Raw genomic sequence first — 58515 nt, 5'->3', positions numbered from 1 at the left:
AAAAACATGATTCTTAGATGTGTTTAAATTTAAATTCATCAAAAATAAAAATCGAACCAAATCAAAAGTTTTTGGATTTGTTTGGACGATGATTTTGTGCTCAAATCGATTGGTTTGGTTTCGGTTTAGATTTCCATCCACGGGACACACTCGGGAACATCGCCGCCATCTTACTCGTCCAAGTCGGTCACAAAGTCGAACTATGAGTTCTGATACCAATTGTTGTGCAACCAAGGGGGTAAATCGAAGAAATTTACACCAATGAGATATGAACAATCACATAAGTGAACTTGACACTACACTTTAACCCAAAATCTTAAGATTTAGGTGTATGGGTCTTGTTTTCACTTATATAATACTCAACTTTTTCATTCCTACACAATATAAGACTTTATCTCACACTTCTATTCTAACATAAACTTATACTTATAGAGTTGTATAAGTGTATAACACTTCCCTTTTAAGATAACTTTTTCATAATATATTTGATTTAAAATGAACGAAAATTTGACAGATTTTTATTATAAAATGTTTAGCTTATTACAAATTTTTTATATTGTTATTAGAATTTTTTTAAACATAGTTTGACTTAAAAGATGAAAAAAAAAGTATAAAATTTAATTGAAATAATATGTTAATGAAAACTATAAAATTAATTCAAATCAAACCGAAAAAATTAATTGGATTTGATTTGAATTTAATATTAAATTTAAATTCAACTAAATCAAACCACATGTAATTTTTATATTTAGTTGGAATGATTTTTTTAATAGAAAAACCTAACCAAATCTCAACTTAAACACCCCTAGAATATAGTGTTATACCTTGAAACAAACATTCCCATTACATCAGGTCATTAGTCTCATGGGTCCCGACTAAGCCAATATCACCTTGCCTTCAATAATTTATTATACTTAATATTTATATTGATATTGACATTGGTTATTTTAATATATATATATATATATATATATATATATATATATTTTAAAGTATATTTAAATTGTAGTTGTGTACCTTCTAAAACATATTTTAACTATATATAATGTTAAAATTTATATATTATTATGTCAAGTTGGTCTCCTCCCATAAGCTGGACCATTCCAAAATCAAGCATAGAAGTAAACTTAGCAAACTTATCTGCAGGCCATTGCATGGCCTCTCTCATAACATGCACGAAAAAACAAGATTTAAAGCATTTACTAAGCCTATGAATTTCCTCCACCAAAGCAAAACACTGGTCATCCTCCATGCAACCTTCTGTGGCATATTTTATCCCAGGAAGACAATCTCCCTCAAGGCCTCAACAATAAGCCTTTCTATCTTTAACTCTTCAGCCATGCGAAGACCATAAATCATAGACCACAATTCTGCTGCAACAACGGAACATATATAAACCAATGCGGCCAGAACAAGCTTTATCATCAGTTTGCAGCAGCATGAATTCACCTTCTTTGGAGGACACTACAATTCTGCCATCTATTATGCAACTGCCAAGGGATAACACTCGGATTCTCAAAAGCTAACTTAACAAGGATGGAATCACACTCCAACTATAAATACTTCCATCCATGCTCATGAGCAATTTCAATTGCTGGCATAGAGAGATTCCCAGAGAGAGAAACAGCCGCTACAATCTCTGAATTGATGTAGTTTAAAGAAAAGTGACCCTTTCGAAATCTAGAATTGTTACTGCTGATCCAAATGAACTAGATAGTGTTAATCACCCCAGCCAAAAATATGTCTTTCATCTGAGAGCTGCCAGCCACGACAAATTTATCAAGCAATTCTAGAGGCTCAAATTGCAAAAGATTTACACCCATAACAATACTCAACCATGTCCAAATATTAACAGGGAAGGGGCATTGGAATAACAAGTGAGTTGTTGTTTCGTAGTTGCTGCCACAGTGAGAACACTTGGAAACAACTACACATCCATGCTTTTGAAGAGCATCATCCATTGGCTACTTGTTAGCCAAAAGACACCACAAAAAAAAAAGGACCTCGAGGGTGGAATGGAAAGGGCACCATCTTTTCTTATGCCATGAAACCCTATTAGCATAAAAAACACACATTGCGGAATAAAATGATTTATTTTGTATTTAAATTATATTATAAACAGATAATATATTAAAAATTATTTGTTAATGAGTTCTTGAAGCATAAAAAATTCTTTAATAGTATGAAAATTCTACGTGTATCCACACCAAGAGATTGACCTCTATTCGCCATTCGTCAAAAACTATGACAAATGGAAAAATAAGAATAGAGAAATGATATTCGGATGTGCAACCCAAGGTTCTATTTATAGCACGCTAAGGATACCAAATTTCTAATCAAGTCAAAATCATGATTGATAGTATCTCTTTTTAAGCTATATTATTTTTTGTTACCTTTTATTGCTAATCATTTAGCAATTAAAATTGAAATAATAATTGATCAAGTCAAACTTGTACCTAGCTGTCTTTTCAACCCAAATTCCAAATACAAAATCATACATTTTTGTTTCTCTTCTTTCATCAAATCTTTCACATTATTATCTTTTCAGTACTAGCAAAAATATAATAATATTCCACCTTTTTGAAATCAATTAATCATTTGATCATATTAAATTCTCTAATTTAATTAATCATCAAATATTAAAATAATTTCTTTAACAGAGATCAAAACACTTGTTTGTGTGTGATCTCCTATGTTCAACACTAAGTCGATAATATATTAATTAAATTAATATATTAATCAAAGTAGGCGTTTAGCAACACTCCTTAACATCCGGATAGCATGGAGTAGCATTTTTACTTTCAAGAACCATTAGAAGAACAGTGTAATAATTTATTCCATCTTTACAGCTTTTGGTTAACTTTAGAGTATAGTATTATTGTCAAACCCTTTTGAGTTAACTCATAATGACTTAAGAAACTCATTTCTTCTTTCATTTAATTTTCCTGACCATGATATAATTTTATTCATAGAGCTCAAACTCATTACCAAGAGTTGATGGATTCCTTCTTGATTAATCATTAATTCTATAGGTATTTTAATCATATATGATATTCATTCAACAAGTGCTCTAAAGTATTAGGTGTCCAAAATCAAAATACAACAAATAACCTGTAATTACTATGACAATCTCAGGTCAAAGAAATCTATTATACCTCTTCTTAAAAAATTTCTATTGATAGTTTATGATAAATTTTAACCATTAAAAAATTTCAATTGAGTCAATTCAATAATCACATCAACACGTGACTCATCCATATATGCAAATTAATAAATGAGATCTATTAATATTTATCCAATAAATATTATCACATATATATTAATCTATCCGAATTATTGATATCCTATTTACAATAATCCTATGATCAAGAATGATTTAGATTAAAATTAGAACAAACTTGTTTCTCATTATCATAATGTCTATTATAATAACAAGTCTTTAATTTTAATCAAAGACATTATCAAATTGACTATTTAATCAAATAGTAAAATATGACAACAAAAATAAAATAATACTTAATTATTAAAATTAGAATTGATTACATGATGACTTGGATCGTGTGCATACAAATTTATTCCCAACACTCACAGCATCTCAAAAAGATAGCTTACACGAGGAAGAAGGACACTAGATCAGAGAATCGATCTGAATCTGAGCACTAGGAATAACAAATTGTGGCGAGAACAAGCAATAGCACTATCAAACCCCGCTCCATCACAGTTAAGCTTAAAGACTGTTGATGGAGGACACTACTCTTCCCTCTTCCTATATCATCAATTTGCAGCATCATGAATTTACCTTCTTTGGCTTTTTGTAGATCACGAATCAAAGCATTTATGTTAATTATTATAGATCTTACTTTGAAATTATTTCAGCATTGGTGTGGAAACACATTGCTTGCATAAGGGGAGACAATGAGTCAAAGGCAGTGACAATTTGCACACGTGGCATAGGTAGTAACGAATTTTCCGCTAATGACTTGGTGTTAAGCATTGTTGAAGCAAACATGCTGGTTGGAAAATCTAACATGTCGAATTTGGCAAAGCCGATTGGTGAGGAAAAGAGAGTTGAGAATGTTGTTGTGAAGAAGTTGGTGGAAGAGAGTCAAGGGAAAGAGGATTGTGTGGATTTGGAAGAAGGTGACATGTACGAGGTTGTGGTGAATGGACACTAACCAATTGTGGCGAATTATAGCATCCATGGGGTTGGTGATCAAGGTGTTGTTTTGGTGCTTCTGGGATTAGAAGAAGATGGGGAAAATGGGAGGAATGAAAGAATGGTGATGATTTCTTTGCCTGAAAAAGAAGTTGACCACTCAAAGAGAAGCTAATTAAGAGGAGAAGCCTTTGGATCTTTTCCCTTACGGAAAGCAATGATATTCTTGCTATGAATTTCACATATGTAAAATGAAAATGTTTACTCTAAATAATAAAAGGAAATTATACTTGTTTATTAGAAAATTAAAAGTTAAATTTTCATTAAATAAATGTATGTATAATAAAATCTAAACTATAATTTTGATCCCTATAATTTAAAAAATATGTGATTTTGATTCTCTTACTTTTAAATTAAGATATTTAGTCTTTTAATTTTTTAAAATAAACAATTTTGATCCTTCCGTCAATTGATCATCTAAGGTCAAGCGTTGACTTTGACGTGATATATTGGAGTTGATGTAGTGCTTACGTAGGCCGTTGACATGACACTTAAGTAGTAAAAAGTTAAATAAAGTGAAAATAAAAATAGTCTTGATAAAAGATAAACTCATAATCTTTTATTCAAAGATAAGATAATGCACCATTCAAACATTTGTTTTGTTTAGTTAACTTTGTAAACATTATTTTATATATATCATTAATCAAGAGTTATTAATTTTTTTTAATTATAAAAAGTTTAATATATAAATCTTTTTTTTAAATGCCATGTGTTTTTGTGATCTATTTTTCTTATGGGAAACAAATTTCCATTTATATTGAATAAACAAAGATTTAATTTACTCCAGAAATTTCAACTAATATAAGAAAGAACTCTTGAGAAATTGGAGTGTTACAGTGTGGGCTCAACTTTTGTTTTTCAATTGGGCCCATATGATGCCCAATTATGTTAGGATTATGATTTTTAGGGTCAGAGTTTATGTTTGTTTAGTGCCTCAAGGCCACTATCAAGCACTTAAACTAATTTCATATTTTGTTCTAAGAAATTTGATGGAAATAATTTTATGAAAGGTTAATTAAAATAAATTATTAGTTAAAAAATTAAATTAAATTATGTCATTGAAAATAATTGTTGAGATTAACTTTGGATATCCATAAGATGTTTGCTTAAATATGTGTGCATTCAACCTTACATAAATCTTTTGATTTGTATATAGCCAAAAGGGATTTGGTAGAAAAAATATACTTGGGGTTCTAGTTTGGAGAAGTTATTGTAAAACTACTTGAATCAAACTAAAAGTAATAGTAATCAATACTTATATCATTGTTGGTGAGTTATTAAGAATTTGACATAGTTTCAGTAATAAATTAAAAATCTGTTTTTTGCTCTCTCTCTCTATCTATCTCTTTATCTATTTGCTGACCTTTGAGGTGTGATTTTTGTTTTTACAAAAGAAAGCTTTATTGCTTGTACAAACCTTTTGTATAATTTTTTTTTTGTCTTAAAATCTATTTTTAAAAACCAGACTTGAGTGTGTTTACAAAATATCTTGCAAAAAATTTTAAAATCACAATTTGATCCCTTTCTTGTAATTTTTTTCCTTTTAACATGGACTATAAAATTGATTATAAAAATAGTTGTAAGCAAGTTTATTTCATATTAATAGCAATACAACAATAATGAAAAATAGAAATAAACAAATTTGATGTTCTATATTTTAAATACAAAGCATTTAACATCAATTCATCAATTTTCATTTCACAATAAATGCAATTAATGAAAAATGTGAAAAACCATAAAAAAAAATTAAGGAATACCAATTTATGAGTCATTTCTAATTAATGATAAGTGTCAAGTGAAGATATGTATGTAGTCAAAACATCCTAAGGGACCTATAGACTTAACCTAGTTTGCAACTTCTAAAAAAACAAGACGAAATCAATAATATTTTTTTATTAGAAATATTTAATAAATATTTAAGATATTAATGATTTACATATTCAAATACATATAATGTATTTAATACCAAAAACCGACAATCATATTAAATGATATTCTTTAATACTTTAACAAATTCATTAAAGTCTCATTAAATAAATGACATTATTAACCATTAAAATGAATTTAATTAATGTATTGACCGGAAGAAAAATGACTTGTTTCTTGAGTCTCGATTTTGACCAACCTGATTTTTTTTTCAATTTATTTATTTTTGTCCAATAATGCATAGACACGTTGTTTCATAATATTAATGTACTTTTTTTTTACAAATACACAATAATTCAAAGCATATAATATATATACTTGGGTATATAATGAGTTTGATATAGTATGTCCATCTCACAAGAAAGAAGGACCAAAATTAAAAACTAAATCCTCATCAAATGGGTTTTCGCTTCCATCAACATATCCTCTTGGGAATTTTATTTGTTGCTTTGATTCTAACTTCAGGTAATTCTAAGAAACAAGTTAGTTTCATACCTCTAAATTGTTTTCCAACATTTACTTTGCATGGAAATACATTTTTTATATTATTTCTTGGTTTATTTACTTTCAACTTAATTTCATATTTAAATTTTACAAACATGAATTTTTTATCTATAATATTTTCAATTTTTTCTAATTGCAGGCGGACTAACGACTGGACAATTTATTCCAGGCTATACTTGTGTGGCAAAATGCATAAATTCGCCAGACTGCAAGCAATCTTGTATTAGTCATGATTTTAAGATTGACAGTAAATGTTTAAATTTTTTTAATATTAATCTTTGTTGTTGTAAGTAATTGATTAATATTGTACCCATGGTTATTTTATAAAACTACAATAAAATGGATACTTGAAAAATGATTTTATTGCAATTCGAGCTAGGACCTTAATTACTATACATGTTTTTTATTATCCTCGATCGAATTCATTCCTAGATGCATGTACCAAAGAATGAGAAATTTCATGTTTGGTTTGGTTTAAGAGAAAAGTGGATAAGTTATAATATATAAACAATTTTGAAAAAAATGGTGGAGCTTCTCATATTTTTAATCGGCAATTCAACCTTCCTTGCCTAGAAAAGTGGGTGTTTAGGCTATCTGCAATCTAGCATTTTTTTTAGTTTTTATATATTTTTAAAAGATTTTGTGGTAATACTTAATTTATTCTTACTTTTATAATTTACGGTACTTTTTTTTTCAAACCATTATTTTTTTTCCTAACAAGAGATATACCTGACCTTTTATTTAACACTTAACTAATTTTTTGTACCAAATCTATTTATTTTAAGATAAAATGATTATGACTCCATGACCAAACCAAGGATTAAACCCTATATATTAATTAAAGTATGTCAAATCACTTGTATTAATAGCATTTGTTAATCAATCCAATATTTCTCCTTTTTAATTTTTACACAACTTAAAATGAGTTTCAATATTACATTTCACTTGTTTTTTTAATCCCACTAATGCATCTTAATTTTACTTTTTATTATATAAATATTATTTATTGTTAAAAGTGGTTTGCTAATCAAGCAATGTGGTACATGATAAGCGCATTTCTAAAAATCGCGGGCTTTGCTATTAGCACCATTACATTGCTATTCAAACCCCCTAAACTTAATTTTCTTAACCAAAATTAAGTTTGACATCTTTGAATAATTTATAAGTGTTTTATGTCAAATATTAACACTTTATATATCCAAAAACTCTTTGAATGTAGGCCAATGTGACCACCAAACATACCATACTAGTGTGCAAGTTAGAGATTTATATTAAAATATTCTTTTACAAATTTAAGACAAAGATAAAGAAAGTTTTTTAAATTGCAACTTGCAAGGTTAACAAATTTTAACTCAAAAAAATTCATACTCAATCTTTAGTCATTCATAATTCGCTTGAATTAATATGTGAGATATAGACTAAAATTATACGATTTTAATTTCTTGCAGTGTATTGTGTCGTTTCTTCAATTGTCGAATCTCATCACCTCTCTCTCTCTCTCTCTCTAAAAGCCTACTTTTTTCCTAGGATTAAAAAAAAAAGAGGAAAGATAGGGCTCACGCTTAAAAAAGAAAAAGAAAAAATAGGCTTCACAAAAATAAGTAAAGATGCGTAGAAAGCTCAGTTCTATGTCTTCTTCTAGTCGTTGTAAAAAAAAAAAATGTCTTCTTCTAATCATGCCATCATGGTACTCCAGAGTCCACAGTAGAACTTGATTAATGCATCACTAAAAATTGTAGCTTTCTTGCTCACCCAAACATAGACAGTGTTTGGGAATCAAAAGAAAAAAAATAAAAAAAGATCTGAAAGTGTCTAAAAAATCGAAAAATGCCATGATCCATGTGGTTAATTAGTATATTTTGGAAAAAAAATAAAAAAAAGACTGGTTTTTGAGTTTAAAAAAAATAATTCTATTTAGAAATCAAATTTCTCCGTTTCTATAGTTAAATATAAATGAATTTGAATGTATAATAAACATAAATTAATAACAAAAATATTTAAGATATTAAATAATATATGCTGAAAGTTAAGTCATATATGTTTTTAGTAATTACACACTTAAAAAGAAATTTGAAAATAATTTTGTAAACAATGTTTGTTCGGTCAGAATTATTTTAAAAATAAGTATTATCAAATAAAAAATATTTTTTTACCAAATTTTAGTTTATTTTTTGAAATATATTTATAGATTTTCATAAAAAAATATGATTAAATGTCATTTGAAACTATATTCACTAGAGCAAATTACACTCGGCTCCTAGGATTAGTGTTTATTACACTCGCACTCCCTCCCTAAAATCTCATTTCTTTTGTCTTCTTTGAACAATTATTGTTACTAACCGTGTTAAATTTTTTTGTTAAATGTTCTAACAACTCCTTTCACTCTCATGTAGTCACAAAATCCTCTCCCAATTTGAAAACACATCGAACTCGTCCTAGGGCTAGCGATTTTTGAATCTCTCTAAATCTCTCCCAGTTTCCAAATGTCTCCACTCAAAAATGCTCACAATCACCTGCAAACGCATCACAACGCTATCAATTTGTCCCAAACACATTCCCAATCTCTTGCTTTTGGTTCAAAAATCAATTGACGAGAGGTGTCAATGTTTGATGAGAATGAAAATTGTCGTTACAAACATTTATGTGACAAGAAACAGAGATGAGTTTTGGCATAAACCTCGATTGACTACACTTGTTGAACCTATTGTCAATGAACCTATCAATGAGGGTATAAATGAACAGGATCCTATAGTTGAGGATGATGTGGGTAGTAATGGAAATTGCCCAATGCACGTTGATAAAGTGTATGTAAGTGATGAAATGTGACTTATGAGAGGTTGAGTGAAGGATCTTCATCTAACAGTGAGTGTAGTCCCTTTGATGAGCATGCAAAAGTCATATGAAGGTAGGCACACATGCATTAGAACAACAAATAACTCTAATGGAAACTCCACTTATTAGCTACCCCGTAATGAGGTAAGTCTTACTTGAAAAATATGGAATTATGCTTTCAAATGATATGCAATTGTATTGGGCTAAGAGAAAGGTGTTTGAAACAAATAATGGTATACATGTTTTATCATACAATGATTTGCCACCATGGGAAGTTGTTGTTAGACATAACAATAAAGGAAGTATGGTGAAACTGTGTGTGAAGCCTGGGGTGTCTAAGAACCCCCAGTTTAAGAGATTTTTGTCTGGATGGATGCAATGAAAAAAGGCTTTGTAAGAGGGTGTAGGCCATGGTTTGGTATTGATGGATGCTACCTAAAATGTCCTTTTGGAAGTACCTTACTTTTTATTGTTTCACTAGATGCAAACAAAGGGATGTTCCTTATTGATGTTGCAGTGGTTGAGATAGAGAATAAATACTTATGGAGATATTTTTTGACATTACTAAAAGAAGCATTGGAATTCGTGCCCGAGTGGAAGGATGACTCCTTTACTATTATGTCTGATATGCAAAAGGTTACTTTTAATCCTTCTTCAATGATATTCATTTTAATTTGTATTTACTTCATTTAATTTTGTAATTGTTACTTTATTATTTTTTGCTATTGGTAGAGTCTTCATGAAATAGTGATTGATGAGTTTCCCAATGTGAGGCATAGATGAGTTGTCAATTTATTTAATTTTTACTATTCTGGACTGTTGTGATTTGACAAGTACATCGTTATTTAAACTTTGCTAATTGTTTTGTTCTGTTGTGATATGAGAAGTGTATGTTGTTTAAATATTGTTCATTATTTTGGACCATGTGTTCTAGGATGTTTCTATTTTAGCCTGCTCATTTATTGTGATTGGTTATTTTATTGATATCGTTTCATGTTAATTGAGGACAATTTCAGACTTTACTGTTCCAACATTTTTATTTTTCATTCTAGTTTTCTTAATTAAATTGAATGTGTTTAGTTACTTTACTGTTTCTATTTCTGGGGCTACGTTTTGTGCCAATCATATGCTTAACCATTTCAAAAAAAAATTCAAATCTTTATTGCTGACAATTCACTTTTGGAAATGTGTCAGCTCACAATGAAGTATTGTTTAATAAAGCAATTAAGAAATTGATGAAGGTGAATTTTGAAGTTACAGATTGGTTATTGTTTGATGATAGACCCAAACACACATGGGTCAGGCATACTTTTGATCCATTAAGCAAGAGTATCCATGTGACAAATAATGTGTGTGAAATATTCAACTCTTGGGTGGGTGCTGATAAGAGCAAGACAATGTTAGCTATGCTTGAATCCGTTATTAAAAGAGTGATGGTTATCTTTCAGAAAATGTATGCAAAAGTAGTTGTAACTCATTTTAAGATGACTTCTAGGACTAGGATTATTTTAGACAAAACAACCTAACATGGAAGATCGTGTCTATTAACATATGTAGACCAATAAGAATTTCAGGTTAAGAATGGTTACGATAACTTTGTTGTTAAGTTGAGATAAAAAAAAATATATGTTGTTGTAATTATTGGCATACTACTGGTTTGACATGCAAACATGCATGTTCTTGTATTACTTATTTAAGAGGTGATGTGGTGGAGAATTATTGTGAAAAGTCGTTTACAACTAGAATGTAGATGGTCTCTTACTTTGAAGTTATTCAACTAATGCCTGATATAGATGCTAACAACAAAGATGATTATCTATTAATTGATTGTCCTCCTCTGAAAAGGATGCCTAGTAGGCCTAGGAAGTTTCAAAGAAAAAGTAATGTTGAGAAGTCGGCAGGAACCCAAAAAGCGAGGTGATCAAACATCGTTTAGTGTTCTACTTGCAATGTATTTGGTCATAGTAGCAGGACTTGCCAAAAGGCTCCTATAGGCAAACAAAACAACAAAAAATAGGTTATAAAGATGATCACATTAAATAATTTTTAGTCATTATTATTATAAATGTCTTACTAATGACATGTTTTCTTATTGGTTTTGCAGAAAACAAATTTTGATTCTACTACTAATGTCCTAAGTTGAATTGGTAATGTTGCCCAAACACATTTAGTTAGACCTGTCCATGCTAAAAACACTGAACCAAGTAACATAGGAGCAATTTGCATCTCTCTATGCTCAAAACACTAAACCAAGTAGCACAATAAAAGTTGGATTTGTGCAGCTCCAAAACTCCAACACAAACCAATCTAAAGTTCCTCAAACCCAACAATTTGGAATCACTTTTCAAGTATTCCTTAAACCAATATGTTTTCAAGATAAAATTCTCAATAAAGTATTTGTCACTTATCTTGTTATTTCACTGTCAGGTATCACACACCAATTTTGAGGTTGCAGACCAATCTTCGAATCAAGATGGAAATACTAACACAACTAGAGGTGCAAAGAAGAAGAGACCAAAAATCCGAGCCAAAAGAAGAATTAGGAATTAAGATATGTAATTGACATATTGTGATGCGTTTTTTTTGGGACAAACTCATTTAAGTATAAGCCTATGTTTTGCCAAAACAACTTTATATTTTATGTTATGTAGGGGTTGTTTTATGAAAAGAAAGCCTAGTGTTGCTACAAACTATACAAGGCTTTATTTTTAGTTTTTTTTTTGGAATACTGTTTTATTGAATGTAAACATGACTAGACCAATTTGATGTAAGGATTCTATTTTATTTGGGAATCACTATTTTATGCTATCAATGATCAACTTCATATTCCAACATTACATTCCAATATTTTATGTTTTCAGGTGACTTAAGTGCTATAGAAGTGGTGCAATATAAATATAAAATAAACATGAACAACTTACTTCCAAATAAGACGATTAAGCTTAACATGATAATTCAATCACAAATACATAACACTCCTACACTATTTTAATAATTTAACATTAATATCTCACCTAACATCAAGATAAAATACACATAGTCAATCATAGTAATGCATAACTAGTATCACAACAACTTAAATAAACAACTATCTAGCCTGGTTACTTAAAGATATTAATAGCACTTAAAATAACAACAATCACAATTAACATAGTAAATGTTTTTTTTTCTAAAATAATCAACTTTGCCTTCATTATCGCAAATTCGTACTTCATGTCTTCTATCTCTGTCTTCAATGTATAATACTCATCATCACCTTGTTTCTCCACCCATGCAAACTTATTACAACTTGTGTTCCTACAGTATAGAATACCCGTTTTAGATTTGCAATGGTCTCGTTACATTTAATTTTCATCACTATTTTGCAACCCCAACAAACTTTATTTGGTATTTTACTCATATTGCACTTGCACTACCACTATTAGAAGAAGTAGTATTTGACTCAAACATTTTGTCTAACATCCTACATGCAAACAAAAAAACATCAAAAAATTCTTCACAAAAGTGTAACATTTTTCATCTGCAAAAGAAAATACAACATGAACACCTAACAACAACCCGGCTGAGATATTTTATTGAACACCTTACATGTAAAAAAAAAAACATGAATCGCACATGAGATTTTTTTTTTAACGAATTCAATTCTATCATAACGTAGGAAATACAAGTGTAATGAATTTTCAAAAAAAATTAGAAGATGTTTATCTATGATGAAAATATGGAAGGAATGGTAGTGTAACAAATCCTTGTGAACGAGTTTAATTTGTTGTTTTTATTCTATTTAGAGTGTTTTTTTTATTTAATATTACAAATTAGATTTGTTAAAGATAAATTGAAATTATAATTTAGTCTTTATTGAAACTAACAATTTATTCTGTCTGTTCATCTATAATTCTATTTAGTGATTTGCAACCTTCTAGACAATTCTTAAACAACCTATTTCAAACAAGACTTGTCTTTTGTCAAGACTCTAACCATTAATTATTATTTAAGTACTCCATGTAGTACTATTAAACATGTGAACACAGACTTTGTATTTGTCACTCCAAACATGCCCTTTCGATTTCCCCTCGGGTTACTATTCAAGATTGTCCCGGCTGTCCCTTGATTTTCTTGACAATGATACTGAAAGCAATAATAAAAAAATCAACACCAAAAGAAATAATAAAGACCAAAAGCTACCTGAAAGCAATAATAAAAAAATCAACACCAAAAGAAATAAAGACCAAAAGCTACGAATGAATGAATACCAGCAAAAGCTTGAATTTTAATTATGACGGAGACATGTTTTTCTTGTTTTCCATGGTCACTTCAAGGGAAAATAAGGACAAAAATTATATTAAATCCTTTTATTTTTTATATTTAAAATTTTAAATTAAATGGTAAAATAACTGAAATTATTTTTAATTACTTAATAATATAACAACTTTATGACAACAAGTCTCGAATAAATAGTCTATTTAATCTTTATAATTTAGTTTTTATATTTTTTTATTTAATATTATTCTCCGTTCTTTTTTCATTAAATGATGACGTAATTAACAAAATACTAATATTACACCATTAGTGTCACCTCACTCTCGTACCATCCCGTGTGTTTCACGTCACTAATTCCTTATATTAATTATTTAAAACAAAACATGTTGTTTGGCTTCCGGTCAAAATGAGTGAAGAAGTATGCATTTTAATCGTCCAGGAAAGAGAAACAAAATCGCTATATTAATTTCATAAAATTAGCTCAAATCACTTTAGTATTATGAGAAAATAAAGAAAAAAAACTGCACTGGTTCAAAAATACATTTAAGTATTTTTCTAATAATCAATTTAATCCATAAATTTGTTGTAAATAAATTAATTCAACAATTTTATTATAAATATGTCATTGATGTAATTTATCAATAAGTCACATAATTTTAGGAACACTCTATCATTAAGTGTCATAATTTAAAGATGAAATTATGAATATGTTTAACTCTTACATTAATTTATTACAATATTTAGATAGTTATTGATACTAAGTTATCAATAAATAAATTAATCTTTGATCCCAATACATTTTGATGAAATAAAGACAAACTTTAACATGACATATTTGTATTGAGTAATAATACATAAACACATTTTTAATATCATTTTTTTTACTACTACATTATAAATATTATCATATTTATGACTTCATTTGTTTATAGAAAAAGAGATAAAAAATAAATAAATAATAAAATAAGTTACACACTTTAATTTAAAACTTTCATTCTCTTTTTGTTTTTTCCCCATACGAAATGATATTTATATATTTTTTTTCCTCCTCTTAGATGTCAAACAACATATTGTATATTAGATGTTCACGTAACATTTTTTGGTTTGGCATTTACGCAAAGTGTTGTTGAGAAAATAAAGCACCAATATTTAGCACGTCACATGTCATCGATGTCAATGCTTGCCTTGGAACTGCAAAAAGCAACCAAACCAAACAAGGAGGCCACGCCATCATCACCTCTCCCTTAGAAAACGAGCCCAATTAATTTTTTTTTATAAAAATACATTAAAAAATGGAAAGCGTCCCAATTTTGCACCCTCGTGCGTGGGCCCACTCAAGACAAAACGCACCCGTTTCGCTCCACAGTCCACACCATTACCTCCCTCTCTCTCACTCTGTGCCGCGCTCAACCACCTCCACCATCACTCGCTTTCTCTTCTCTCTCGGGTTCTCTCTCGGGTTCTCTCTCTCTCTCTCTCTCGCACACCGAAACCGAAAGCGATAATATATAGAGAGAGAGAGAGTAAGAGGAGTGCACTGCACACGAGGTAGAGAGAAGGAACTAACTCACCGAACAGTGAAACCAAGACATTCTGAATTTGAGCTTCGGTTAGTAATTCGGAGTGTTTGTTTGTTTGACTTCGATGGCTTCGAATTCCGAGCTGGTGCGAACCGTTGTGGAGTCAGTGCTGGGCGTTTCGGTCTCCGATTCGGTGATGGTGATCGCGGCCACTTCCGTCGCCTTGGTGATCGGGCTTCTCGTTTTCGTGTGGAGGAAATCTTCGGATCGGAGCAAGGAGCAGAAGCCGCTCGCGGTGCCGAAGTTGCTGGTGAAGGAAGAAGAAGAAGACGAAGTCGATGCTGGTTCGGGGAAGACCCGAGTTGCCATTTTCTTCGGAACTCAAACTGGTACCGCTGAGGGCTTTGCCAAGGTGCGTGCGTGTGGATATTTATTACTTTTTTGCCACTTTTTTTAGGTGATTTTTGGTTGCTGCTTTTCAATTTCGTTGAATTGATTATAGATATAAAGTGTTAGTTGTTCCTGGAAATGTTCTTGAGGGAATATTTCTTTATTTGCTTTTAAAGTGTAAAATTAAAGTGATTCGGATAGTGGACTGGGGCCACTTTTTAACTTCAAAATTAATGGTTCAGTGGGAGATTGCCAGTATCATCAATGCTTATGCACCGCAAGTAGAACTGTGAGACACTTTTGAAAGAAAAGTTTTTGGAAGATTTGAAGGGGTTGGTTCAAGGTTTTGCGCAAGAAAAGACTCTTACAGGACGAGATTTAAAGTAAGGCAATTTACAAGAACTCAGGGTGGTTTTGGCTTTAGAGAGCTAGATGAAAAAGGGTAATCTGTTCTTAATTTCTCAATGGTATATGATTTCAATATTATAAACACTTGTTTTAAGAAGTGAGAGAAACATCTAATCGCTTATAAGAGTCAAACCTCAAGGTCACAAATTAATTTCTTTTTTATAAGGAGTTCTGATAAAAGAGTTTGCTATAATTGCAAGGTAATTCCACGAGAAAGTTTTATTACACAACAGAGTCTTGATCTTTAATGTTTTTTTAAGAGTTGTAAACAATAAATCTGAAAAGTTACAAATCCAAGAATCAAGTGGTGACAACTCAAGCATTTTCAATCCCGGATCCTGGTGCGGAACAGCTGACCTCAAAACCCCTATAGAAGAATAACGGATAGTGGGGTGAGACAGAAATGAAAGTTAGAAATAAGAGAAAGAAAATTTTGCATGAAGGGACAATCCAAAGCTTTTAAGGATTTTTACTGAGATCTTGGGGGCTAAGAATGGAGAATGGAAGATATATATAAGCTTGCCAAAAATACAAAAAGGAAATCAAGAGATTTTGGACTAAGTAATATATATCAAGGATGAAGAAGGAAAAGTTTTGGTTATACACCAAGATATCAAAGATAGGTGGAGAGCTTTTTCTATAAGCCTTTTAATGATGGGTAAGGATCATCCTGTAATATAGAAGGATTAGAAATCCAAGAGGACGAACACAATTTGACCTACCATCAGAAAATTCGAGTTGGAGGTAAAAGAAGCTCTTAAGAGGATGAATAATGGTAAAATCGTTAGTCCTAATGGTATTTCTATTAAAGTTTGGAAAATGTCATAAGACTTTGTACTCCTCACGTTACAAGCTGATCTTGTGGGTTAGAGTTAGGCCCTAATTTCAAATTCTAAGAGCACCACAAGAAAAAGGATGCTGGTGGTGTCAATTTGGAAATGACTCCCTGCAATTACATCTTCATAGTGGAATAATTATGGCATTTTCTAATTTTAGCTAGAAAACCATTATGAAATAATACCTTTTTGTAATGATGAAGCTAATGCCACTATTTCCAAAAAGCTTGAATTAAAGGGGTATTTTGTTGTTTTCCTAAGAGCACTTTGTATTTATACCTGCAGTCAAGCATGTATATGATATAACACTACTTTTATTTGCTCTTTATATTTTTATTATAGGCTTTGGCAGAGGAGATCAAGGCTAGGTATGAAAAAGCAGCTGTCAAAGTTGCTGACCTGGTAAGTTGGCCTGGGATGAAATTTTGGCAATCCCTTTGTTATGGTTGTAGTAGGGAAAATGTGGTACTTTTTAAAATGTTTTTGTTAAGGGGACTTTCAGAGAGTCTTCGGAACTAGTGACCTGTGGAATTATTCTATAGAAACTCCAAATGGTAAAATGTAGCTTACTGGATGTGGCTTAAGTATTTGATGTATATAAATTGAACTAGGATGACTATGCAATGGATGATGATCAATATGAAGAGAAGCTGAAGAAAGAGTCACTTGCATTTTTCATGTTGGCAACGTAAGAATTATGCACATGAAAAGTGGTTGAAAACTTGAAGTTCATTATTATTATTATGTTATTGTTGTTATTTTGAAATCTGTTGTATTTGATGCATTTGGACCTGACATGGCAGATATGGAGATGGAGAGCCAACTGACAATGCTGCAAGATTCTACAAATGGTTTACTGAGGTTTGTAGTATTACATCACTCTTCTAAGAAATTCAAGATTTGGTCTCTCTCTCTCTCTCTCATGGCTCTGCATAAAAAGGATTCTAAGTTTTGGAGACATAATTTTAGGGTAAAGACGAGAGGGGTATCTGGCTTCAACAGCTCACGTATGGTGTTTTTGGCTTAGGTAACCGGCAATATGAACATTTTAATAAGGTAAAATTCAGATGATTCTAATTTTGTTTATTTGACAAAAGCAGTTCATCATCTGATCTTGTTTTCTTCTGAAACAGATAGGTAAAATAGTTGATGAAGAACTTAGTGAGCAAGGTCTGTTATCTCATCATCTGTATTTTCTTGTGAGCTCATAAAATTAAATTGTTATATAGGCTCCTTTTTTATTGCATGATTCTGCTGGCATTATTACCTGGGAACAGCTGAGGGGCTTGATATGTTTATTCATCATTGTCATTTGTGGTGAAGATGTTTGTTTTCCTCCCCAAAATCCATTTATTTTCTTGTGTGATTTTGTTTTGGTAGCTTAGCATGGGCTGGTGCTTTAGTATGTTAGATCCAAAGCTTTTAGTATGGCAGTATGCCATACTTGATACTAGAAATCTATTGGATGGAAAAATGTTCTGATACTTGCAGAAAATACTATAAAATATTTGTTGGAAAATTTTGTTATATATATTGATTGACTTCCAGATATACCTAGCCCACTTACTAGACTTCACTTATGTCTTATTGATGGAATTTAATTATATACAATTACAAGTATAGTTTATCTTTTAACAATATAGGAAGAACTTGTATTGCTAAAGTGTAGATTTAAAATTTTTGCGAATTTATGTTTAAAATTTAAATACATAGAAGTTATATTTATGGGAAGTGAAAACATGAATCTATGTTTTTAGGTTTACACGAGTCTTAAATGGTGTTAAAGTAGTTTTCAACTTTGCATAGATATCTTATATGCAGGCTTTTGTTTTGCACAGGTGCAAAGCGTCTTGTTCCATTGGGACTAGGTGATGACGATCAATCCATTGAGGATGATTTTGTTGCTTGGTAAGTGTCATCCTGTTATGCATAAGATTCACTGGGGAATATATAAAAATTGTATGAAATTTGGTGTGTGGCTATTGCTTTTCTCCATTTAGAATGTTTCTGAATTTGCTTTTCCTTTGCAGGAAGGAATCTCTATGGTCTGAGTTGGATCAGTTGCTCCGGGATGAGGATGATGTAAATACTGTATCTACTCCTTATAAGGCTGCTATTCCTGAATATCGAGTGGTTATTCATGATTCCACCGTCACATCTTGCAATGATAATCACTTAAATGTGGCAAATGGTAATGCTGTGTTTGATATTCACCATCCTTGCAGGTATTTGAAGTTGTGCATGTTGATTTATGGCTGTTGTTATTGTTTACTAAACTTGATACAATGAAACTGTTGTATCTTTCTTGAAGGGTTAATATTGCCGCTCAAAGAGAACTTCACAAACCTGAGTCTGATCGTTCTTGCATACATTTGGAGTTTGACATATCCGGGACTGGCATAATGTAAGTTGGACTATCTGTTTCTTGGCAAAGAATAAACTTATTTTATTGGTAAGCAAGAAAACAATAACAGGGCCAAGCCCCAAGAAAAAAAGAAAGAAAATAGCCATGGGCAATTACTATTATATTTTATCTTTTATGATCTTTAAATAAAATTTTGCAAAAAAAAAAATATTTTGAGAATTTATGTATTTATTTTAAAGATATGATAGGATTATTGTGAAAATTTTCTGATTTAGTTCTATTTGGATATGATGTGGTTGGAAGTATTCTAATTGCTATGGGTTTTAAAATGTTATTCTGATTTAGGGTGATATTTTCTTGATTTTTTGTATAGTTTCCTTAGATAGCTTGATGCTAATTCCTAATTTTTAGAGATTGATTCAAACACATTGTATATAAATATGTTGTACAAATCATTCATAAGGCATATAAGAAAGTATTCTCTTTCAGTTGTTAGCCATTAAGTAATCATGTGGATGGTTTTGTTTGATCTTTCTCAGATATGAAACTGGTGACCATGTGGGTGTTTTTGCTGAAAACGGCGATGAAACTGTTGAAGAAGCTGGAAAGTTGCTGGGTCAGGATTTAGATTTGGTATTTTCCATTCACACTAATAATGAGGATGGTACTCCTCTAGGAAGTTCTCTGCCACCTCCTTTTCCTGGCCCTTGCACACTGCGCTTTGCTTTGGCACATTATGCAGATCTCTTGAATCCCCCACGCAAGGTTTTTATATGACCTTCACTGACTGTTTTCCATATTTTTTTCTTTCTTATTATGTAGTTTATAATTGGTTTTACTTGTTATAAGTATAACAGTATGTTTCGATAGATTTTTCTTTTAAGAAAAATAAAGAAATAGTTAGCTGTGCTTCTCTTTCAGGCTTCTTTAGTGGCTCTGGCTGCACATACTTCGGAACCCAGTGAAGCAGATAGATTAACATTCCTCTCATCTCCTCAGGGGAAGGTTGAAAATTTTGCTAAGAGTTATACTGTTTCTGTTTTCAAGTTGGGACTTTTCTATCTTTTCCTCTGTTAATAATAGTTTTGAAAAATTGTTTTCCAGGATGAGTACTCCAAATGGCTGGTGGGAAGTCAGAGAAGTCTCCTTGAGGTAATGGCTGAGTTTCCGTCAGCAAAACCACCGCTTGGTGTGTTTTTTGCTGCAGTAGCCCCTCACTTACAACCTCGTTATTATTCTATTTCATCCTCGCCTAGGTGATTATCTTATACTATCTAAAATATATGAACTAAGTTTTATGATTGAAGTGGCCAACAAATAACGTTGCTTAGTTATTATATTCTAGGTTTTCCCCGCAAAAGGTGCATGTAACTTGTGCCTTGGTATGTGGTCCAACTCCTACTGGAAGAATTCACAAAGGAGTATGTTCAACCTGGATGAAGGTATCAACTTTTGATGGATTCATTTTGTTCTATCAAATTCTTGTTTCAACGTCTTGGACTCTTTTTTCATAATCTTTGTGTGAATTTCCCCCTTCTGAGTGCTCGCAATTGCTAATCAAGCTTTATTATATGTAACCTGAATCTCTCAAATTATCAGAATGCCATTCCCTTAGAGAAAAGCCGTGACTGTAGTTGGGCTCCTATTTTTATCAGAACATCAAACTTCAAGTTACCAGCTGATCATTCCATTCCTATTATTATGGTTGGTCCTGGTACAGGCCTGGCACCTTTCAGGGGATTTTTACAGGTACGTTAACATTTTACAGATGTTTTGGAGTTTTTAAATATTTATGGAAATCAGGTTGCTAGCTTTTGCATAATATTAAATGAAGAGGGGAAGTTTTGGGGTGGAGGTGTAGAATAGAAACTAAAGGATGGGAAGGAAACATAGGAACCAAAAAGATAAGTACGTAAAATCAAGCACAATATTGAGCTAAGGCCTTGTTCGGGGTGGTTGCGAGTTTTTGTTTTCGGTTTTCAAATGCAATTTTCAAAACAAAAGGTGTTCAGAAAAAATGGAATTGAATTGGTTTTTAACTTAATTTGAAAACAGTTTTACATTCATTATCATAACCAAGAAAAACTTTTGTGAATTTGGTTTTTAGTTTTAAAAAACACATTATCGCCCTGCCCCCGCCGTTGCTGCCGCCACCACACCCTGCCGTTGCCACCTCCACCACCACACCTCCGCCACCACCATTCCACCACCACCACCACCATTGTTGCCGCCTTCAATGTTGTTGATGCCATTGCTATCACTATTCCACGCCACCACCGTTGCCGCTGCCACCACCACCACCCCTACCACCACCATTCAACAATTGATATCACCACTATTGCTGTTAGTGCCGCTGCCACCACCATCATTCAACTGCTACTATTGTCACCACTACTATTGTGCTACCTTCATTGTCGTTGCCACTGCTGTTGCCACTATTACACTCCACCATCACCCATAATTTAAAAAATTGAACCATTGATTCACCCGGTCAAGGCATTGGCTCACTAGGTCAATGGTCAAACCAATGGGTCACTAATTGACCCGCATGACCTGGGCTTTATTAAAAAAAATTAAAACTTTATATCCAACCTTAATTGACCCACATGACCTAGCGCGTTTCCTTTCTTGGGCATGACCTAGCCCGAGTTAATGGGTCACTAGTCTAACCGCAAACCTGATCAAGTCGTACTGGGTTGTACCAAATTCAATGCATGGTTGATTCAATAGGCAACTCGAACCGACCAGACATTCAGGTCGTGGTCTGACCAGTTGTGTCGGTCCGGGTTTTAAAACACAATCATTACCATTCCATTGCTATTACCATCACCATTCCACCACCAGTGCCACCATTGTCGACACCATTATTCCACCCCCACCACCGCCACCGACACCACCACTATCGCCACTCCCACCCCCGCTACCTCTGCCAACACCATTATTTCATTGTAGAGTAAGATAAGATAAAACGCTTGTCTCATTTTATTTATCTTTAATTTGTAACATCTTTTTGAAAACTAAAAAAAAATTAAAGCGAAACTCAAAACTCAAACCTAAAACTGATATTGATTTTTAAAAATTTCAAAAGGAAAAACAGGAAACCACACTGAACGGGGCCTTAAGATATGAAATATCTAGTTCTAATTCTATGAGAATTAGAAGCTCCAATTCAACTCCTAGTTTGTTGGAAAAATCTAGTTTACCTAAAGGATTAAATGCTTGTTTGGGAATATAGTTTGTTTTGTAGGAAGTAATCACTTATTTTTCAAAAAAAATTTAAAAAATTGGCAAAAATAAGAGATTATTTCTTTAAAATAAATTGAATCAATACACACTAATTTCTAGATTTCCAAAATGTTCCTGAATAACATGATACCATTGAATCCAGGAACTTAATTTATGGTAAGACTTTGCTTTTTAATTGTTGCATTATCTTTGATTTACCCAGGAAAGATTGGCCCTCAAAGAGGATGCCGTTCAACTTGGTCCTGCATTACTCTTCTTTGGATGTAGGAATCGACAAATGGTAAAATAATTGCTTGGTGGGCTTTTTTAATCCTGATGGAGTTTTAGAATGATCCGGGATTTTCCTGTGTATAGGATTTTATTTATGAGGATGAGCTAAAGAATTTTATGGAACAAGGTGCTCTGTCAGAGTTGATAGTCACATTCTCGAGAGAGGGACCTGAAAAGGAGTATGTTCAACACAAGATGATGGATAAAGTAAGTGTCATTATCAACCTAGTAGGCAACAGATGCACTATGGATAAATTTTTTGATTGCATTAATTCTGTGTGCAGGCTGCAAATCTGTGGAATTTGATTTCTCAGGGAGGTTATCTTTATGTTTGTGGTGATGCTAAGGGCATGGCCCGAGATGTTCATCGGACTCTTCATACCATTGTCCAGCAGCAGGTGCTGATGCCTAATTGTCTTTTTTCATCCCTCCCTTTCCTCAACCCTAAGGCTTGGAAGTGTCCACTTCGGTTATAACTTATATATATATATATATATATATATATATATATATATATATATATATATATATAAAGAGAGAGAGAGAAGAGAAATCAAGGTACTCTAAGAGTAACTTTAAAAGAATTACCTTTCATCCTCACCATTGATTTTCTTTTAATCTAATGGTTCTAATGAGTAACTCACCTTTAACCATTAGATTAAAAAAAAATAAAGGGTGGAGATGATGAATCTTGGAGTAACTTGATCTCTTCACATATAGATATAGGGATTTGCGAACATACTCCAATCAAAAATCAAGTGTATGTTAGCAAATCCCATATCGTTTTGAAAATAAATAATGACTCTATCACCTTATGTTGGCAAAATCACAAGATTGGGTTAATTTTTTTAAAAAAATTACAATAATGGTTAGATTTTGAAAATATTACAGCCTATGGGTAAGTTGTGTTTTAAAACACGACTTTAAAACACAAATTATCTTCTTATCAAAAAAATATTAAATGCCTTAAGTCGGGATCCAGGACACGATTTCATTTTTTTCAACAACAACAACAACAACAACGCCTTATCCCACTAGGTGGGGTCAGCTACATGGATCAACTTCCGCCATAATGTTCTATCAAGTACCATACTTTTATCCAAATCATTAAGTTCGAGATCCTTTTTGATAACCTCTCTTATAGTCTTTTTGGGTCTTCCTCTGCCTCGAATTGTTTGCCTTCTCTCCATCTGATCTACTCTCCTCACTATAGAGTCTACCGGTCTTCTCTCTACATGCCCAAACCACCTAAGTCTATTTTCCACCATCTTCTCTACAATAGGCGCTACTCCAACCCTCTCTCTACTAGCTTCGTTTCTAATTTTATCCTGTCAAGTCTTACCACACATCCACCGCAACATCCTCATCTCCGCTACACCTACTTTATTCTCATGTTGGCTCTTGACCGCCCAACATTTTGTTCCGTACAAAATCGCCGGTCTTACCGCAGTCTGATAAAACTTTCCCTTTAGCTTGATCGGTACCTTTGCATCACATAACACCCCCGATGCTTTTCTCCATTTCATCCATCCTGCTTGAATGCGATGATTCACATCCCCTTCAATTTCTCCATCATCCTGTATTACAGACCCAAGATATTTAAACCGTGTGACTTGAGGGATAATATGGTCTCCTATTTTCACCTCTGAGTTAGAAACCCTCCTTCTTTTGTTGAACTTACATTCCATATACTCCGATTTGCTTCTGCTTAGGCGAAAACCATGTGTTTCTAGAGCTCGTCTCCAAGTTTCCAACCTCTCATTCAACTCCTCCCTCGACTCTCCAAGGAGGACTATGTCATCTGCAAAAAGCATGCATCTCGACGCTATCTCTTGGATTTGTTCCGTGAGGACATCCAGAATTAAGGTAAAAAGGTAGGGGCTAAGGGTTGACCCTTGATGCAAACCAATTGTGATGGGAAAATCGTCTGACTCTCCACCCTGTGTCCTAACACTAGTCGATACCCTATCATACATATCTTGGATAGCTCGAATATATGCAACCCTAACCCCTTTCTTCTCTAGAGCTTTCCACAAAATCTCTCTAGGCACTCTATCATACGCTTTCTCCAAGTCAATAAAAATCAAGTGCAAGTCTTGTTGGTCCATGTGATATTGCTCCATCACCCGCCGTAATAAATAGATCGCTTCCATGGTCAACCTTTCCGGCATGAAACCAAATTGATTCTCAGTAACTTGAGTCTCCTTTCTTAATCTCCGTTCGATCACTCTTTCCCATAATTTCATGGTATGACTCATGAGCTTGATTCCCCTATAATTTGCACAATTTTGTATATCCCCCTTGTTCTTATAGATTGGCACTAACGTGCTTCTCCTCCATTCCTCCGGCATGCGTTTTGACCTCATAATTTCATTAAAGAGTTTGGTGAGCCACTCAAGACCTCTATCTCCAAGAGTTTTCCATACTTCAATAGGTATGTTGTCTGGCCCCACCGCCTTACCGTTACTCATTCTTTTCAACGCTTCCTTTACTTCCTGTTTCTGAATCCGACGATAGTACTTATAGTTCCGGTCCTCTTCTCTTGTGTCTAGACTGCTAGAGTCATATCCATATCCATCATTAAATAAGTTGTGGAAATACGCCTTCCACCTTTCCTTGATATCTTTTTCATGCACTAAGACTTTGCCTTCTTCATCCTTAACACACTTTACTTGATCCAAATCTCTAGTCTTCCTCTCTCTACCCTTAGCAAGCCTATATATAGATCTTTCTCCGTCCCTGGTTCCTAGAGCTTGGTATAGTCCGTCAAAAGCTTGGGCTCTTGCCTCACTCACCGCCTTTTTGGTTTCATTTCTAGTTATCTTATACTTATCCCAAGTTTCAGAATTTCTACACCTAGACCACTCCTTGAAACACTCCTTTTTTACTCTAACTTTGCTCTGAACACTTTCATTCCACCACCACGATTCTTTACCCCTAGGTCCAAAACCTCTAGATTCACCCAACGTCTCTTTAGTCACTTTAACAATCTCTTGGGACATCTTGTTCCACATATCATTTGCACTTCCTTGTGATTGTCCACACCATCCCTCCCATATCTTTTGTTGGAAGATTCCTTGTTTCTCACCCTTCAAGTGCCACCATTTGATCCTTGGTGCTACCATAGGACTTCTTCTCTTTGCCCTATCTCTAATTCTTAAAAAAGAAAAAAAATACTAAAGTCGTTTCTACTAACACTACTTCTATAAAAAAAAATATAAAATGCTTGAATTCGTGATCCAAAGCACGACTTCATTATTTTTTATTTTTTTTTTTAAAATGCAACGTTCTAAAGTCATGTTTTAAAACAGGACTTACCCATATGCTGTAATATTTTCAAAATCTACCCATTCTTGTAATTTTTTTTTTTAAAAATTAACCCATTCCTTTGATTTTGCCCCTTATGTCCATTTTTCTTTGCAGTGTCTTTTTTATAGACCTAGGGGGCTTTAAAAATTATCTGGAAAAGATGTCTATTTTTTCTAACTTTATTTAACCTTTTTAATAATTAATAATTGCCATGATGCACATGCATGTGTGTTGATTGTGGAACATTTTTCCCTATCTCCCACTTCATTCTGATTTAGCCTTAACTTTAGTTTTCAGAAGCTGAGTAGGTTAGGGGGTGACCTGGACCACCTCCGTAGTTACTGACCCTGTTTTGTAATTCATCTGCTGATTTTACTGTACTTGCTCATGCTCTCGGTATACATTTATCTTTTATTTAGGGTACTCAATTGACTTCTTTGAATCATGTATAACTTCAAAACTTTTGCAAAGCATTGAATTTATGATACTGTCCTTTCTTCTGACTCTTCAGTCCAACTTATTTTTGGTTGAGAAGTCATTCACAGTTAATACACTATACGGGGATGTTAGGAAGAGCTTATAGGGAACTTATTTGATGAAGTTTATCAAAATAAGTTTTTATTTTTTATTTTTTTTATTCCTATAAGTTTCATGGTTAAAGTTATGACATAAGCTTTTTATTGAATAAACACTTAATTTTTGCCTAATTGCATCTTATGTTAATCAGAACTATGTCTACAACCATGTTTCTGGGTTTAATTTCAGGAAAATGTGGACTCTTCAAAGGCAGAGGCTATAGTTAAAAAACTCCAGATGGATGGACGTTATCTTAGAGATGTCTGGTAAATTTTCTGATTATTCATCTTTCTGGGTTGTGCCTTCCTTGCTATTTGGTCTGTTAAGTTCAAGATTGGTTGAAGGATATTTGATACTCTTCTATCACGGAGTTTTGGGACACCAATGATGGAGGCTGAAATTTCCTTGAGAAAGCAAATCGTTTTCGTGGACATTTGTGTGGTTTTCTTATATTTTTCGCCGCCTTGATATTCTCTCTTGTCATGATATTTGAACTAGGATTATTTTTAGGGGGACTGATAGATAGCTTCATAGATGATTTAATACGTATAGGTCGCACTAGTTTATTTCCAATGGCCATGTATCAAATTGTAGGAATTGGCAATGAATAAGCACTCGATTAATGAAATAATTCTTCTAGTTGATGAAAATTTTGTATAGTGCTATCATAGCTTCATTATTCATTTTATAATTTGATTAGGCTTACTCTTTCAGTAATTGTTGAACACAAAATTCTTCACGTAAAATGTAAAGTCTCAACAACATTGATCTTACAATTGGGAATGTTGGTTGTGCTAAGAAGGGCTAAGAAAAGATGGTATGAATCCTCTTAAGTGAATTTTCAGTCAAATGTTGTATCTATCTCTATTTTTGTAAATATTAAATAGGGTTTTTTTTTTATCAAAATTTGTTATTGTTGACTACGAGAGAGACCATTTTTTTTCTCAAGTCACTTGAGAGAATCCATTTATTAGCAAATGGATTAATCTATTTTAGATAAAGCACATCGACCCGTGCTTTCTATCAAACCCCGTCCGTTTAATATATTTTTTATTTTTTTAACTAATATTTGTTATAAAAAAAAAAAAAGGATAGCCCTCCAGGTTGCTGTTTGTGTAATTCGTGTAATCATTGGTACGAAATAGCAACGCTGTTTCTGAAAAAAAAATATTAATTTTACCACATAAGTAATATCACTGTCGCATAACATATTCTTGCTAAAAACAAATCGCATGTTTAATTGTTTTTTTTTTCCTATAGAAACTCCTAATTGATCTAAAACATTTAGAAAAAATGTTTTTAATAGAAAATTATTCAATATAAGTACAGGATACTTATATAAAATATTTTATTCAATCATATTGAACTTCGTAGCTCATTATATGTCAGAAATAAAAAAGAATCTATAAACAAGATATCCTTAAACAGGAAAAAGGATTGAGTAAGGAAACCCTTGAAGGTGGTAGATAACAACCCCACTAAGAGCATATGCAGCACAAGTTTTTTATGTGTTTTTTAATCATTTTTTATGGTTCCACGGTATTTTTTGTGGTTCTCACAATGTTATGTCACTCATAAGAAACTTATACAGAATTTTACTCAAATTCAAAAAACTGAAAGAAATTTAAACATTTAAATTATTTTATTATAACTTAATTATTATTCCAATAAAATAATTAATTAATTTTTGCAGTTTTTATGTATACAAATAATAAATACGAATAAATAAAGAAAATATTGAATATAAATTAAAAATAAAAAAATTACATAACATTAAAAGGAAATGTGTAACAATAAAAAATACATTTTTACATAATAGATAATTAAATACAATGACATTGAAATTAAAAACATAATGATAAAAAATAAAAAATATTACATAAAATTAATTGTTATTTTTATTTTCGAAACGTTCCCAAATATGTTCAACTAAATATGCTTGATGTTGACGGTGTTTTTGTTTGTCATGAAGTTGTGCTCTCCTTTGGAGGTATGTTGATATGGTGAGCACCTAAAGATACTTCGAATGTTGAAGTGTTATTACCTACACTATCGTAATCAATATTATTTTGATATGTGTCACATTCGTCATCAACAATCATGTTATGCAATATGATGCATGCATAGATAATATTCTTCATTTTACCAACATCCCAAAAACCTGCCGGACCACGTATAATTATGAATCGAGATTGGAGCACTCCAAACACCCATTCTACATCCTTTCTTGTCGATTCTTGTCGTTGTGCAAATAATTTTTGCTTTTCTACTTGTGGCATTGAGATGGTCTTCACAAACGTGGCAAAGTCTGGATAAATGTCATCCGCTAAATAGTATCTCATATTATATTGGGTTTTATTCATTGTGAATTGCACTGCGGGCGCACGTCCTGACAAAACTTCATCAAACACATTAGATCCATTTAACATAGTAATGTCATTATTTGAACCAGCGATTCCAAAAACTGCATGTCAAATCCACAAGTCTTGTGATGCCACGGCTTCAAGAATGATTGTTGGGTTGCGATGATCACCTCGACAAAATTGACCTTTCCAAGCAACTGGACAATTTTTCCATTCTCAGTACTTACAATCAATGGAACCAAACATACCTGAAAATTCGCGTGCCGCTCCCATTTGTAGTAGTCGTTCGATGTCCTCGTTATTTGGTCTCCTCAAGTACTCATTCCCAAATATGGTGAAGAGGCCTGATACAATTGGCCGAGACATTGGCGATGACATATCATATTCTTCGACTTCAACGGGTGTCTCTGGATTAGAAGACGATGAGTAATTTCTAAAAGCAGAAACCTTTGTTCTTTTTTAACACTTAGACATAAATTCTACATCGAATTTTGGTTGATCTTTCAACAACAACCAAGCATGCTCAACCTCAAATTTTTTACTTGTATCTTGTGAGTAAATCATATGAGCATAAACCAAAACATCATTTTCTGAACTTCCACTTCTCCTATGTTTATCTGCTTGTTTGTAGCACTCGTTAAACTTTTGAACTGGAGGATGGATCTTGTTCCACCGAGATTTTAATTGAGTCTAGCTTCTTTCACAAAATTGCCTGCTTTGACACACATTGTCATTGCGGTACACATTTTTTATCCTTGCCTAATATTGCTTTGATGTTAGGTCAACTCTTATAATTGAATCCATTGACGCATTGAGCCATGATCGGACGAGAATCACATCTTCTGTCAATGAGAATGCGATACGACTTTTTTTCCACCTAAATTTTGATCTCCTTCGTCTAGTTGAATATTGTCTACACCAATGGAGATTCAATTTCATTGCTAGGGGAGCAATATTGGATAAAGAAGGCCTATAACATGTGTTTGAGTTGGTGGGAGTTGATGGTTGACTATAAATTTGTGGATTTTGAGAACTACCACTGGTAGGTGCCTCTATATTGGATGAAGGATGCATATACCACATGTGTGGGGGTGGTGGATACATAACATACTTTGATGAATTTTGAGAATTTTCACTAGTAGGGAGTGGTGGTGGACACATAACATATTGCGGTGGATTTTGAGAATTTTCACTAGTAGGGAGTGATTGGTTTTGCAAATAACTATAGTAACATTGATAATTATACTGATTGTGATCTATTTCAGAGAGGATAAAAAAATAAGCAGTACAAATGAACTGTGCAAAACATGCTCAACGATGTACAAATTTATAGTGAACAATGCAACACAGTGAAAAAAATGCTACACAACGGTCGTTTGTACATTCAACGGTAGCATTCAATGGTGCAAATGTACAAATTTCACAATCAACGGTAATATCCACAATTTTTTTTTAAAATTGTGATAAAGGTTTCATATCCTTTCCCACTATTGTTCTTTTTTTCTTCCCTCAAAAAGTACTTTTTCCGGAACCTTCCCCACCTACCTGCATTGACCTTTTTCTCTAGTTTTTTTTTCTCCAAAACCTTCCCCTCCTACTCCTTTGAGTAATTTCCAATGCCACCCCACCATCTCTTCACTTTCCTTAATCGCACCACCACCCAACCCAAACCCCAACGCCAGTTACATGCAACACCACCCGCGTCCCCTCATCGCACCACCACCCAACCCAGACCCCAACACCAGTCACGCGCATCACCACACATGTCCCCTCTACGCCTCATCACGTCCAATACCAGCATGTTCAATCCACGATGTTCGAAGTTGGTCGGAACGATATCCTTGAAGTCACAATCACTATTCATATTCCATTTACGGTCACTATTGATACTCTTTAATTTGGTTTGTATTTTATTCTGATGTGAGATTGCATTAGGTGATTTGATTTGTTTGGAAAAAATGCAAATTTTTTTGTGAAATTTCATCTCTGCGTTTGTTAGAACTGTTCATCTTCTTCCTTTTTGTTGTTCTTGTGGTTGGGAAGTACAAATTTTGTGAAAATAATAATCTTTTATTAGTAAAAAACAATTCTTTATATAAGAAATGTACCGTTCACGGAAGAAATTGAATCTGTCATGTCACTTTGCTCCAACGTCAAAGGACTCAAAAGAAATAATTCTTTAGACTAAAAAACAATGAAGCACCTCCGATTGGAGATGGTCTGAAAAGAACATCAATGCCAAACAACAATAGATGGTAGAGGAGAGAGAAATATCTTTTTATTTTAATTATTAGAGAAATATATTTTTATTTTAATTATTTATTAAAAAAGTTAAAAATTATTAATGATGGTTGTTATTTTGTCGAGAAGAAGGATTTGGAGTTGTTGAATGTTACGTTGGTCGTGTCGTGGAGTTGAGGGATGAACATCAGTTTACGTTGACAGAGAGGAAAGATGCATATTCTCTCCTTAGAAGCAACATTTTTATTTTTATTTTCAAAAATAAATGTAAAAGTATTATAATGCCCCAAAACTGAATTAATTAAAACTAGAGCGTAAGTTATTAACATACTCTAACTAAAAAGATGTGTGAATATATTAATAATTTTTATTCGAAATATATGTCATTTTGAAATAGTTAAAAAAAATCCCACTGACAGGTTTTGTACATTATCCTTTCTCATAACATTTTTTTAGACTGAATTCCTTTTTCTTTTTCTTTTCTTATTTCTTGTACCTCCTCTCATGCTGTATTTTTGCTAATAGTTAAATTGAAAATACTTTTTTTTTTGTCTTTGTGTGTAAAAGTCTTTGAGACACTCCTATAAGACAATATGGATAGAATTAAATCAACACTTTTCTTTTTATTGACAAAAAATCAAATTTATGCTACTGGTCTATGCAATAGATATGCATGATCGGTTACTAGTTAACTATCACTTTAAAATTCTGTATCCAAAAGTTTTGTGAGAGATTTTAATATTAATGAAAAGTTATCTTTTATGAAATTGTATCTATTGATGAAAAAGTGTAAATATGATAAATTTATTCCAGGATAATGATAACTTTTACACATATTGTTTAGACAATATATTTTAAAAAAATAATATGGTACTTTATTTTCTTAACTCGAAAACTAGTTTGTGGATTATTAGCTGCAAAAGGTGATGCGTGGTCTTCAAATTTATCAATTTTTTAATCTAATTAAAAATATATTTTAAAAGTATTATATTGAGTACTTGTTACTAAATCAAAATTATATGTAGTTAATGATTAAAATATAACTTTGGTATAAAAGGAAATATAATATTTTTAATTGAATTAATCATGGATTTCTTACCCTATAAAATATTGTTAGCAAAATATATCCGAATATCCAATATCTGACCTTGTTGTTTTTGGTGTGTTTAGTAGGAAAATAATTAATTGTTTATTATACAAGTACTTTATGTATACGTTATTTTTATAATTGAAGAATAAATAAAGTTATTTTTATTATAAATATATGTTGTTTGCACAAAACTATCTAGAAAAACTTATTAAACTAATATAAAAATAACTTATAAATATATAATAATTTATTTTATAAATTATGCTAAATACTTTATCTAAATATAGCATAGTTATTTATTAAAGGCACCAGTGCAATAATTGAAAAATGGTAGAATGGCGTATTTTCTTAAGTTGTGATAAAAAAAATTATTGATTAATTATGAACAATATATGAATATCTTAATATTATAAACACTCATTTGACATTTTTTTTCTTCATCTTTTTCTTATGGTTTTGTCATATCAGTTGTCATATATATATATATATATAGATGTAATGGAGTCAATAATATTACTCATTACAAGGTAAAAAGTATAAAGTTGTAATCATTGAATTTTAATAACATATTTTATTACATATTTGTAAGTATTTTATTAATAATTTTAATAGTTTTCTATTATTCTAATTAAATAAATTGATTAATAAATATTTTATACCTAATTAAATACTTTTACTTTATAAAAAAATTGTTAAATGATTTCTATATTTCTTATATTAGAAAAAGAATTCGAATATTCTTTATATAATAATTTATATTTTTATAATCTTTATCAATATCTCGAAGATAATAGTTAACAAAATCAACTTTTCAATAAATAATCATAACTTCACAAATTCTATTAAATAAAAATTATTTTCTATTTATCTATTATTATTTTAAAATTTTAAGGTGACATTAATTACTATTTGATTAATTATATCCTTTTTAAAAGAGAAAGAAAGAACATTATATGCATATCAAAATAATCAGGATACAATATATTTTTAATTCCTTTAAAAAAATTGATTTGATTTTAATTAGTGTTCTAAATTTTTTCTTATTTTCTCTAATTTAATATCATATGAAGTAATTTAAAAATACCTCACTTTTGATCTTCAAAATGGTTATAATTAACATTTAATGACAATTATAAACTGCAAAAAAATTAGAATCAAAAGTAGAATATTTTTAAATTAGAGACGAAAGAAAGACAAAAAAAAAATAGAATAATCAAAATTAATATTGTGAAAACCTATTCGAACGTCGGATTAAGAATCAACAATAATGTTGATTCAAGTTGGTCCGTTAACAAATAAAATCCCAATACACAATAAGATTAAGAAGAATATTAAAATTATATGATATTTTATCAACAAATTAATATCATAAGTACCAATTAAACGAATAATAGATTAAGAAAAAAATAAATATTAACGGTAAGAATAAGATAACAAAATACAGAATGATATAAAGCATGTAGTTTTCACTTTCTTCTGACTCTCTTGAAGGGTAAATTGGTAATCTTGTAGTTTCCCCTCCCCAAGCAACGCATCTGTACGTTCCCGTACAATGTGTTTTGTTTTTTCATAGATTGGATTTGGATTTCTCATCAAATTTCTTACTGCTCTGCGTTGTTCTTAAAATCTGTTTTGAATTTATGTTTTAAACGTTACAGTTTTTCTTTAATGTTCAGATTAGTAGAATTTAACTGAGTTTTTCAAATGCCTATCCTTTTGTTACTAGTACTTTTTGGGGATAGAACCTGTTTATGCGTCTGTCCTTTGTATATGTAAAATATTTTTTTGTCACTTCTTTATCAATGTGCATTTTATGAAATTTATGTAAATTTATTATAGAGTGCGTTTGGATAAAGAATTTTAACTGATGAAAGTAATTTATCATGGAATTTGAATTTCTGTACTTTAGAGTTCATTGTTTGGATGTTTTTTTTATGAAGAATTTAAAATTTTGAAATTTTAAAACAAAATTTTAAACAATTAAAAATTTGGAATTTTAATTTCCTTCTAAAATGTGAGAAATTGAAATTCTTTTTTTACTGTCTTCTTCAAGAAATCGTCTGAACCCTTAAAATGTCGATCGGGTATGAGCATAGAGGAACACGTATACTAGCACACCAATCATATCTTCTTTTTTTTTCATTTATTTTTTTTATCATCATAATTTTATTTTTTTTATCCAAATACAAAATTTTGAAAATAAAAGAATTTCAATTGAAGTATTTGAAATTCTTAGAATTTAAAATTTTTCAGAATTTTAAATTTTTCCATCTAAACACACACACTCGTAGTGATTTCATCAAGAAATAATTTGTTGCTAGGGTTCCTCTAATATGATAAGATAGAGTATTAGGTTAACTATATTTTGTGTATTCACTCCTTTATGCTACCGTGTGATCGTAGTACGAGACAGTCTAATAATTAAATAATTTTTAGAGGTTAAATTTATGAGTTACTATATATAAATATATACTGCCATTTTCATTTTTATCTCATTTTTTTTTCATCACAGCATCCATCACTTACACTTATTCTCTTCTTTTACCTTTCTTTTTCCTTTAACCTCTCTTCTTTCACTTTTTATCTTCTTTTTTTTTTTTTATCTCTCTTTACCTTTATTCTTTTCCCAAAGAAAAAATATATTTGGACACCATCTAAAGAAATAGGGAGAGAGAAGAGATAAGTATAATTGATAATATGATATGATGTGTTAGAAAGAAAAAGATATAGAAAAATAAAAGGTGTTGATGGAATATTTGCAAATTTTGGTTGTCTAAATATTATTACTCTTTTTTAAAATTATGAAAAATAATCTTTAAATATCCGGTATGCTGAAAAATACAAGTATTATAGATGATGTGATATAATAGAAAAAAAATAAATAAAAAGAATGGTAGATGTTAAATAAGTGTTTAAAAAAAAAGTGTGTGTTATCATCTAAATTTATATGTATATGTTACATACATTGTTTTGCCCATTTGTATTCATGTCACTACGCTTTTGTGCACACTTGTCTTTGCATTGAAAAGTTGGGAGTCCTTTTTATGAACAGAAAGTGAGTGTCTACCTTTCCTGTGTTAGCAAGTCAATTGATGAGATTCAAAGGCATGCAATGGTGGTGGCAGAGTTTTATTTTCATAAATATTTTAATTATATCTGAATTTTCTTTTCTTATTCTTCAACCTTGGGCCCGAGGGGACTACCTAATTAAGAGCCCTACACTAGACCCAGGCTTATTAAAAAGTGAGTGTCTCTCCACAATGCAAATACCTACAATGCTTTAATAGACCTAAAAACATTTTATACCAGATATTGAATAATGAATGAAGTACAGAGTGTGGATGTGTTGTAGCCTTTTATTCAATTTTTGGTGCTTTTGAAATCTTAAATAAATTTATTAGTTATACTGCCAGTTAAAATCCATAAATTCAGGCCATTATACTGACTGAAATTGCAATTCATAAAAGCTACTTTGATTTCTTTTGAAAGTATATTCCATGTTAATAAAAGTTTTGAATGTTCTTGTAATAAAGATAACGGTGTTCGGTTTTTATTGTATCAAGTACCTAACTGGTGAATATAATTGAGTTCCTCATGAACATGAATATTAATCACATGCAAATTAATGAAAATTGTAAGCAACCATCTACACCAGCATTTTAATCTTCAATATGCTCCTCTCAAATCAGTTTTGCGCTATTTGTCTTACTGTTTTTATTTTATTTTATTTGTTACTCTTAATTAAGTTATTAAATTTGTATAGCACTTTCTTACATTCATACATATTTGAAATCTTATTCACAGAATGATGATAGTGACTTAGAATGTGAACGAGAAGCATTGCCCCTCCCAAACAAGGAAATTACATCAGAAGCTTCAGCATATGTGTGCAGGTGGATAATAATTTACATAATTATTAAATTTATCCATATATGCTAAGCCTTAATTTGGTTACTGTCTTACTAAATTACATATAACACTTTCTTAAAGATGATAATTTAACTTGAAAGAGTAATCTAGGGTATTTAGTTGCCCAGTCATTCCATATTTTTTGCAATAAATTTCTTCCTCCATAACTTATGAAGAGGAACCAATTGGGCTTTTGAGTTCGAGTTTACACTAGAATTTGATTCTCAAACACATTATTGTAGCTTATGAGAAAAGACTTGTGGTCTTAGCCTGGATTCATGCTTATCTGAATGTGCATTTTAAGGTTGTTTCCCAATTGGACTTGGAAAAGATTTAACTATTTAAATTAATAATAATTATTATAAGATATTAAAAAAATTAAATTAATGAGTTGAGCCATTGAATTTAACTGCAGGAGAGGAAGTACATAACATTATTATTATTATTATTATTATTATTATTATTATTATTATTATTATTATTATTATTATTATTATTTCCTTGTAGCTTTTTTCTTCTTAATTTGTATCACCTATCATTCCCTTGAAAAGTTATAAATTATAAACTTGCTGATGACTGCTAATTCTTGGTCTTCAGTTCTGACAAGTGTGTTTCCGTAAACAAAATCTTCATTAGGTAATGATGACATCTTTTAAGCTGAATGAGTCCACCCCTACAAGCTCAGTGATTCAGGCTCCATTGACAATTATTTTTCTTTCTACACCCTTCTAATATACTTTTTTTTATTGATTAAAATTTATTAAAAATTAAAAAATCACAAGTGAAATTCATTTAAGAGCGAGAAATTTTTTAATTTATATTTTCAATAAATTTCAATTAATAATAAAGAGTATTGAAAAGAATATGTTAAAAAATAATATATCTTTTAACACCCTACTTCCTCCTAATATACTTTTTCTTTTGAAAATTAAAAAATCACAGGTGAAATTCATTTAAGAGCGAGAAACTCTCTAATTTTGTATTTTCAACAAATTTCAATTAATACCTAGACTGCCTAATAATTTTTTGTTAGATAGCGTTGATAGGATTTGTCACACAATTGGAAATATGTTGTTATATAGTGGTAATTAAAAGGGAGTAAAGGACATTCTATTCTAGGTGGATAAATTTAAACCAATAAATAATTAATAAATATAGAATATCGAAATCTATTCCTGGAGTGGACCTGTCCGTTTTGTTTGCCTTTATTATTGGAAGCTGCATTGGTCTGGCTTGACTTTGGCATCTGTAGGCATATTGATCAATTGACTTGGATTGTGTTGTGTTGTTGAGAGGCACAACTTTAGCTTGTTTATATAGCCTACTGAAATTGGATCATTTGACATCTTATCAATTTTGATATAGACATTATTTGTTAATTGTGTCACTCACATGTGTCTCTAAAAGGAATAAAAGAAATTTGTTGGTGGAGATGAGTTTTATTATTGTGACTATGTCTTCCCTCCGAATTTTCATGTTTCATTGGAATGTGATGAATGATAGGATTTAATACACATGCCATTTATTATATTTGTTAGGTTAAGATGTTAAGAAAATGGTAATTAATACTAGAATCAGAATATTAATTTTAATTTTCAACACTCCCCCTCAAGTTAAAACTTTTAAGCAATCAACTTGTTACAAGAAAATTTATTCCCACCAATAAATAAAAAACATAACAGAAATGGAGTTCCACAAAAAAACATTCGAAGGACAACTCAGGGATGTTGACAAAGTCGGGGAATATTGCTTGAAAAAGAGAGAGCTGAAAAACACATCAGCCTCAGAAGGTTCAAAGCAAGTTCTGATTTTCTTAAAATCAAGAGTTGGAAGCTTCAGAACCACTGGTGGAGACTCAATAGGGGGATAAAGAAAAAAAGAATAGCAAAAACGAAATCGGAGGAAGACAAGCACCATGGTGGTAGTGGGTGCACCTAGATTGCACCGAAGAAGAGTAGATATGACAAAACATGAAAAGATTAAAAAAGATGGTCGGAGAAGGTGGTGGCATGTGGCAGCTCCGATAGTGCAGGAGAAAAGTGGGCTTGACCAGCGATGAAGAGACGAGTCCGGTGGTACTAGCAGTGATAGCTTCTGCACAACGAAATATGATTCACCGGATAAGAACACTCGCTGAAAAAGTTGTTGGAAAATAGAAATAGTTCGCCGGAAGAAGGACAACGAGTTGAATGGTACACTAGAAATTGGAAAAAGAATGATAGAAGGAAGGCAACTAGCAAAAGGGCTCACCGAGGACAGTCCATCCTCAGTGAGAGACGGTTTTTCCTTATTCCCTCAACCTGACTTTGATGCCATGTAAAGAAAATGGAATCTGATAATTTTCATTGATACGAAACAGTGAATAAATACATGATAATCTCTACCATTTTTCCTTGATTGTTGAGGACAAAATATCAAAACAGAATCACAAGTAAAAAAGAAAAAATATATAGAAATTTGGATAAATTACAATTTAAATTCAAATCATATCTAATTCCTACAATTAATAGATTCTAATATCCCCTCTCAAGTTGGTGCATGGATGTCACACATTTCCAACTTGTCAAGAGAATTACTAAGGGCCTTTAAATCTCCATTGAAGAAGTGGTCAATCTTGATTTGTTGCTAGTGATAATAACACCCTCACTGTATTGAGCTTTGCAACTGGTGCAAAGGTTTCTTGGTAATCAATCTCAAATGATTGAGTGTAACCCCTTGCAACTGGTGCAAAAGTTTCTATGTTGCCGGAAAAGCGTAAAAGACTCATTGGAAGATGGGTGACGAGAAGACAGGTCCACCAGGATAGTGGGTCACTAGAAAAGTGACGACAACCAATGATGACCGAAAAACTTTTCGGGAAAGGAGAAAAGGATCGTCACAAAGCGAAAGCAAGTCGCCAGAATAAATGTGACGACCATAAAGGTCCCCCAGAAAGCGGAAACATAGGAAATAAGTTTATCAGACGAGTATAAAGATCCACCAAGGACAACAGGTCCTCGATAAGCTATCCCCCGTGGGGGACGGTTTTCTTTACTCCCTCAACCTGACTCTGGAGTTGGCTCTGATACCATGTTAAGAAAATAGTAATTAATACTAGAATCAGAATATTAATTCTAATTTTCAACATAAGATGCTGGTGAATCATCCACTTTTTACACACCTGATTTTTTTTTTTTTTTGGAAAATATTGTCATAGGGATGTCTAATGTGATGATTTGAGTGTTAATAAAATGAGTTTGGATTCAGGAGACAATCCTTGAAGATAACTTTTCTTTTCCTGATTATCTTGCGAATTTGATGTAATTTAGTAATTGTACAATATTTTTTTTTTTTACTTTTCGTTCTACAAATCGTCATGGGTTATTCAAATATTTGCAGAAGTGGAGCACATTGCGAAAGAAAGAGTGACACCAATTGATATACCATCTCGCTCACGATCTCTACTACTGAACAGTTGATCACTCATTTTATATATCCACTCGATAAACAATTCGTAATGTTAAATTCTTCTTCTGTCTTATGCTAATTTTTACACTAGGAAAGTATATATCATACCGCCCGGTCTCATCTCAACGTTCAATATTACTACTAATATTTGTCGTTTAGGTGACAGGTGAAAATGCGTTGCATGAAACATTATAATCCTTAGATTAAAGCAAGACTTCTTGTCAATTCAAATGAAGTAAAACTACTCTTCAATTTGAATGAATCAATATATCCCTTCATTTTATTTTTTTATCAGCAAATAACATGTATATTAATAAAGAGGTACAAGGGGTACCAAAACACATTTACATAGATAAAAAACAAGTATATTTCCATAATTGGTTACTCGACATTTACCATGCAAACATATAAATATGAAGTAACCAACCACATGAAGCACCCTACAAAGTAATTGTCCATCCCCACATGCTGAAGACCAGAATCCTTACAAAACATGTGCTAAAAAATCACCATACAGCCACGATCCAAACAAGCACAAAACAGTAGAAGACACAAAGATCACTTCTACATAAGCTCATAGAAGCTATGAAGCACCGACACGGACACCGGACACGACACGGACACGTAGACACCTGTAATGTCCAAAATATAGAACGTAGTATGGGTGTCGTGTCGGTGTCAGACACTGACATGGACACGTGTCGAATACCGGACACGGCAAGGGACTGGAGTGTCCGTACTTCATAGCATAGAAGTAATCCCCTGGAGATGCTGCCCACTGTGCGTGAGTACGAGAAATCTTTTGATAATTCCTTCAACCAACTCCAGAAGAAGAAAATAATAACTGAAATGTCATTGGCACAACTGCACAAGAACTAAGGAAGGAATAGCAGATAAGCAGAATTCTGCTTGTCATTGGCATTCAATGTGGAGTTGAATAAAAAGGAGAACTGGCAACACTCTCTATTCTCTTGAATACTATAAAACCAAGGCTCATAACAAAGTCTAGAGATAAAGTAACTTTAGGCTTTGAGTCTTCTATCCAACCAAATGCCTTTCAACCTTGTCAATGATAAAAGAGTATTTCTCCCTAGCCGATCTAGCATGTTACAAGGGAACTCCAAGTTATTTGTCATGGAAATGCCCATAGTGTTATCGATTGCTTCAGCTATTAAAGCATTGACAATCTTAGAAAAATAAACTCCTATTTTTATCAAAACTCATCTTCTATCCTGATGCTAAACAAAATTCTTCTATAATTTCCATCAAAAGCATTGCTTGGCACGGGGAAGCTCCCGCGATAAGCACAAATCATTTGGGAAGATATGGCTAGAAAACAATTTTACATTTAAAAATGCACGCATATAATAAAATCATTTGCTTTTGGAATGTGTATACACACGAACTCATGCACTATAAGAATTGTATGTCAATCTTGCCAATAGAAGCCGAACCAATCTTGAAATTAAAATTTAAAAACAGCATGATAACTTACAGGTTCTATATATTGTCACAATCATACTGCTACTTAATTTAGAGTTTAATCCAAGTGCTTAGTAGGGTAGTGGAAGTTTATCTATATTGGGGCTGGTGCTTCATCATTGACACTGTATTGTCTTTGCAATGCCGGATTTACACAGGCAAATAGTGAAGGATGATGCTTTTGCTTCTTTAACTTAACTCCAAACAAGAAAGACCTCAAGGGTATTCGAGCACGACTACTGGAGTGTTTCATCTGGCCATTATTCTTAGGAACACTACTGTTAACACCAATAGCTTCATCTAGCTCATCTAGTGTCTTCTCAACATCATTTTTCATTCCCTTCACAAGGCTAAGGCCTGCTTGCAGTTCACTTGCAACCTTGCTGTTCTCTTGCTTCATGTTGAGAATCTCACCCTGAAACTTTGCAGCTTGGTACTTACTAATTAGCTCTGCCGTGTCAGCACCGGATTCTGTGTTCCCTGCTCTTGCTATCTCATCTTGGATGTTGCTCATAGATGCGTACCTTCCTTGCAGTTCATCTTGCAACACTGCATTGTGTTCCACCCACAGTGACAACTCAGTTCTTATCTCTCTCAGGTGTCTAAATATTGGCCGGAGTTGAGATTGTATAGGCTGTTGTTTAGAATGTGAATACCCTTCAGATTTCTTGTTCTTTTCCCTTATTATTTTCAGCTCTGCTTTTAAGTCCTGAATAGAGTTTTGGAATTTCTGAATCTGATGAACTGAAGTGCTAAACCTCAACCAGAACTCTAGGTTTTCTTCCAGCAAGTCGTTGATGTCTGAACGGAACTTCTGTTCCAAGTTAGAAAGGTCTTGGCGCTTATCTTGATGTGCCATGAGCTTCTCTAGTGTCATTCTCACAGATGAGAAGGCATTTTTTCCTGTTCTTTCAGTTTCAACTTGTTCTGTGAAAGGCGTTGTGGCTGCATTTGCATCTAAATTTGAAGGCCAAATTTCTGAGTCCGACACATCAGCACCTTGACCTGCTTTTCGGAGAAGTGCTTCATGTGGTGTATATTTGTATTCTGTGGTGATGGTGCAGGGACTTTCATAAGGATTTGCATCTGGATTGTCCAGCTTCTGATGTAAAACCTGTATCTCTTTATCCTTGGTATCTAGAGCATTTTTCATTTCCCTTAGCTGCACGGGAAATTCTACCTTAGTAGGAGTGGAATGTACTCTATTTGTAAGGAGAAATTCTTGTATTGTTTTGGCAACAGTATTAAAATATTCAACCTTTATTTTATAACTAATAATCTCATCTAAAATAAATGGAGCTTTTCTTTCTTACTCTATGAATATTTATGCAAGTGGATGTTAGTTGATACTCAAAAAAAAAAAAAATGTGAAGACCATACTGCTAATAATAAAATCATGCTAGAATATTTAATATGTTCTATTCTTGTTTTGAAATTTCATCTTGCTTTCTTGCGTATAGATATAAAAAAAAAAGTTATTATGTATAATTATGACAATTTCTAAATCTATATCAGATTTGTGAAAATAATTATACAATCAAGTAAATGTTATGGATTGATCATTGCTTACCTGAAGTGTCAACTCAAAAATGCTGTCACGGTTTTTCTTTTCCACATCATTGAGCTTCACCCTGACATCCTTATAGTTCATTAAGACTGATGTGTACTCCTCCAACAGAATCTTTTCTCTGTCATCTAATCCACTTATAAACATCTGCCTCCAATTAGGTTGATCTTCCTCACTAATGTCCAGATCCTGTGATTCAGTGTCAAGATTGCTCGGTGTATCAGATAAATCATCCTTATCCTGTTGTAGTACCAGCTTCTGAATCCTTTCATTCATTAAAGTACTATCATTCAAATTGGACTTGTTAGTATCAACATTTGCACCACCATCTTCCTTTAGTGTCTTGACATCTGAGTTATCAACAAACAAGTTAACATCAGAAGCAGTTCTCTTCTTCTTGTAAAGTACCAAGTTCTCCTCCTCCTCATTTGGCTTCATGTTATTCAATTTTCCAGAAAGGTGCTCAAGGTTACAGCTAGCTTCAGTAAAGTGTGTTTGGAGGGTGTTGTCTTGAGTTCTGACATCTCGGTTGAGCATTTTAACTCTCCACAACTCTTCCTCCAATTCCTTTAGCTTCTTGTTGGTAACTTCTGAGCCTTCTATGAGCATTTCCCTGTCTTCTTCCAATTTCTTTATATTTGTTTGAAGTCCATCTGTTTCTGATTTTAGTCTCTTGACCATTCCAGTCTGAGATGAAACCGCAGTTTCCAAGGTACAAACCTTATTTACAAGCTCATCAATGCACTCAGCCATTTCAGTCACAGTGAGGGAATTACTTGAGTCTTCATCCAACTTTTGTTTGATCTTCTCTCTCAACATCCCCACGTCATGCTTCTCTTGCTCCAAGTGATCCATCTCTTCATCTATGCATTTTTTATCTGTTCCTACACTCTCAGACTTGTCCACGTCATCTTGGTCTTGTTGACTCGTATATTTAGCAATGAATTGGTCTCTAAGGGTCTCAAACATCTCATGAGCTTTCTTAACCCTTTGGTACTCCTCTTTAGCATCTTTAGATGATTGTGCTTGTATCTCTTTCAACTTGTCCAGGGTCTCTTGGCATGATTTTAGAGCTGTGGTTGCCATCAAAGCTCTAGCATCATTGTCTTCTATAACTGTGCCAACACCAAACTCATCTTGCAAGCTGCAAACTCTTTTCTGAGTTGCGGTGATCTGGTCTTCAATTTCCCAGTACTTTTCATAGGCGCGTTCATACAAACTCCTCACAAACTCTTTCTCAGTTTGGAGTGACAATATTTCTTTCTGAAGCTTGTCAATATCAGCCAAGGCTTCAACCTTGGTCAGACCTGAGCTTGAAATTGTTGGAACATATTTTGCTGAGCTAGAAATCCTCTTAAGTGGGGCCTTTCTGGATAGCAACATGGATGGACTTCTAAAGTCCTTCTTTGGGGTCTTGGGAACTTTAGGAATGGATGGTCTATTATGTGTTTGATTGTTGGGGTCTGGTGATGATGAATTAGTTCCTGTGTCACTTTCTTCTTCATCATCTTCTTCAATATGATATGGAACTTGGTCTGGGAAGACACTGGCTATAGTGCGGTTCGCGCTTTGGAGTTCCTTTGATAGATGATCATATCTTTCTGCTAAGGCTCTATATGCTCGAAAGGCTTCTTCCACAAAATTCACCAGCTCTGGCCTCTTCTTGTAATACATTTCTGCCCTCTTAGCAAATGAGTCCCCCTCATCACACAGAATGGTGAGGGTCTCAGCCACCTTCTCCTCCATATCTGTTATCATTTGTTTGCTTCATTTATTAACATTGAATTTTATTCGAAAAGTTAATTAATAATGCAGATGAGAACTTCAGTTCTTAGAAACATGGGGAGGGGTTATGCAACCATGAAACTCAGAGAACTATACCATTATCCTATGTTATTGATCGATTTTCCTATGTTCCTATCATTTTGCTTTGCTTTCTCTAAAATCATCAATTAATTCTACACCATGTCTTGTTATGTAATGTATGTCTCATGTACCACTGAGAAAATGATGCTTTAAAAATAAAAAAAGCAACTACTCTATATTGAAAGAAAAACATCATTTTTATGCATGTGGGTTGCCAGCCATCTTAATCAACAAATTTTGCGAAATAGTTTTGGGAATCAAGAGAAAAATGGGAATGTTGGATATTCTAAAATCGCCTGAAATTGATAATTTGATATCTCCTAGGTCTTATGTTGATGAACCTAATGTCCAACAAGATATATATGTTTTGATGTTACTAGAAACATTGGAAAAAAATCCAGATTGATGGTATAAGAACAATTAATTATATATATACATGCATATTAACAAACGTACCTTGGAGGCTTTGATCCAGCCATTTTGACTGCTTTGTCCTGATGTGGCTGGCCCACCACCATGAATATGCATTGCTTGCTGCCCTTTGCAACATTTTTGTCCTAGGTAGCAATCATACACATTCATCCCATGGAAGTAAAACCTTGATGATGAAGATGTGACACAGACAAATAATGGCCAGCAAAATTTCTGATCAGCGAAAAAGCTTAGATTTTCATAATCAAGGTGATTAATAAAATTATGGGGAAAAGGAAAAACATAGGTTGGCGAAAATGTCCTCTTATGGGGTACACATGGAGAGGAGCATACTTCGCCTCATGCATACGTGTAAGGTGTTAGATCCTTTGAAGAGCTCCAACTTTGGAGAGCTTATTTAGATAAATTATCTCACTTTTGGTTGGAGTTGGGGAGGTTGGTTTTAGCCTGGGTCTTGTTGGCAACCTAAGAAAAGAATTTTTTTTTTTTTTTTGTATTATTTCCTCAAAATAAAATTTAATTAAGAATTATTTTCTCCACTATTTGACAAACTTTGGAGTTACAGGTTACCATGGGGAAAAAAATGAGAACTAGAAACTTTTCAGTTTCTTATAACAATAACATAAATACTTGTTTCTTATTTTTTGTGTTGTGATAGGCTAGTTTTGGGAAAGTTTTCAGTTGTTATTGTAACAAGTAACAACTAACAACAAGCAAATTAGTTCCAACTTTCAAACCAAAACTGGGACAAACAATTCGACATCAATGCTAAAGGTTACAACTTACATATTGTTTTTCATGCATTAGGAACCCATGTGTCTATATGTTATTAGACAGATTAAATTAAAAAATTAAAAAAAAAAAGAACTTGGATAAAAATTAATGACAAAAATTAATTTTCGTATTTCAGGGATACGTACTGATAAGCATTTTTCATGATTTGATTAACCACTTTCCTCTAGTAAAAAAATGGAACAATCGTGAATAAAAATGTTTAAAAATCACACACGACTATAAGATAATTTTCTTTTTGATTAGTAAACGTTCATAATTTTTTTCCTTGGGAATCAATTTCTGTTAAAAGATTATATGCTAGGATAATAAGTTTATATATTCATCAGGTTGTGATTAAAAATTAGATATGAATTTCTATTATTTTCATAGGAGTGGATTTGATCTTCTATGGCTACTTTTTTCACTAAGTACACAACTCTTTCGAGGCAGATCCTAGGAACAAGTTGACTAGGTGTGATTGTTTACTAAAAGGAATCGGTCGCTTACTCTTGACAAAGTTGCTTTTTTGACAAGGGTTCCCTTTGCCGTAGCTCCTTTCCGTAGGCGTTTCACTTCTTTACGGCGCATTACTGATGTGTTCAAGGAAAATTACGTTAGTCTACTGTATTTGGCTGTCTAGGAACAAGCCGATTTTTGAAGATTATCAATTTTATGTAATAGAGGTTATTAGCAAGATTAAGTTTATTATGTATAGACAAACGCACCTGCTGCATTTGTTTTAGCATCTTGATATAGATCTTCTTGTATTAGGAAGACTTTTGATTTTTTATAGATACATGCCCCGTTTATTGTTCTATCATTTTGATTTAATATCATTTACATTTTTCCCAAGTTGACTAGGTGCCATTAGGCAAAACTTGACATCTTTCCCAGTAATATTGAAAAGGTTTCTGCATTCAATAACTTTTAAAAAAATTACATAATACAATTATTTTGTTTTTTATTTCCGAACAGAGTCAACAGACCAATTTCTGGATAAGGAATGGACAGGGACAAATTTATTCGTAAACAGAGGCAGACCCCTTCCCCCTAAGAAAAAACAAAAAACCTGTTAATATTTACACTCTCTTTGTTTCGATCGGGAGAAAGAGGAGAGAACAAAAAGGATAGAGATGATTACATTGTTTTTTTTTTTTGTAAAAAAAGAAGCTTCTCTTTGGTTGACAAAAAAACAATTGCAATCTGCCCTATTTGGATAGAAGAGGAGAGAAAAACAGCTTAAAATTCTACGCAAATTATGAGGTAGAATTAACGGGCATAACATAACAGTTACGTTTTCAACATTTAAGTAATTAAATAATAAAATCATGATTAAATTATTAAGTTTTTTTAAGGGTTAAATTATTAAGTTAAAAAGTGTATTATTCATTTTTCTTTCCTTTCTCTTTCTTCTATGCCAAATAACATGAAAAATCATCTTCTTTTCTATTTATTTTCTTTTACCTGTTTTTTCTTTCATTTTCTTCTCCAAACTGAACAGTGTTACAGTTAAAATATTCGCCCTTTTAATATTGGCCCCAACAATTGAATTCTTAGAGTGTGAGACAACCCACCAACAATTATTATATATACTTCTAACTTTTTTTCCTACAAGAAACAAATATTTACCTTTTATTTTGGGCCTCTAGCTTTCACTTTTAAAGGTTAAATTATGTTTGCAGTGTCTATAAATATGAAAAAAAATTAAAATTTGTTCCTGTAAAATTTTGAATATGTTTTCTTGTTTTTGTAAAATTTAAATGTGTTCGGCGCGGCAGTGGTAGAGGTGCCATACTGAGAATGCCAAAAGAACTATACCGAAAATGACTAAAAATAAACTTTAAATATTTTTTATGAACAAAAATATATTTTAATCTTATTTAAATAAAGAGAGAAAAGGGGAAAAAATTGGATACTAAATTATTTTATCAACTAAACATACCAAAGGTTCAACCTATCATCCCGGAGCAAGGTGGGTTGTATTCCCCAATACACTTTTGTCAGTGAGTTAACTTGTCCACCCTATTAGGGATGAAGTTATGGAAAATCAAACTAATGTGAAATAATATTAAACACACATTATAAATGGGGTCATTTTCAACATTTTATTATAGTGAGACTATTTTTGTCATGTTACACTAAAATTACTAAATCGCATATCAATTTTTAGTGTCAGGTGAGTTATTTTAATTTTAATTTTAAAAAAATGGTGCCACTCATGACATGTAACATGTGATAAGTTTAAGTATCAAATTCATCAATATGAAAGTAGATGGATCTTACCATGTTTGACCGGAAGTATAAAAACTAAAAATATATTTTTACTAAAAGAAATTAAATAAGCCTATATAAAATATTAATTATATAATATTTTTGGTGAACATAGGATATTTCTCTCGGAGTTAAAGAATAATTCTTTAAAATTATTAATTATGTATCAATCATGTCATACAATATTGATATATTAATTATAAAACAAATAAATAAACTTAGATAAAAAGATAAACTTATATAAATTTTAATTATATAAACATATTAATTATGTAATGGATTAATTATAAAATAAATGAATAAACTTAAATAAAAAGTCAAAATTAAAATAGATAAAATCCTTCTCCAAAAGGCATACATTATGCACGTTGAACACTTGTACAATAAAGTAAGCTTTTAAAAGACGTACATTGCATTAAAAAAAATATTTCTACAACATCTTCCTTTTGTTGCATTAACTCCTTGCCATCAGGCATTGTATCCTTCATCAATTGTAATAATTTAAAATAAATTATGTTTTCCTATTTTTGTATTTTTATAAATTATTTCATATATATATATATATATATATATATAAGACATGTATTAGGAATTGAAGGTAGTGACCAATTTCAATATAGGGTTGAACTCTAAAAGTTATAATGGAGATATATGAAAAATTTGATGGTATGTATAGTTCCATTAACAATTGTTCTAAAGATAACTTGAATTTAGTGGATGAGATAACATGAGAAAGGAAAATTTAATAAGCTTGTGTTTGAAAGGATGTTGCTTAAATATATGATTATCTCATGCATGATGTATATCTTTTGAAGGCTGTTTGTTTTAGAAATCATTTGTATCTTTCATAGAGATAATTCTACTCAAGGTGAGTAGGATTATTGAGTGGTGAATTTTTTTTAAAAAAATATTAATATAATTTCATATCCAAGACTCATATTTAAGTCTACTAAGATATAATAATCTATTATCAACGTACATTATGTAGTGAAATTGACTTAATTTCTTAATTTTGAATTTTTTTTATTTAAGTTAAATTGTTAATTTATTTTATAATTAATGTATTGCATAATTAATATTTTATAAAAATTTATTTATTTATTTAATAATTAATAAATGTATAACTTAAAAATTTATTTAAGCTTATATTTAATTTTAATTAATATTTAATTTTAGTTTCTTTTTATTTTTTATTTTATTTTTTTAATTCATTTAATTATTTTTTTTAATTTTTGTGGTTAGATGAACTAATGACATTCACGTGAAACCTTTTTAAATAAAAATTAAATAAATTATACTCACATGTATGTCACATGAAAACCTTAGTCTAATTAAGAATTTTTGAATGTGCGAAATAAATAAATAATTCTAACATGACATGTCACATGAGACGCAATTTAATTTTAAATAGAAAATACAAGTGATATTACATATCGCCATGTGACTTGTTAATTTTGGTATGAATTAATGATAAACTGCCTCTAAAGAAAATAAATTTACAATTAGACACAAGGCAACTAAAAATAATGTTTTACGAGAGAAGGTGAAAGTTTCTTTAAACAGGTAATTGTATATCTATTCACTTTTTTTTAGGAATGATCTAAACAATTCAACCAAATATATATGTAAAAACATGCATAGGCATAAATCAAAACAGCCAATGTGAAATAATATTAATAATATTCAAAACGACTAAGAAATAGTCTCAATATAAAAAGATATTACAAAAAAGATATCAAGGCTGTAAAGTAGAAATACAAACAATATGAAACAAAGTTCTATGATTACTCTAACACTTTTATTGCTTTGCTACTTGTCCCACTGATATGAATAATAGTCAAGATATTTTTTTAAAAGCAATACCCATGATATTTAAGAAACATTTTATTTTTCATTAGCAATAAGTAATATAAATTTAGTTAAATTAAAGCAATACCTTTTCTAGAGATCACTTGTTCTAGTACTATTCTTACTCTATTATTTTCACCCAAGCACACTTATAAAAATAGATTTAGATTTGACAATATTTTTAGTCTAGCCTTTTATATATACACACACACTTTAATCTCTATATAAAATTTCTTTAGAAAATTACTGAATTAGTCCCCATCATCTTCCAATAATATTATAATTATTTTTAACAAGTACATAATGGTTATGTCCCTGTTTACCTTGGAATTAGGGAGGAAAATAAATTTATCATTAGATCTCATAAGTTACACAACAATTTTTTTTTAAAAAATGTGCATATATCACTATAATACTCAAAATTTCATTCACAATATTTTTTAATTAAATGAAATCCTCTCAAAATTTCTACTAGTCTTACTATTAAAGCGTCAATCTATAAAAGCTCCAGGATGACAAACATAATTCATGGTTTGAGTTATCCATTAAACTACCCTTCATAAAGTTAATACATACAAATATTTCAAATAAAACACTTACATGAAACTCCAATAACCTTGAATCCCCAAAGGGAAATGCTATCATCTTTTAGAGGAACAGAGAAGATTAGAGACTATTGATTTATTAACGGATCTATACAAAACTGTGCTAATTTAACTATACATCCAAGCAAACTCCAAAAACACACACATATATACACAAAGTACACCCATGTTATACAAAATTTATATACAGTTATTTACAAATTTGAGTACATGATCAAGCATTCAACCAATGACCATATTTACATGAACGAATTGCAAGTTCCAAAGTCACACTTCAATACAGCTCTCAAATTCAGTCACAATGTTTGGACTCTCGAAGATGAGAGCAGAACAGCAGTTGCACATCATTCTCAGTGCAAAAGCATCACAACTGCTTTCATTCTTGGCCATATCTGTTCCTCATAGGTTTGAATTAACCAAGACTCAATGTTAACCAATCATATTCTGACATCACATCAATGCCTTTTCTTTTTTACAATATTTACATATACAAATGGTTTATTTGCTAAGGATCACAAAAGAAGATTTTTCTCAGGAAGTGCAGGATCACAATGATGAATGGTTGTGCATCAGGTATTTCTAAGGGAAGAGAGCCAGTCTTCCACAAATTTTTTGCTCTCTGCAGACAAGGGGAGAAAAGGCATAAATGTTACAACTCTAGCCCCACCATAAGAAAAATAAAATCTGAATGAATGCCATATATCCAACCACAAATATATGCACAAAGTCCAAATTAACATTAACCTCACAAGTCACATCACAACGTATCATACTAGATATTAGTCCAAGTACACTCTCAATTGGGTTAAAAACCACTTTATTTCATTATTGTTAATAGGTTTGTTGATTCCAGCTAATGGATCATGAGGGTAAAGCCAGAATCATATATCCAACCAAATGGTAAATCTTATTAAAGCAAAAAAATACTCGATGAATAAAAAAGTTCAGGTTAAAATCCTATCACCCCCAAATCATATTTGCCTCTTATGGTGCTTAAACAAAAATGCAGCAAGATTGTTGAATTCTCTGCTTATCTTTATCTTCTTTTATAACAAATTGAAGCAACTTCCTCTCAAAGAGAAAAATAAATTAGAAATAACACTAAATGCAAAATGGCATATTTCAGTCTGGTTAAGTCTAACCAAAAGATTATATCTGGCTAATCTCTTTTTTAACTAATACATTCATATTGGACTTCAGCAGCTGGTGGAACCAATGCCTAAAACTGTGTTTCGACAGAAATCAGTATCCCATGCAAAAACCCAAAAGATTAAAGACCAAACCAACATTTTGAATAGCTTTTTACATTTTCAACTAATGTCTATTGTTCAACCGCAATCAAATGCTAAATTGCTAACTATCCATTAAGCAAAACATAACGAGAAAATCAAGTTTAAAACAGCACAAATGTAAACTACAACATATGTTAATAAGAAAACTCACCATCTGAATAACTGTCTGGAAAGTTCCCAACACCCCTCAGTAAATTGCCTTTTGGATCCTCCACTATTCTGCCATAGTCTCGCCCATAACAGGGAACAATCACAGCAAAACTGTTATCTGTTTCATCATCACTTGGGAAGCCAGGTCCATGAGGCTCTAACCAGCCAATTGACCAGTCAGAATCATCAGATTCAGAACCAGAAACACATCCACCATCAGATGGAACCAGAACAACATCATATTCCCTATCCACCTTCCTCTCCTCCCTACTATGCCATTTGCGCTTCACCTTTCTTGACGAGGACCCTACATTTGCCTTAACCAAAGGAAACCTCAAAACATCCGATTCCCACAAATTCGAATCGCCCGAAGAATTTATAGAAGACCCATTTGAGATTCTTGGATCTTGATGCTTTCCACTCCACAACCACCAAGAGAGGTTGGTAAAAGCCACAGACATTTACACAATTGTGTCAAGTCCTTAGCAGCAAAACTCTCTAAGCAAATGAGCACACAGCCTCTTCTTAAACAAGTAGCAGCCTCAAGTTAGGGAAGCCTATAAAGAACCCAGTTAGCACACAATTTCAAAAATAATGTTGACAACAGAAAAGGAAATCTAACGTTTTAAAGAACAACCTCAACAAAAACAAGCTTATAGAAAAGAACAAAAAAAAAAAAAACGAGTTGATGAAGCAATCAAATTCAGAAAATGTTAGGTGCAGCTACTACTTGAATTTCAAGCATTAAAAGCTGGAAGAGCTGAATTTTGCAGCTGCGTTACTCACGTGTTTTTTACCTCAAAAACAACGATTTACTAGTCATTAAAAAGGGCAATACAAATTATTAGCAAACATGTGTCCTAAAATTTGCTACTAGATATAACAAAGGGCAATAACCACAATACGTTGTATATACAACAAAAAACAAAACCAAAAGATAACAGTAATCCTAAGTACATTGAACAGAGACACCCATTTTCTCAACAGAATCAAGAGGAATAAACCCATCTTTGACACATAATCCAAACAATGACAGATTCAAAACAGCAAAGCATTAAAAGCAAGAACAAAAAATAGCAAAACCTTAAAATAGCCAACACAGACAAATTCCCAACGTGGGCACCATCAAGGCAACCGAACCCATTTTTGTCAGTAAAAGTTTCAATTATTCACCCCCCAAAAAAAGATTACGCATTTAAACGTTTCTACAAACACACAAAAAACATGGCTTTACTCCAAAATCAGATAAAACAAGGTGAAAAACATAAAACCCAGAAGCCAAAACGACAAAAGTACGAATTTTTGACAAAGATTCAATCATTCAGAGAATCCACAAACCGCTATCTGAGGGGGAGAAAAAGTGAAAAATGAACAGAGAAACGATATTAATCAATCAGTATATACCTTAAAAAGGTTAAAACCTCAGAAAGTAATGTCTCTATTATTCAAAAAATGTTAATCCGAAACGAAGCTTTCATGAACAATTTTGGGCTTTCAAGGGGAAAAGGGTAGATAGACAGAAATGGAAGAAGAACGTCACAATTTTCTATAATTTCCAGATACCGTTGGATAATTCTGAATCCCACGTGGCGCGTTCAAAACCGTTTGATCTATCCGAGCTGTTCCAATAATATTTCACTTGGCATAAACAACACTTGCAAGTTAAAAAGTGCCACGTGGACGATGGAAGAGAACAACATATCAACGGAGAGGTTATGATTCGGTGCATCCGGTTTCAGAAAAGTAACAGACAGTGGAGTACGCGTGGCCAGCAAGCTAGTTCTGTCATGTTAAATTATAAATAGCCGAATAAATTAGTTCCTATAATTGTAACCAAAAATAAAAATACTTCCTCAAATTAATAAAATGATTAAAGGGTTTTTGAAATTGGAATTATTAATCAATTCACCATTAGGTGTATGCAACAAATTCATTTCCATATCAATGAGTATGTTAGAAAAAATAAAACTTTTGATGATTTTTAGCTTGAGAGAGTAGTTTTATGAAAATGTTTTTTAAAGTCTTATGAGAATATCTTATTCTCAACAAAAAAGTGTAAGCATCAAATAACGTAGAGTAGTTTTACTTCAAACTAATCATTAGTCTTAAATTTAAATTTTAAACATATAATTGAATTGAATACTCACAAAATTTATCATTGATGATAAAAATACATGTAATATTTAATATAAAATTATTTTATATTATTAGTTAATAAGAAACATGGTGTTTATGAATTTTAAGTAATTCATACAAAAGTTAACATATTTATTATAGGTTAGTTTGTTTAAACGTAATTATTTAAAATAAGTACTTATTTTAATAAAATAAATATTTTTTTTGTTTTCTTAATATGTTTAAATTATTTCTGTTTGAAAAAAAAATCTACTTATTTTAAAAAATAAATTCTATCTACTTATTAAGAAAATACTTTTTTAAAAACACTTATTTTGAAATTATTTTTTTATGTATAAATAATTATATGACAATTTTTTATTGGACGATAGTATAAACAATCTTTACACTAACATTGCATAGACTTTTTTACTGAAAAAATTATTAATCAATTAAATTATTAAAATTATAACAATCAATTAATTGATATCTAGAATTAAAAAAATGGAAAATAAATTATAAACCATAAGTCAACTTAATTATTGTATTATTAGTCCGTACTTCCCTGAATTCATATATAAGAAGAAAAAAAAGTTATAGTTTAGACTCTTATAATATCACTTATTTAATTGTAATTCTATTTTTAAAATTTTTATCTTATTTATGATATCAAGTTATAATAAACAATAATTTAAGAATATTCTTATTTTTAATTAAGATTAATAAAATTAAATTATTTTAACAAACAAATGGATTAGTATAATTAAAAAAGAGTAGGATTTCACATTAAATATCTGACTTTTTTTCTGTGAGAGGAGCATTAAATATCTGACTTGACTGAGATGTAATTGGTACAAATATTAGAATGAGGGAGCACATGGAGCGGAGGTGCAGGGGATCGAAACCCGATGGCGAGGAAAAGGTGGCGGTCCAATCTCTAAAGTCATAGATGTGGTGCTGGTTGGCCATGAGAAAGTAAATTTAATTTGGTGAACTCCACAGGAAATTGGTTTTGCATTTGCGTGGATGAGTGGTTCAAGGAACATTACTTGGAAGATATATGAAAATATAAATTTACCCACATCATCATGAATATTATAGTTTAAAGCTTATGGTTTTTGCATCTCTATCATTGTAGGGTTAAATCTAGGGTTTTAATCTTTTAAATTTAGATAATTAACTTTTTAGTCTTTTTCTCTGGTTTTTGAAAAATTATTTTGTTTATTGTATTTGTGATTTTAAGATTTGTGATAGTTTTTAATTATTAAAATTATTTTTTTAATTTAATTTTTAAAAATGATCTTTGAGGATTTTAAATCATCAAAATATTTGACCCATATGGATTGTTATCAATTTTTTTATACATATTTTGATGATTTTAAAGAAGAAAATTTAAAACAAATAATAAATTGCGGTGAATTTTTACCTATTCTAGTAATTTTAAAAAGTCACAGAAATTAAATTAAAAAAATCTGATGGTGAGAACTTGTGATTAATTGTGACACCATTATCACAAAGAAATAGAGGGATTTTAAAAAATTTGAGAAACTAATAAAAAAAATTTTAAGGACTAAAAGTAATAATTATTCAAATTTAAAGGATTAAAAACATATTTAAATCTTAAATTAATGAAAAGAAAAAATAAACTTAAACGTAGTTGTATTTCTATTTTAATGTTGATCTCTGTATAATAAATCGTTTTAGCTTAGCTATGATTATTGACATTCAGTATGATCTTTTGAATACCGTTATCTAATTATGAATTATTGCATAATTGAAATTTGTTAAATTTTGTACTGATTATATATATATATATATATATATATATATATATATATATATATAAAAGATTATTTCTAATTAGTTGATAGTATAAGTATGTTACAAATAAATTCTTGTTATTTAAATAGTTTGTAAAAAAATAGTAAATTTTCATTCTAATATTTGAAAGAAAAAAAAATTATAAGATTATAAGTAATAAATTGGTTCTGTTCTATTTTACCTCATACCTGCAAACTAGGAGAAAGAAAAAGAAAGTAAAGTACTAAGATAATAAACAAATTTTGTGAAATGCTTTATAAACTCTATACCATATGTAGAAAAAGAAGAATTCAATTTTGGTTTACATTATTTACAAGTATTTGTTATGTTGCTAGTTGCTAGTTGTTAGTTGTATTGTAGGTGTTGAAAAGATCAAAAGCAAAACAAGAGAAAGTGAGATTTGGTCACAGGGTAGCTAGCAGTAACGGTTCTTGGTCCTCCTTTTGCCCAAAATCTTTGTTTTTTTGCTTGTCTTGCTGTGTTATTGGAGCCAATTGTGGCTATCAACAAGCCAACAAGTCCACATGCTGCCAAATCAAAACTCCAAAGCCAAAAAAAAAAAAAAAAACTGATATAGGAGTTAAGTGAGGAAAATTATGTTGTCTGACTATAGCAATTACAATCTAATGCATCTGGTTGTTTAGGAACAAACTGATTTTTAAAGATTATCAACATATCTGTTGTATTTGTTTTAGCATGTCCCATTTATTATTATATCATTTTGAGTTTAATATAATTTACATTTTTCCTAAAAAAAAAACTCCAAAGCCAAAATCCATCCAAAAAAAAAACACTAGAGAGTCCTCACCCACATCCAATGTGGCAAAAATCTCAACTTTTTTTTTAGTACATATCATTATCTCTGTCTCGACCTAAAAAGAGAATTGAAGGTCCACAAATTTCTAACATTGGACACAATTATTATAAATTATTGTTTTGCCTCGACGTTTATCAATTCCATTCTCAACCATTCATTTATGAAGATGCATACACGGTTCCTTTTCTGTTTTAATTTTGTCCAATGCATGGCTTTGTTGTGTGTATAACATCATGGACCAAACAATTCACATGTGCCATGTGGTATGTGCAACTTGCTTTCTGATTGGAAATTGAAATATAACCATCGGACTTTTTATTTATTTGGGTCCACAGCCAAACATAATCAGCAATGCTTAATTATTAGAAGATGCTTTATTCATTTAAGGGCAACAACTGTGGAACAACATCTTTCGTGTGATGTTCACTTCCTCCCACAATCCAACAATAATAATACTGTACTCTCCTCTCATATTATAGGATTTGAATTTCCTCCATTCATGTAATTACGCAGTTATATGATTTCATCATATATACAATCAGTATTTCAAAGGTACTGTTTGACTTAAATTACTGAAATGATTTATAAATCGTTATTTCTTCACAAATTTTAATTTTTCTAAAAGTATTTATCACTTTATAAATCGAGAATACAATGATTATTTTTTCAATAATATCTTCGTTTATCAGTATGTTATCTAACTAGTTAAATAACTTACAACTAGGTACTTTTTAATTCTTTAATAATAGTACTTTTATCAAGAAAATAATTTAACCATAATAATTTTTGCAAGTATTAATTTATTAAAAAAATATGCATTGCCTTGAAAAGAAAATTAAATAAAAAAAAAGAAGAAATATTATATTAAAAACAGGTAAAAGTATGTTGATGATAGAATACACAAAAGTTGTAGTATTCTCAAACAAAATAGTAGTTATTTTTTCTTTATTATATGCCACTAATAAATGCAATTGCCATACTTAATTTTGGGCCTTCTCTTTTATGTTTCAATTCAATTTTAGGATTTAACTATAAAAAAAAAATTCACAATTCTTTTTTTCTTTTGACATTTTCTTGTATTTTGGATAGAGCTGTCAAATGGATCAGATCAAGAACCAAAGGGTGGAAAGTGCACTATCTTGGCCTGACTCAGTTTTCTTATGAACTAAATTTTTGTTGGTTTATTCTTTTGTGTTTTGAATTTATATGAATTTTAAAAGAAATAAATAACAAACATGTTTTTCACGAACTCAACATGGTCTGTTTGACCCATCGGACATCTTTTATGTTTTGAATTTATATGAATTTTAAAAGAAATAAATAACAGATATGCTTTTCCTAGCTCAATCCAACTCGCTAGAACATTGGGGCAAATAAATTTGATATTTCTAATTTTGAAAGATTATCTTTTGTTTACCTTATTGATAATCAGAAATGATGTGACCAAAGTATTCCAATGACCAATCTTATGAGAAGAGCGCCATTAATCACTTGATAATTGTCTATTAATTTCCTCCTTTATGGCACGAGAACACTGCCTTGTGGCACAAGACTTTTTATTCTCAATATTTAATGAAACAACCTCATTAAATAAGCCTCATACAATGAATTGTGGCATGGTAAACAACTAATCCAACATATTGGTCTTTTGCATTTATCATGATACTATAATAAAACATTCCCCGACTACACACACATTCATCGTCTATTAGTTTTTTTTTACACAATACATCAAAGTTAAATGAAGTGTGACAATCAAAGCCATTTGCA

The 58515-nt window shown here is 31.4% G+C and overlaps 3 protein-coding genes and 1 long non-coding RNA gene across 5 annotated transcripts; 2 read left to right on the top strand and 2 right to left on the bottom strand.

Annotated features, from left to right (window-relative positions):
* Positions 1-6479: 6479 nt before the first annotated feature.
* On the top strand, positions 6480-7001 carry LOC100809374 (uncharacterized). Its single transcript, XR_137226.4, has 2 exons — positions 6480-6607; positions 6786-7001. It is a non-coding gene; the product is annotated as an uncharacterized lncRNA (long non-coding RNA).
* Positions 7002-15136: 8135 nt separating this feature from the next.
* On the top strand, positions 15137-27305 carry LOC547712 (NADPH:P450 reductase). Of its 2 annotated transcripts, none has more exons than NM_001249813.2 (18): positions 15137-15667; positions 17232-17291; positions 17501-17577; positions 17693-17750; positions 17859-17945; positions 18023-18059; positions 18728-18797; positions 18920-19114; positions 19201-19293; positions 19794-20019; positions 20176-20259; positions 20359-20510; positions 20600-20696; positions 20854-21003; positions 22703-22780; positions 22855-22977; positions 23055-23168; positions 26845-27305. In NM_001249813.2, exons 1-18 carry the CDS (start codon positions 15380-15382, stop codon positions 26923-26925), a joined length of 2070 nt encoding a protein of 689 aa, NP_001236742.2. In that variant the 5' UTR covers positions 15137-15379; the 3' UTR covers positions 26926-27305. The 2 variants fall into 2 exon arrangements, with proteins under 2 accessions (NP_001236742.2, XP_014622006.1); XM_014766520.2 differs by lacking the exon at positions 15137-15667 and adding an exon at positions 15893-16087.
* A 13842-nt stretch (positions 27306-41147) lies between these two features.
* On the bottom strand, positions 41148-45262 carry LOC100784970 (protein NETWORKED 2A). Its single transcript, XM_003544199.4, has 3 exons — positions 45077-45262; positions 42758-44502; positions 41148-42349 (listed from the first exon to the last, which is right to left on the bottom strand). Exons 1-3 carry the CDS (start codon positions 45168-45170, stop codon positions 41282-41284), a joined length of 2907 nt encoding a protein of 968 aa, XP_003544247.3. The 5' UTR covers positions 45171-45262; the 3' UTR covers positions 41148-41281.
* A 5436-nt stretch (positions 45263-50698) lies between these two features.
* Positions 50699-53584, bottom strand: LOC100808486 (uncharacterized). The gene is made up of 3 exons (XM_003544783.4): positions 53397-53584; positions 51994-52549; positions 50699-51169 (listed from the first exon to the last, which is right to left on the bottom strand). The coding sequence occupies exons 2-3, from the start codon at positions 52451-52453 to the stop codon at positions 51120-51122; spliced, it is 510 nt and encodes a 169-aa protein (XP_003544831.1). The 5' UTR covers positions 52454-52549; positions 53397-53584; the 3' UTR covers positions 50699-51119.
* Between the last annotated feature and the right edge of the window lie 4931 nt (positions 53585-58515).

The sequence above is a fragment of the Glycine max genome, chromosome 14 (assembly GCF_000004515.6).
Source record: "Glycine max cultivar Williams 82 chromosome 14, Glycine_max_v4.0, whole genome shotgun sequence".
In the NCBI taxonomy this organism is placed as follows: domain Eukaryota; kingdom Viridiplantae; phylum Streptophyta; class Magnoliopsida; order Fabales; family Fabaceae; genus Glycine; species Glycine max.
Note: the sequence above shows the minus strand (reverse complement) of the source record. Positions and strands in the feature narration are given on the sequence as shown.

Bases quoted from the DNA above. Each gene is read 5' to 3' on its own strand.
- LOC547712 (NM_001249813.2), top strand. From the start codon at position 15,380: ATGGCTTCGAATTCCGAGCTGGTGCGAACCGTTGTGGAGTCAGTGCTG. The intron at 20,697-20,853 runs GTATCAACTTTT...TCAAATTATCAG, and splicing joins TATGTTCAACCTGGATGAAG to AATGCCATTCCCTTAGAGAA. The intron at 23,169-26,844 runs GTGCTGATGCCT...GTTTAATTTCAG, and splicing joins ATACCATTGTCCAGCAGCAG to GAAAATGTGGACTCTTCAAA.
- LOC100784970 (XM_003544199.4), bottom strand. From the start codon at position 45,170: ATGTTGCAAAGGGCAGCAAGCAATGCATATTCATGGTGGTGGGCCAGC. The intron at 44,503-45,076 runs GTACGTTTGTTA...AAATGATAACAG, and splicing joins GCTGGATCAAAGCCTCCAAG to ATATGGAGGAGAAGGTGGCT. The intron at 42,350-42,757 runs GTAAGCAATGAT...TTTCCCGTGCAG, and splicing joins TTTTTGAGTTGACACTTCAG to CTAAGGGAAATGAAAAATGC.
- LOC100808486 (XM_003544783.4), bottom strand. From the start codon at position 52,453: ATGTCTGTGGCTTTTACCAACCTCTCTTGGTGGTTGTGGAGTGGAAAG. The intron at 51,170-51,993 runs GTGAGTTTTCTT...CCTTGTCTGCAG, and splicing joins TCCAGACAGTTATTCAGATG to AGAGCAAAAAATTTGTGGAA.